This window comes from Littorina saxatilis, linkage group LG1 (assembly GCF_037325665.1).
Source record: "Littorina saxatilis isolate snail1 linkage group LG1, US_GU_Lsax_2.0, whole genome shotgun sequence".
Taxonomy (NCBI): domain Eukaryota; kingdom Metazoa; phylum Mollusca; class Gastropoda; order Littorinimorpha; family Littorinidae; genus Littorina; species Littorina saxatilis.
Window position 1 is genome coordinate 10451350 of NC_090245.1, and position 57500 is coordinate 10508849.

The following is a 57500-nucleotide window of genomic DNA, read 5'->3' on the forward strand; positions in this document are numbered from 1 at the left end:
TCCACCACGAAATGAGTCGCATGTCACCTTTGCATGATTTTCATATATTTACATTTTCCTAAAGAGTTTTTTATGCTCTATCCAGTGGTGAAACCCGTTTTAGAAAAGAGCGAAAACTGTTTGAGTTATAAGCCTGTGACTAAGGTGACCCTCACACTGTTACCAGACACTTCCCGGACTTATATTGAGACTAGCGCAGAACCGCGCGAGGTGACATGCGACTTATGTTGTGGTGGAGGGTCACAATTTTGTAATGTCGTTAATTTAAGATGGATCATGGAGCAAGAGGGTGCCTGTGGAAATGTTTATCGTGTTAAAAAAAGAGAGTCCCACTCGTGATGAAACTTGACGCAGACTAATAATTCTGTTCATACAAGAGGGAGTGGGTTAGAGGTTATGGTTTTCAAAGAGAGTTTCACGCACGTGTCGTGCCGAAACGTGTCAGTTACTGATTTACTTCTGTAATAGACCTTTTCGGTATCTGAGCAGCTCTCGCGAGACACGCTCTTTGTTATGCTTTGAACATCGCGAGAACTTCGAAATTTGGCTTGTGCAGCTCGCACGAGATCGCTGTACTGCATGCTTTGCTATGCTCTGAAGTTTGCGAGAGATCACGAGAGCTTGGAATACCGATAGGGTCTATTGAGAGGTATAGCAAGATTGTTTGGGGGGGGCACAGTTTAGGTTGGGTTTTGTTTTTGATGATAAACTCCAAAGTGAAACAAAAACTGCTTCTGAAGTTACCCGTAAAATAGTGGTTTGGTATATTGGAAATATTGCATGGTTTCCTGTGTGATACCAGTTTTAAACGAGTTTTACGGCGGGGATGTAGCTCAGTCGGTAGCGTGCTGGATATCCAGTTGGCCGCTGTCAGCGTGAGTTCGTCCCCACGTTCGGCGAGAGATTTATTTCTCAGAGTCAACTTTGTGTGCAGACTCTCCTCGGTGTCCGAACACCCCCCGTGTGTACACGCAAGCACAAGACCAAGTGCGCACGAAAAAGATCCTGTAATCCATGTCAGAGTTCGGTGGGTTATAGAAACACGAAAATACCCAGCATGCTTCCTCCGAAAGCGGCGTATGGCTGCCTAAATGGCGGGGTAAAAACGGTCATACACGTAAAAGCCGTGGGAGTTTCAGCCCATGAACGAACAAACAAACAAACGAGTTTTGTTGTTAGTGGGTTTAAAATTTTTTTTAAATGCTAACGAAAGCGAGCTTTATTTTGTGCTTCATTTTGGACGAGAGACTCTCAAATAACAACAACAACAACAACAACAACATGCTGCTGATGTTACTCCTGGCTTCTTTTTTAATGCATTTTATAGTGTCTTTTGCTTTTGGCGTAAAACCCTCAAACAAAAGCTTCAGCTGCCCTCCGCATTCAGGAAAAGATCAAATGCTTTATAGTCAACACCTTCCTTCCCGGAAAACCACGTGCGCAACCAAGTTCAGGCTATAAATGTGCAGAGAAGATGATTGAAGTTTTTAAATCCCACTGTGAGTCACCGTTTTGATCACTTTCCCCCTCTGTCCCCATGCAGCCTCCCTATAATTAATTTCACATTGTTTTCGAATCAGTGAAAGCGAACCAAAGAGTTTCGTCTGACGGTGGTTTCGGACTAAGAGGACGGCAAAAGTGGCTGACTCTTGCTTGACATCCGTCGTATCCTGTCTGGTGATTTCTTTTTCCTGGTCCTTCCGTCCTTCTTCTTGGCTCTTCCCACCAGCTACTGACAGTGTGGCTTCAGATGACGCAATTGACTGTTGCTGTTGCTCTTCTCTTGCGGCTCTCTCTCCTTTACCTATTGATATTTTTTGTGAAGAAACAACTTCCTATTTTCCCTCTCTCTTTCTCTCTCTCTCTCTCTTTCTCTTTCTCTCTCTCTCTCTCTCTCTCTCTATCGCTCTTTCTCTCATGCACTCTCTCTCTCTCACTCTCTCTCTCCAAGTCTCTCTCTCTCTCTCTCTTTCTCTATCGCTCTTTCTCTCTCTCATGCACTCACTCTCTCTCTCACTCTCTCTCTCTGTCTCTCTCTCTCTGTCTCTCTCTCTCTATTTCTCTCTCTCTCCAAGTCTCTCTCTCCAAGTCTCTCTCTCTCCAAGTCTCTCTCTCTCTCTCTCTCAAAGTCTCTCTCTCCAAGTCTCTCTCTCCAAGTCACTCTCTCTCTCTCTCTCTCTCTCAAAATCTCTCTCTCTCAGTCTCCATCTCTTACCTGTACCCCCCCCCCCCCACCTTCCACACCAGCCCTTTGCTCCATTAAATGTCCTCCGAAGTCGGGAGTGTCACAGTCACCAGAATAAGGTTGCCAAAGGAGATAACCCGGTCTAAGATCCGTTCCGGTGTCCTCTGTGCCGGTGTAACACGAGAAAATTACTCCCACGAGATTTTTACTCCGGAGTAAACATTTCGTACGAAAAAGCTACTCCCTTTACGAAAAAAGCACTCCCCCATTGCACGAGAAAATTACTCTCAAGACAGGTGAGTTCCGAGTAAACATTTCGTACACAAATGTTACTCCCCTGACGAATAAATAACGAATAAATTACTTCACCCCAACACGAGCAATTTAACTTCCCATGCCAGGTGTACGAAATTTTTACTCCCTTGTCTCCTGTTAGTCTTGGTAGTGGAAGGAGGGTAGCGCGACATTCGTGTGCGCGAGATCACTTATTGGCATTATCCCTTCGCCCGCATCCCATTTTTGCGTACAAGATTTTTACTGTAAGTAAAAAAAATGGGGAGTAAAAATTTCGTGGAGGGAGTAATTTTTTCGTGCCTTGGGGAGTTCTTTTCTCGTACGAAAAGTGTACTCGGAGTAAGAATTTCGTACGAATTATTTACTCCGGAGTAATTTTTTCGTGGTGTAAAAATTTCGTGTTACACCGGCGACTCTTTTTTCGCCTTTCCTCTCCCGCACCTAATAAAGTGGCAGCGGTGGCGGCATCATTAATCTTTTCCCATCCACTCCCATTATCTTGTCCTTTATTTGTTCTGAAGTGCTACTCGGCCTGCCCTGGCCTCCGTGGCTTCTGGCTGCAAAATGGCTACTGTTTGTATCCGTCTTGGCTACTGCTTTGGGCGTGCTGTTCTGTCTCTCTGTCTGTATCTGTCTCACTGTCTTTCTGTCTCTGTCTCTCTCTGTCTCTCTGTCTTTCTGTCTCTCTCTGTCTCTCTGTCTTTCTGTCTCTGTCTGTCTCTGTCTCTGTCTCTGTCTCTCTCTCTCTCTCTCTCTCTCTCTCTCTGTTTTACTCTCGTTCACTTTGTCTAGATTTGCCTGTGTCCCTCTCTTTTCCCCTTCCATCTTTTTACACCCCCGGTATAGGGGTGTGTATAGGTTTCGCTCGATGTGTTTGTTTGTTTGTTTGTTTGTTTGTGTTCGCATATAGATCTCAAGAATGAACGGACCGATCGTCACCAAACTTGGTGAACAGGTTCTATACATTCCTGAAACGGTCCTTACAAAAATTGGGACCAGTCAAACACACGGTTAGGGAGTTATTGGTGGATTAAAATTATACAAGGACTTATAGAGGGACATCTTAATGGTCAAAGGGAAATAACCATTCTCACTCAGTCACTGCCACCAACTGAGAAGGTTATTTCCCTTTGACGGGGGTGTTTTTCCTACCTCGGAGGAATTTCTTGTTTTTTTTCTTAGCTTGGTATACATTTCCCTGTTCACCCCAATCTCTGTGTCAGTCTCTCAGCTATCTCTCATGCTCTTCAGCCATATACTCCCCCCCCTCTCCTCCCCCCCCCTGTTCTTCCCCTGATCCCTCTCTCTCTCTCTCTCTCTCTCACTTTCTCTTTCTTTCATTCTATCACTCCCCCTATCTTCAACCCCCTTCTTTCTCCAATCGTCTGTTCCTCCAACCTTGTGATGCGGCTTCCCAGACCCGACCATTTTGTGAATTAATCTTGCTTAAGTTTGTTCTGAATCTCAGGCAATGTTTTGTTCTGCTTGTTACAGGTTAATTGCTGTTACGCAAATGAATAGTGGATTTTCCTGACAGATCAGACACCTGCAGAGAGGATCCTCAAGTGAAAAATAATGTGTTTTTTAAGCTGAATCCCGTAGTGTGTGAGTTTTGCTAGTTTTCCGCGTAAAGGAATTTTCACGAGGACAGTCGGGTTTAGATAACCGTTTCAGGACATGGTGTACGCGTTTTTGTTATGCTTTTTGAGAGTGTTGTTTTGTTTTTGTTGATGAATTGACTGGCGCTTTAAGTGGTGTTCTTCTCACGTAGAAACAGTCGTTAAGAACTTGTCTGACACTGCCTCGTCTTTGTCCCTTTACCCTTGTCAACGGCCATACCAAGTTGAAAGCACTAGTTCCAGGCCCTTTTTCTTGCGAACGGCCATACCACGTTGAAAGCACTGGTTTTCATCCTTAGCCCTCTATCGTAGAGCGTCCATTACCTGTCGTGCCACGTATGCAGAGTGAGGGAGGGAGGGAGGAAAACACCATGTCATTTTTCTCTTTCGTCAGGCAGCGGGGACGTGTCTGTCCGTGGCGAACCCTTCCTCGTTCTGTGCCCAAGTCTCAGTCTCCCCAAGTTCGTGTCATTCGCCTGCCAGAGAAATGTCTTGGTGTAACCAGATACTTGCCCCTTGTCAGGAATTCTGTGTCCGGATAAAGGTCCCAGATTTGACGCGGTCCCAGAAGAAGGGGTCAGAAGAAGGGGCCAGAAGAAGGGGCCAGACGGTGGCCGTTCTAGGCCAGTGGGCCCCTATCGAATGTCGCGCCCCTTTTCCCTGGTGACGACCGAGCGCTTCATGGTCGGTCTTTTCTTTTTCTTCTCCGTCTCTCTGTCTTTCTCCTCCTCTCTCCCTCTACCTCATATCTCTCTATCTCTCTCTTTCTTTCTCTCCCTCCCGGTCACTCTCTCTCTGTTTGTCTATCTGTCTGTCTGTCTCTCTTTCTCTCACTTGTCTCTCTCTCTCTCTCTCTCTCTCTCTCTCTCTCTCTCTCTCTTTGTTTGTCTATCTGTCTGTCTGTCTCTCCTTCTCTCACTTGTCTCTCTCTCTCTCTCTCTGTCTCTCTCTCTCTGTCTCTCTCTCTTTTGTCTTCCTCTCTCTCCCTATCCATCTATCTTTTCCTCTCTCTCCCTCTCTCTCTTTTGTCTCCCCCCTCTCTCTCTCTCCCTCTCTCTTGTCTCCCCCCCTCTCTCTCTCTCTCTCTCTCTCTCTCTCTCTCTCTCTCTCTCTCTCTCTCTCTCCTTCTCTCTTCTCTCTCTCTCTCTCTCTCTCCCTCTCTCTTGTCTCTCTCTCTCTCTCTCTCTCTCTCTCTCTCTCTCTCTCTCTCCTTCTCTCTCCTTCTCTTCTACCTGGCTCCACCACCTGTTGATTGCCTGCATCCCCTCCCTATTCCTGGGACAGCAGATCTGTCCTCCTGACTGCCTCGCCCTGTCCATTGTTGTGTCGTGGTCATTGCCGGACCTAATGTGGTCAAGGCTGGTTCCTGTTGGACTTTTAGTGGACACGGTTTTACAGGAAGAAGGATCAGTATTTGTGTGGTAGTGGTGGTGGTGGTGTATATGAGTGGGTGGGGGGGGGGGGGGGTATGTCAACGGCAGGAAACTGTCGCGGCAGGTGGACGTGAAAGAAGGCGTTGCTGACTGCAGAGAGTTTCTGAGACTGTATCGCTGAGCGACTGGGTTTGCTCGAGCTAGGGGGTGAGTGGGGTTCGATTTCCCTCCCTCCCTCTCTCCCTCCCTCTCCCCTTCCCTCCCCTCCCCTCCCCCTCCCTCTCCCCTCCCCTCCCCTCCCCAGTGGGTCAGTCAACACGGAGAGGTGGACACCGAGGGCGGAAAGGACCAAGCCACTTGTTGCCGCCGCTGCAATGAGGCTCCGACCCTGCCAAACGACCCTTGCTGGGGGCGATGCACCATTGTGACAATTTACAGCGTCAAGGTTATCTGTAGGTGCCATGGCTCTACCCTCAGGTGAATTGGCAGACGGTTGCGATTGAACTGAATGGGCAGATCGGCGAGAATCGGTTTTTGTTGGCTTAACCTCACAGGCGTTTTTGTAAGCCGCAGAGGGGTCATCTACGGGCGATAGGAATTGTGACAGTGAAATCAGATACACCTCCCATCCACCCTAAAGACAGCCTTATTCACGTTGACTCCCAACCCCCCCCCCCCCCCCTTCAACACCTGACTGCTTAGGATTTTTTTTCAATTTCTGTCAATTTACCGCCACTTTGAGACTGGACCTCCGCTATTTGAAGACCGGATTTTCACTTGTTTTTGGTAGTCGTGAAAGGGAAGTTCGATGCACAGCATTGCACTGAACTAGCTTTGTGCAGCACGCACTGGAGACGTCAGCTATGGAATGATTGATTGATTGGTTGATTGATTGATTGGTTGATTGATTGATTCATGCATTTGTTCTGCTCGTGTGATTAATGCTGGCTGCCATAGTGCAGTCAACATGTGACAAATCCACACGGAAACGTCTTCATATTTCGCCAAGTGAGAATACGAGTCTGACGAAGCAGACTGAAATACCGCCGTGCTTCAAGTGTTGCAAGCACATGTAAGGGAATAGTACAGTGTTAGTTGTTGTTGTTGATGTTGTTGTTGTTGGTGTTGGTTGTGGTGTTGGTGTTGTTGTTGTTGGTGGTGGTGGTGTTGTTGTTGTTGTTGTCTTTTGTGCTGTAAACAACAAAAAACAGGACGTCTAGAGGTAAAGATCCTATACCCACAGAAAAATCTGCAGGTGTGGAAGAAAAGAATAGCGATTATTATTTTATTTATTTATTTATTTATTAAGAAGATTTCTATAGCGCATAACTAAAAGCACTAGGCGCTTTACAATATCACTAGGTATAAGCACACGCAAGCATACTCTGATTAAATAGAACTTAGCCTAACAAGACATACTAAGAACACTAAACATTTGAGTTCATACAAAAACAGAGAATTAAATTAAATACTGGACAAACGATTATACGCTGATGAAACTGCGCGGCGCTTTTTTTGTTGAAAATCTACATTTTGACGAATGAGAAAATACACGCAAGAGCCTTGAGAAGGCATTCAGCGGGGGAGGGAGGGGGGGGGGGGTGCAAGAGAAAGTGGAGCACATGCGCAAAACACAGAGAAAGGCCGCCAGTAGATAGAGAAAAGTTGTATTGGGGAGGGGGGGGGGGGGGGGGTCAGATATAGCTCAAGGGATATAGCTCAGTTGGTAGCGCGCTGGATTTGTATTCAGTTGGCCGCTGTCAGCGTGAGTTCGATCCCAGGTTCGGCGGAAATTTATTTCAGAGTCAAATTTGTGTGCAGACTCTCTTCGGTGTCCGAACTCCCCCCCGTGTACACTACATTGGGTGTGCACGTTAAAGATCCCACGATTGACAAAAGGGTCTTTCCTGGCAAAAATTGCTTAGGCACAGTTAATAATTGTCTACCTATACCCGTGTGACTTGGAATAATAGGCCGTGAAAGGTAAATATGCGCCGAAATGGCTGCAATTACTGGCCGTATAAAATTTCATCTCACACGGCATCACTGCAGAGCGCCTAGAACTGTACCCACGGAATATGCGCGATATAAGCCTCATTGATTGATTGATTGATTGATTGAAAGAGAGACGGGGAGAGAGCTGACCGACAGGGAAAAACTAGCACAGATTGAGTGATCGAGAGAGAGAGAGAGAGAGAGAGAGAGAGAGAGAGAGAGAGAGAGAGAGAGAGAGAGAGAGAGAGAGAGAGAGAGAGAGAGAGAGCGAGAGTCGCTTTAAAGGTAGCATTTCAGAAGCTGTGCCTTGTTGTGGTAATTGAACACCAGCACACTAATGCAATGTAGCCTGCCTTATGTCAGCATCTCACCAGGACACCATTAAGCCAGAGAGCACAGAGAATGCCAAATATACAGTCGCGCAGGCACGCGTCCAAAAAAAATCTATCAATCTACTCAACCCAGATCATCATCGGATTCTGTCTTGTGACCCGTATTGCATTTCCATTGAAGTGAGTGAAGTGTCGCAACAACACGATTATATTCACAATCAGGAGACTAAAGACAAAACTAAACCAAATGTGTTGCAACCAGATTATATTTACAATCAGAAGAAAACAGTAAACCAACCGAAAGCTCAGCGCTCGAATTGCAGCCTCAAAAACCCACCCGAGTATACAGAAGTAACTTGTCTAGCTCTCGTAGCCAATTGACCCCTACCCACCTCATGCTCAATTACGGGTACTTGACAGGTACCCGCCGCGTCGGCTGTTGATCCAGCTATCTTACCTGGCATTGTATTCAGATTGGGCCACCGATGGCACAATGCCGACCGAACAAGTGAACGTTGCCCCCTTCCCCTTCTATCAGCGTGCATGCAAGGACTAGATGTTCTTTCGGTATCATTGTTTCAAGAGGAGTGGAGATTCTGGTATGTTGGTACAGGCGAGGTTACGACAAGTTTGGACACACGTGCTGATATTTGAGAATAATCGTGTGATATTTTGCTTAGTTTTTTGTTTGGTTTGATTTTTGTTGTGTGTGTGTGCAATAAGCTGATATATATAATGTATACTCTCTCGTTCTCTCTTTCTCTATTTCTCTCTCTCTCTCTCTCTCTCTCTCTCTCTCTCTCATTCTTTTTTTCTCTCTCTCTATCTCTTTCTCTTTCTCATGTTCTCTCTCTCTCTCCATCAACCTCTCTATACATTCTCTCTTCATGCCATCTCCCAGCTTGCTAAAGCCACCCCCCCCCCCTCCCCGCCCCCCCCCCCCCCCCCCCCCATCCCCGCCTGCGCCTGTCTCTGTGGTAAACTTCCTTCAGGTTTAATCCCTTTCGAGGACTGGACGTCAGCGTGTCTTGCGTTTGCTTTGTCTTGAAAAGAATGCGGTCGCAAGTGATTAGAAACTGAGAGGAAAAAATGAGAAGAATAGCGCCAGCATGTAGTCACTAAAACACACACGCACACATATATATGTCAAAATCAACACTGCCTTATATAAATAGATGACTAGATATTGAATAGATGTCCCGTTCACCTATCTCTGTTTCCAGTGTCACTGATAATGATTGTCTAGTACTGTATACTATGCCACCTTAATGATTAACCTCAATTGTTGTGCCTATACTGATACTGATAATGCCGTGTACGACTTCAGCATATACACAGTTCAATACTTATCATCATAATACAATACTCGATTATTAGTTATCGCCAGAAGTACTAGCGTGTATTACTTTCTTATCAGTCACGTGCACACAGACGCACCGAGTACCCTATGTTGACTTATCACACTGTAGTAAGTACCGTACACCAATTTTTTATTATTGATCACACATGTATAACAGTAGAACCGCCTGTTTGACTGAACAGTGTCCCACAGAGCACAGTCAGTCAGTCAGCGAAAAACACTGTTTGTCATCTTCCTGATAACGGAATCGAAAGTGTCAGTATATCTATCTAGGACATACATACGCCTTTCTGGCTGGCAATGATGTGTCCATTTTGCCGCCTGTGTATGAGCGGGTCTGATTTAGATGGGTTTCATGGCTATTATTGAACACATTTCCGGAATTGGACAGGAAACTGGTCCATGCGTCAAGACCAAACGCGATTCCTTCCAGTGTTGTTATATCCTTTTATGCTGGAAAGTGACTCAGCAACTGCCCGGGTCCATCGCGTTCACTCGGTGTCCTGTTTATGTCAGAGTTTCTCTGCCAGGATAAAAATTAGCTATTTAAATTTTCGATATTGCTCATCATTTTGAAGTCCGTCTTTCTTGAAAGGCTTTTGACTTTTCCAGTATTTCAGTGTCAGCCACTCATGCAGTGAATATTAATGATGCTGTCAAATGCATAATGCGTAATATTTATATAGCGCATGTATCCAGGATTTAACCCTGCTCAAAGCGCTGAGCTGAAAACAACCTGATGCTTTTTCTTTTGCGAGTCAAGTGTCTTTTGCTTTATTCCTGGCTTGTTTTGTGTTTTGTTTTCCCGCGTGTACCTGTCTTGTTTTGTGTTTTGTTTTCCTGCGTGTATCTGTCTTGTTTAGTGTTTTGTTTTCCTGCGTGTATCTGTCTTGTTTAGTGTTTTGTTTTCCTGCGTGTACCTGTCTTGTTTAGTGTTTTGTTTTCCCGCGTGTATCTGGCTTGTTTATGTTTGGGACATGACAGCGTTCTGGGATCTGTGTTCACCTGTCTGGGCATCTCTGAGTAACGTTTTGGCACAAACAAAAACAACTGTCAACAAAGTCATGGTGGATAAACAAAACAGTCCAGGCGTGCTGTGCGAAAAAAATACATGACCCGCTAAGATGGGCGGCTTTGTTTTGATAGCATCTCCTAAATTTCCCTCAAAATGTCCTGTTATGTACATTCTTTTCAAACTTTCCTTTCTCTCTCTCGTACCCTCAGGGCTGCGGAGCCTGCTTGCTTTTGGCTCCCTCCCTCCTTTACCTCATCGCTCTAAAAAGTCTCGTGCAATAATTATTCATGCCGAGACCCTCCCCGTTCCGGTCTGCGATTGGTTCCCTGACACAAGACGCTGCTGGCCCCGCGGCGCTAGAGCGCTGTCATTGGCTGATGGCGCTGCCTTCCTCTCCCTCTCCCTCCCTCTCGCTCCGTGACGGCACGCACGCAGAACTGAGTGGCTGCTCTCTTATCGCGCTGTGCTTGCTGCTATTGCTATCCCCAGCGAGCTGCTGCCTGTATAAGCCTGCAGGCCTCAGACAAGAAGAAAAGTTAGCAGCGGTGCGGAGTCAGTGTCAGTCACCTTAGCCGTCGCTCGACAGTCTCTAGTCTCCTGTTCTTCAGTGTGACACTACTACCGGCATGATTCTGTGACTTCTATTTTCTTCTTCCATTGCTTGGTTTCGGATGTCTGTGTTTGGATACTTTGGTGAATTGGCGTACGACATGCCGTCTGCTACAGTTTCACGGTAAGATCGCTGTGTTTAGGGTTTGGTTTGGCTGAGTGAAGCCGGGGTAAACACACGTATCACTGTGCTGTTAGCGGGGTGGGCGTTTCCACGTGGGGTGTCAGGTGTAATGCAGGTGACTCTCAGTCTCTCTCTCTCTCTCTCTCTCTCTCTCTCTCTCTCTCTCTCTCTCTCTCTCTCTCTCTCTCTCTCTCTCTCTCTCTCTCTCTCTCTCTCTCAGGCTCTCTCTCTCCGAGTCAGGCTCTCTCTCTCTCAGGCTCCCTCTCTCCCTCTCAGGCTCTCTCTCTCTCTCTCTCTCTCTCTCTCTCTCTCTCTCTCTCTCTCTCTCTCTCTCCACCGCTCTCTCAGAGATCTCTCTTGTGTGTCAGTATTTTCCATGTCAGGACCTTTGACATTGTTACTGAAAATTTACTGAAGTTTGGTGCTTGTAGAATATGATCGTATATACATATTGTCACCTATTACTTCACCTGTTGCTTGTAGTACACAGTTAGGTTGCATGGTTGCCTCTTGCGTGTGTCAAAGCAAGTCACTGTACCGACTTCGATCAGAATCATAAGACACTATAGGGAAGCAAGTCACCGAGTAGAAGGAGGGGTAAGGTGGGGGGGGGGGGGGGGCAGGGGTGATGGATGTGTTTGACTCATGACCATGCCAGCGCGTGTCAAGTCAACTCGTCAGTCCTCGTCTAAGTCTCCATCCTATAAACAAGACTTAGTGTCGGTGAAAGCTGGTCGAATCTGGTCTCAGTGCCGCCTGATCAGTCAGTCAGTTATTGTATTGTCTGTCATTACAGTGTCAGGGCTGTGTGCCCTCGTCTCACTCGTCAACCCTCGTCTAAGTCTCCATCCTAAACACTAAAGACTGAAAAGTTAAAGTCGGTGAAAGCTGGCTCTCGTGCCACCCGATCTATCAGTTATTTAGTCAGTCTGTCAGTGATGTTTGCTCGTCTGCCTAGCTCCTCCAAGTGTCACAGTTCATCCTAAACGAGATTTAGTGTCGGTAAAAGCTGGTCCCAGCCCCGTCTGTCAGCGATAAAGCCCGCCACACTGACAGCCAGCACTACGACAGGTGAATGATGCACTTGTTTACAGAACCTGCACTGTCGCTGTGTGTGCATGTCTCTCTCACTGCCGCTAGACCAGCGCCGCTCAGGCACTACCTGTTGCTTTTCCTCTCTTTTTGTCCACGCCCCTGTCCCTTTCTCTTCCACCCCCTCCTTCCCTTCCTCCACCCCGCCCCTTCTCACCTGCAGCCTGACTGCTCCTCCACCGTCCCCCCCTCAGTCTCCTCCTCCTCCGCTCACCTGTGCGTGCAGTGCACCCACCCCCTCATCCCTGGCGGCATATCGCACCGCACACGGATACATGTCACTGGGCCGCTGTCGCAAAGCCGCACGAGGGCTTGGCTGGCATTGCTTGCACCGAGAGAGAGAGAGAGAGAGAGAGAGAGAGAGAAGTTGGCATGATGACATATTTTGGGCCTTGGAGGAGGAAGAGAAAGAATGGTATGATGAGAGAGAAAAAAAAACCACTTTTAGGCTTTGGAGGAGAGAGGACTGAGAGAGACTGGCATGACAGAGTCAAAGAAGAGAGAAGACTTCGAGAGATTAAAAACGTTTAGCCCTTGGAGGAGGCGACTCGTAGAGGAGATTGAGAGAGACCGGCACGATGATTAACAACTTCGGCCACTTTTTCACGTGTCGGTAGAAGCAAGGAGAGGGAGGGGGGAGGGGGGGGATTGGGCCGACCGAGGAGCCAACCAAAAGTTAACATTCAGACGACTTTGACGTAGATCCTAAGCTGATTGAACAGTGGCAGAACCCTCCTTGCGTCTCCCTCCACCAAACCCGGCTACTGCCGCCGGCTGTCCAATGATTGCGATCGACCCGCGTATGGACTCCGTGATGGCGTGCTGAAGATTCGGGACTTCGGACGGAGCGAAGACGTTCGGAGACTTGGCCGTGTGCTCAGTGTGTTTGCATACAAGACGTGTGTGTGTGTGTGTGACTGCGAGTGTCAGCCAGCCACCGGCTCAGTGCTGAGCACAAGAGAGTCGCCGAGCGTGAGCGCATCTCACACCTAGTATACGGCGCTGGCTGGAGGCGTTGGTGTGGCATTTGGTGCCATTACAACTTCAGTTCGGAGTCACTTCAGTTCAGTCAGTGACTGTCAGCCAGCTTGGAGTGTTTCACGGTGTTTAGACTGTCAGTTTTCGTTGAGTTCTTGGAGTGTATGTGGTCTTGGTGGGAGTTTCGTTTGGATTTATTGAGACATTGTGGTTGTGTCACCATGGAATTGGTGAGTTTGATTAATTGGTTTGCAATACGGGTGACGAAAGTTTATACTTGTGTCTGTGCGTGTGTGATTCACAGCTTGTTCGATTATTTGGTGTATTGATTGTCTGTTTGACTTACTTTGACATTGTTGAGTTGTAACAGACATTGTGGCACTACGTCTGTTTTTAGCCTTTTCTTCCCAGATCGGTTAGTTGCTTTTCGATAAGATTTATTTTGAAATATTCTTGGAATGTTTTGGAATCTACTTTTCTTCGTTTCACTCAGTCTCCCGTGCGCACACGCACGCACGCACGCACACACACACACACACACACACTGGCAGTCGCAGGCTCTTTTTCTCTTCCTCCTACTCCTTTTCCCTCCTTCTGCTTTATCCTCCGTGTTCCATTTTCCGAACTGCATCGAACATAGCGCAGGTACACAATCACTGCTATCCCAGCCGTTATCGGTGGTTGCGGGGAGGGTGTTTGTGTGACGTGATACCCTCGCTGAGAAACTGGTGTCACACTGGCACACGCAGTCAAGCGCGACAGGGAATGATGCTCATATCAAGTTGTTCGGCTGGCTTTTTTCCCTATCGCTCACAACTCTTCGTCTGTGTGCCACTGTAAACTTTATTCCGCGTTGCTTCGGGCGCTCTCTCAGCCAAGTTTACAGCGTTTCAACCTCACCTGTTTTCGAATGCCTGGCGAAGAAAAATCCCCAAATAGATCACCGTGAGAGATATGGGGCAGGCAATCTTGCCTTGAGGCACCGTGACAGCTTTCTAGAATTGATCGAGGGATGGGGGGGGGGGGGGGGAGAGATACTAAAATACACGCGCGCGCGCACAACACGGCACACACACACACACACACACATACACACACACACACATACACATACACACACACACGCACACACACACCCACCTCCCTTTCTTTTTTGGGAATCAGCAACAATGAATAACATGATTTCACAGTGTGCCATCGAGATAGGCGGGCCTGACTATCAACAGGTAGGAGTCGGCACGATTTCAAGCTATTGAACTAGGGGAGCTAATCGAGTCTACTGCATTGCGCTTGTAAGACATTGGTTGCTTCCCTTTGCCTGTGGAGCACAATGAACATATCCCTGCTTTGTAGAGGGGTGGCTACATTGTTGGTTTACTGTTGTTGGTTGTTGTGGGCTTTTGTTTGTTTATTTGTTCCTTGATGATAATTGTTTCTGTTTGTTCCTATTTTACTCCTATTCAGAAGGGAGATTGGACTCAGTGATATTTCAATCAATCAATCAATATCAATCAATATGAGGCTTATATCGCGCGTATTCCGTGGGTTCTAAGCGCAGGGATTTTTTTTATTTATTGTTTTTTAATTTTTTTTTATTTTTTTCAATTTTTTTTTTAATGCAATTTATATCGCGCACATATTCAAGGCGCAGGGATTTATTTATGCCGTGTGAGATGGAATTTTTTTTTACACAATACATCACGCATTCACATCGGCCAGCAGATCGCAGCCATTTCGGCGCATATCCTACTTTTCACGGCCTATTATTCCAAGTCACACGGGTATTTTGGTGGACATTTTTTATAGATCTATGCCTATAGAATTTTGCCAGGAAAGACCCTTTTGTCAATCGTGGGATCTTTAACGTGCACACCCCAATGTAGTGTACACGAAGGGACCTCGGTTTTTCGTCTCATCCGAAAGACTAGCACTTGAACCCACCACCTAGGTTAGGAAAGGGGGGAGAAAATTGCTAACGCCCTGACCCAGGGTCGAACTCGCAACCTCTCGCTTCCGAGCGCAAGTGTGTTACCACTCGGCCACCCAGTCCTACTTGCTTTTCAAGCGGGGTAAAGCCAAGCATTGTGGGTGCACAAGTCTATGTTGTATGCGTCGTGCCACTTACCGAATGACATACAGCTGCTCAATTAAGAGAGCTTGGAGGGAAGGACTGGGGGAGGGGGAGGGGGTAGCAGACCTGTTTACCCTTACGATTTTGGCGTAATTTATTACAATTTTCTGCAAAAAATACGCCATTCCGCTATCCGTGTCAAGACTACGATTTTCATAAATGATAAAAATGTTAAAAAAAAAAAAAAACTCTTTTTTTTTCTTTTTTAAAAAAATTAATTCACATGTTTGGCATTGTTTTTTTCAATGGCAAAATGGGGTGAAAAAGCACAGGACTGACCAGAGATCATGTCTGTCTGATGAGACGCTGAGAGCCTTCTAGTGGTGAAATCTCGCCCTCACCGCTCATTCGGCAAGCGCAAGTACAGTAGAGAAGCGCTTGACACACTGAAAAAGGCCTACTACGAGCAAAAGAAAAAGAATCAGTGATGCATGTGCTTTTGATGTGATCTTCTTTGAAATTATGATGACTACAAAAACTGACTGATGTGTTTTGTTTGTGAATGATGGATATATGTGCATGATTGCGTTTCGCAGACACAGTTGTCATGTGCGTTGTAATTGGCGACGAATGCTAGATGATTACTATTTTTGTGCCAGGATTACTATTTTTGGGGCTGAGCATTACTCCAAAACACTTATGGGGGTAAACAGGTCTGGGGTAGAGGACTGGGTGGACAAAACTTATACTCTTACTTGGTTCAAGAAAATTGCACTGACATGGAAAAGCAGCAGATTTCAACAACAACAATACAGTGGACCCCCCTTTTAAGACCTTATTTTTCTTCAGATGTTCTGTTCATAACCTCTGTGTATTTACCTCCATTTTAAGCTCTCCTTTTAAGACCGAATTTTATCAGATTTTTGGAGGTCGTTGTAAAAAAAAACACCCAAAAAACCCGGATAGACGTCTAACTTTAAGTACTCCAGTCAAAAAGTGCAAGGAAATAAACAGCAATCAATTGTGTCGTGTTGCCTGACACTCCAGTGAACAAGTGTATTGAAAAGAAGCAGCAAACTCATCATGATGTGTTTTGTGTGTGCAGATTGCTAGAAGCCGCAGCCTGCCCGTGGTGCAGTCATGTCTGCCCCAGCCATGGCGCTGCCTGCCTCTGACTCCCTCCCTGTGGCTCTGAAAGACAAGAAGACTTCCGGGGACCACACACCCAACTCTCCAAATATCAACTCTAACACTGCGGAGGCTGCAGCCACAGAAGAGACCCCCACCACCAGAAAACCCACAAGCAAGAACGCCACCACCCTATCTAAAACGGAAAACACCACCCCCACCACCACAAAGACCACTATTGTCATAAAAGGGAACAGCAGTTCAATCAAGACTTCAGAGGTTGAGGCTGCTGCAGAGGATTCAACCAGGACCAGGAGCCGGCCGGAAACGAGAGGTCGCCGTGCCCTGCGCTGCAACCACGTGGGCTGCACCTTCTCCACCACCGTCAGCCAGGAGTTCACCCACCACCAGAACACGGCGCACACGGAGAGCAAGGACAGGGAGGAGGCCAGCCAGGACACTCCCATGCGTAGAGCCAGCACCCGACAGAAACGCTCCACCAGTATCTCCTTGGTAGACTCAAAGAAGCCGAAAGCCGATCCCAAGAAAGTGGACATCGTAGTCGTGAAAAAAGCGTCCCCTGCTGCTGTGGAGAGAGGCCGAAGTCTGACCAGAAAGCCCAGCACTAACTCTGCGAGTGGAGAGGACTTGGTGATCAGTCACGGATCAACCTCTACCACCACCACCCCTACCTCCAGTAAGAAACTGACCGTTGCTCAACTCTCTGCTGCAAACAACAGCAGTTGCGGTGTGACCAAGAGAATAGTTGCTGCCACTCCGCCCTATGTGGCCAGCACCAGTGGTGCCATAATCACTGCTCTGAGTAAAGACTCGGCTAATTCTAAAGAGCCATCAACTCTTGACTCTGCTAAATCAAAAACCACTGAAGAGGAGAAGGACACTGCAGCGCCTCCGCTAGAGCCGCTGTTTACCATGATCAGCACCAGCAACGGCCCGATGCCGCAGGACATGTCCGGCACCAGCGAGGACGAACACGATCTGAGCGAAGAGGGGGGACGTCTGATCATCGACGATTCCACCCTCGGAAACAAGTCTTCTCTCATGCTGCCCACGCGTTGCGGCAACATCCAAAATCGCACGTACATGTGCGACGAATGCAGCTACACTACCACCTCCGCTCAGCAGAGTCTGCGTCACCAGAAGAACGAGCACGGACACGACTTCATCATCTACGAGTGCGACATCTGTGACTACGCCACCAAATACAAGCAGAAGTTGCCGCGGCACTACAAGTTGCATTTCCCTGGCACCATGCCTTCATCACTACTGGATGTTAGCACGGTCAGTGTTTATGTGTGATGTGTGCGTGTCTTTGTTGGTCTCTCTTATCTGTTGTTTGGCGCGTTTTTTTAATTATTTTTTTTATTGATTGTTGTTTTTTTGGGGTGCGGGGGTCTTTTTTTTAAGTCAATACTATGGACTTGCTTTTCAGTACAATAAAACAGGTTGAGCTTTTTCCATTTACCTTTGTCTGGACAGAAAAAAAAGAAGAAAAAGAAAACATTAATTATATTGGTGGCGTATGGGAGGATTTTATTTGTTTAACAATAAATAGTTCTCTACAACTTGCTACAGTGTTATGAATATTATGGAAAATAATAAAAAATGTAATGGTATGGTCTATCCACAGAGCTCTGAGAGGTCGCTATCACCTCATCCACCAGCATCCAGTAACCCTGTAGTGACGTCCACCCCCAACCCCAGCACCACCGCCCTCGCCCCCATCTCCTTCCCCACCGCAACCCCGGTTATTGGGGCCTCCACCCCTACCTCCAAGCGCTCGGCTTCCGACGCTGGCTTCCTTCCCACCACCCTCTCTGTTCTTCCTGCGGAGGTCATCTTGGAGGATGGGGAAGATGAGGATGGTGATGATGTTGACGATGAAACCAACGGAAGCGTAACCCCGCCCCCAGACGTGGCTGAAGGGGGGGACCTTCTGTCGGTGTCCCCCGTGGCTCCGCCCACCAAGAAGAAGCGGAAGGATGTGTCACCTGACAAGTATTTTGAAGTGAGTTGGAATTTGACTTTTTTTTTTCCCCCGAGTGTTTGTGTTGTTGTTGACAGTTTGATGAATTTGACTGAAATGGATGAGAGAAGATAGTCTGAACGCTTTGCTTTCCTGTTTTTCTTTGTCAACTGCTTTATAAAATAACTGCTAACCAAATGCCAATTTCATCTAGATATTACTAGGTTGCGGCAGTCAAATTTTTTTTATGAATTGAGAGTGTATGTTTTGGTGTATCTTTAAAGAACAATAAAAAAACAAGCAAAACACACAAAAAAGTAAGTGGATACCTTTATTAGTTCCTGAGATATTGGCATTTTAAGATGTACGCCGTCGCGATGCGATTTAAAACTGAAAAATAGGGCAACTTTAACAGCACAAAGCTACTACAAAGTAATTGCTCAGTCAATTCAGCTTACGAGAATCAGTTCTCAGCAACCAGGAATAGAAAGAAATCATTGTTCCAGCACTCTAGTCACATATTTGTTTTACCAGTAAGCATTGAAACTTTACGAAAAACAAAGCTGAAAACAAACCAAAACTGCCCGGGGGGGCAAGTTTAGGCCATCACAGATTTGAAATTATTGACAGCAGATATCTGAAACTGTCAGATCTTCCAAACAAATATATATAGAACATGCCCAATTTTTTTCAAGACATTATTGGAATAACCTTTTGACTTATTAATTGCCAAAGTCAGGAAAAACATCAATTTGACCGGCGTCCGGCCGGCAGTTCTACCAGGTACATATATGCAAAGCTTCATAACTTTTGAAATACTTGGAGTATATAAATGAAATTTTGAGACATGGCACATTCTACGTTTATCTACATTCTTGCATAATGTGGGATTGATAGCTTGAAAAATATGGAAACTAAGAATTTTTTTTTTATAAAAATATGAAAAAGAGTTGGCATGTTGCTGTCTGTACACAGATAAAAACTGTCATAACTTTTGAACGAATTGATGGATTTACCACAAATTTGAAAGCAAAGAAGAATCCAAGTTTACTATCAAGTTAAAGTACAATACTCCCTTGAATGGAACCCCTTCAGCACAAAGGACCCCCCACCCCCCCCCCCCCCCCCCCCCAGTACATATGTGCAAAGCTTCATAACTTTTGAAATACTTGGAGTATCTAAATGAAATTTTGAGACATAGCACATTCTACGTTTATCTACATTCTTGCAAAATGTGGGATTGATAGCTTGTAAAATATTAAAATATGGAAACTAAGGAGAAAAAAAATCATAAAAATATGAAAAAGAGTTGGCATGTTGCTGTCTGTACACACACAAAAACTGTCACAACTTTTGAACGAATTGATGGATTTACCACAAATTTGAAAGCAAAGAAGAATCCAAGTTTACTATCAAGTAAAAGTACAATACTCCCTTGAAAGGAACCCCTTCAGCACAAAGACCCCCCCCCCCCCCCCCCCCCCCAAAAGCTAGCCGGAAGCACAGTCATTTTATTTTGCAGCACATTTTCAATCACGTAGGCCTTAAAGGCACGATACGTTTGTCCCAAGTTGTGTGGTGCTTCCACGATGAACGCACGCCCTGAAGATGACGATGGGGCATGCCTTCTAAGTAAGGTCCAAGGATGTCTGTGTCACACAGTGAAGAACTTGAAGACGCATCTTTCTTTGCATTTGTAGACACAAGCATGTACCGAAGTCTTGCAACAGGTACATCCGGAAACAGTTTGTTGAGAAACAGTGCAGCTTCATCATATGTTTTGTATCCTTGATCCCTCAACAGCAACGTCTGGAGTAGTAGTTGATCCCTGAGGACAACCGCAGGAAGCTGCCTTTTCCATTTGCCAGAAAAACAGCCTTCAGCTGTTCAAACACTTCACCCTCTGCACACACACAAAAAAGCCAGAAGTTGTAACAATAAATACAGTGTGTGTGTCCTGATTCTTTCTGTGTCACTTTCAGGTTCACTGCCAAACAGTGACATTGCTTTTGAATGTGTCATTATAAATCTGTGCTTGCCTGAATAAAAAATTGTTGAAGAAAAATGTTAAAAAGATAATAACAAAAAAAAGTGACATTTTATTTATTTTTCTTAATTTCTTTTAAAAGTTTCATTATTTTGACTTCATTCAGTGAAAAGAATATTGTGCAGTCTATCTGTTTGTTGCCATAACATTTTTATTTATTCACAGCGAAGCGTATCAATTCGTTAGTTTAAATGTATCACGTCGTACAACACAAAACAAGGTGCGGATCGGACGCATTATGGTGATTACCTCCCTTGACCGAACAGACGCTGTCGATTTGATCCAAATTACAACGTAATCCTACCACTACCTTTAAAAAATAAAATAAGACAACTCCAAAAGACTCTAATCTTTTGTGTTAGATGTGTATTTTTGTTATAATAATGTGTAAATCTTGGAAAAAGTCATTTTTATCGAACCGACCGCCACTTCCGGTCTGATGAAACTTCTTCGAACATCGTGTCCGCAAGCACTCGCTGAAAGTTTTGATTTCTGCAATACTTTTCCCAATATGTGCAAAATACTACAACAGATACCTTCCTACATCATTTTTCTAGCATAAACTGAAACAAAAAACCAGTAAACTTACCGATTCCACTTGAATTGTCCGTCACAATCGCATCCGCGGCGTCACTTTCTTCACTCGCCATTTTGTGACTGGCGAATTCGAACATCGCGGACGGACCCTTCGTTTTGATTGGCTCGCTTGCCTTGGACACGTCATGAATACATTAACCTAGTACCTCATTCGAAAGGGTACGGATTCAGCTTCATTTTTCTTGAAGTTAGGATGCGTTTTAGGTGGATATTTTTGTCAGAATCGTTGAAAAATACTCAACTTTTGTAGAAAAATCTATTTTACGCCCATGCTTTTAATTGGAAGACAACTCTACTTTACATCATTAAAAACCTCATTCTTCCGTGAACACTTTGATACTAAATATAGGTGTGTAGGTCGCATGTCCAACACAAGCCAAGGCCGCGAAACAAGCACACGAAAATCTGTACACACAAAGGCTGCAAACATGGCGGTCCAAAATGCCGCGAGCAGCGCAACACATGGGTTTTTATTTTTATTGCATGAGGTACACATTTAATCAATTCAAACAAAACCAAGAGTATTGTAAAGATAAAAGATTGTTCTTCAATTTTATGTTTAGTAGGCAAACATTGGTGGATTAGTGACTGAGAAATCATTATCGAAAGAAGACCAAAAATAGGTGATTTTACACATTGATGGTCAGTTATCAGGGGGTGTGCCGCAACCTAGATATTACCCAAATCAAATCAAATCAAATCTAATCAAATTAACTTTAAAATCTAAACAACAAAGTGACTGTTGTAAGATGAACAAAGTTAAAAAAACAAAGGAATACTGTACTCACCGATACAAGAACGACACAAGACGATACGAATTTTTGCTTATGAAAGCTTCATCAGGAAAAACAAGAACACAAAAGACAACAAAAAGCAGACGCTACACAAATCTAAGAAATTACATTGGTGAGAAATTACGTTAGTGAGTGAGATAAAGTTCATTCTGAGGTTATTAGTTGACACCCAGAGTTAGTGGTGACAGCTGAGATTTATGTTTTATAAGGATTGTGTAAATGTAACAGTATTACCTGAAATTAACCTACCTGTAATTTCCCTGTGTGCAGGTGGCAGAGGAGGTATCCTCCACCAAGTACGGGTGCGCCAAGTGCGGCAACGTCTACAAGTGGAAGAAGTCGCTCAATAAGCACTGGAAGGAGAAGCACGGAGGTGACCCCGGAGATCAGAAGTTCACACCTCCGGGCATGGAGATCCTGCTCCAGCAGAACAACCACACGCAGACGGAGCACCGCCGCTGCTGCCACAACACCCTCCTGGAGAGGATCACCGTGAAACAGCGTCCTAGCTCCAACACCAGCTCCCGCGCCGAGACGCCACAGAACTTTCTCAACGGTCACTATGGTCAGGACGACGAGATGGACGGTCCGAACCCCATGGGTTACATGCCGACCATCCCCATGGGACCCTTCGTTCTGGGCACCTCCAGCCAGCCCGTCTTCCCCAACTCCAACGTTCGGCAGAGCATGATCGCCAACCTCAACGCGCCCATCCCCTCCTCAACCTCCTCCTCTTCCAACGTCCTTGACCTCTCCAGACACAACGGCATGGACGAGACCGACAGCGTGGACGACGGCGCTAAGCCTCTGGACTTCTCCGTGCAGCGTAGCGACGAGCATTCCGCGTCCAGCCCAGCCACCCCGCTCATGAGCCACATCTTCAGCGGTCACGAGGCTACGGCTGAAGAGGACGAAGAGGTCAGCGCCCTGAACCAGTTGACCAAGGGGAGTGTCCCTGGCAAGGATATCCTCAAGTGCCCCAAATGCGGCGAGGTGCTCAAGACACAGACGGCCTATAGCAACCACATGGCCATGCACCTCCACTCTTCCAACAAACGCGTGGCCAAGTGTGGCGTCTGCTGCAAGCACTTCCCCAACAACGACTCCCTCAACGTTCACTTCATGGACCAGCATCTGGACCTCATCGCCTCACACAAGGTGAGCAGTCTTTGCCTTTAGTGTGTTTGTCTGTCGTTGCTGTCTTTTTGAAGAAAAAAAGTTTTATTTTAAGCTGCACGATGATAGTCTTCCAGTTTGTATGGAAAGTACATTTCTGTGTTGCTATTTATTTACACCTCAGATTTTGTTTTATTACAAGCAGTCTGTTTTCATCTCCGAGTATATATTTAGATTTGTTAAAAAAGACAATTATTTGCATTACTAAAATTTCTGTAATCATGCTGCTTAAGCAGAGGGAGTCTTAAAATGGGGGTAATTTTACAGAAGTTTTGAAGAGAAAGTCTGAGAAAGCAAGGGCTTATAAAGGAGGGAGTCTTAAAATGGGGGTGTCTTAAAAGGAGAGTGTCTTAAAAGGAGAGTTCCACTGTAATGACAATAAGTCCCAGCACACCATAAAGTATTTGCCCTTTCTGTTAGGAGGCCATTCAGAAGATCCCCCACGGGCTCCAGCAGACGTATCACCTCCTGAAGATGCCGCTGCAGAACATCCCCAAGCTGTCCAACCAGGAGACAGAGGACCCCCTCAAGTGCAACATGTGCGACTTCACCGCCAAGTGGCCGGCTGAGCTGCAGAAGCACGCCGTGTCTCACTCTGACGAGCGCCCCTTCGTGTGCATGGTGTGCGGCTCTACCTACAAGTGGAAGTGGGACCTGGTCAAGCACTTCGAGAAGGCCCACTCCAACCTGCCCAACCCCTACAAGCGTCGAGACGCCGGGGCCGCCAGCAACGTTGAGCAGAAAGCCACCCCAGAAGTCCCAGCCAGCGCGATGTCGCCCCACGGCCACGACGGCTACGAGATGGAGGAGGGAGAGATCGCTCCGCTTGAAGGCAAGGTACGTCATGGCAACGGCAGTGTCGACCTTTCCAACTCGTTCCTGTTCGACCAGACGTCGCAGTCCCAGGACGAGATCAGTGTGGAGAACATCCTGCGCACGTCCCAGCAGGCCAGCCTGATGATGAGTCGCCAGCCCAACTTTCTGGACGGTCCGGACGACCCCCAGCTCTCCTCCTCCTCCACCAGTCCTCGCCCCGACCTCCAGAGCGACGCCTTCCAGATCCTGGACGTGCGCTCTCTGCAAGGCATGAACCTGCCCACCAACAGCGGCCTGCTCTCTTCCAACGGGGACCCGCACAGTGGGGATGATGACGCATCTCGACCCATCCGGCTAGCCCTGGCGAGAAACATCCAACGTCGTCAGATCGGAGCTGGCATGCCCTACCCCCTGCAGAACATGCGGCCCAAGCCTGGCGGCAAGCCCATGAAGGCAAGCTACAAGGGATACAAGACGGTGGAGAACAGCGAGTCCTCTGACCTCAAGTACCAGTGTGTCCTCTGCGACTACAAGGCGCGCTGGCCATCCGAGATCATGCAGCACATGAAGAACCACTCGTCGGAGAAGCCGTACGGCTGCCCCAACTGCACCTACCGCTCCAAGTGGAAGTGGGACGTAGTCAAGCACCTCAAGCGCTGCGGAGGCGGCACCATCAAGGACGTCATCGACTACTCCAGCAAGCCGGTGGTGCGCGACGCCCCGCCCAACGTTATGGTCACGCCTGAGGGCGGCATGGTACAGTCGCAGCAAGCCGTCAGTCCAGCTCCCAGCTCCGGGGAAGAGGGTGGTCCCACACTGCCACAACTGCCTGGTCTCACCGGCGACGGTCCGGCGTCGTTCCTGCAAGCTCCCCCCTACCTGGTCTCCATGCCGACCTCCGCTGCTGCTGTGGCCAGTGCAGCCGCCAGCGCTTACAGCAACGCTCAGGCTCAGGCTCTGGTCAACGCTCACCTTATCTTCCAGCGCATCCAGGCAGCCACTGAAGCCAACAACTCTGCCTCTGCAGATCACAGCTCTTCCCCTTCCCCCCCGCCTTCTGCTCAGCAAGAAGACGGTGAACCGCAGCAGCAGCCGCCGCCAGTGGTGTTCAACAGTCTGATCAACGAGGGCCAGCACCACTGCCTGCTGTGCACCTTTGTGGCCAACAGTCCCGCTGAGCTGCGTCGCCACCAGGTGCTGCACTCTGACGAGAAGCCCTTCATGTGCGACGAGTGCGGCTACTGCACCAAGTGGAAGTGCGACATGAAGAAGCACAAGGAGAAATACAAACACAACGGGCCCATCAAGTTCACCAGACCAGATGCCAACGGACAGGATGTCTTTGAGTCGGACAGCAAGGACGCCCTTCAGACCAAAAATCTCCAAGCTGAACAGGGCTCCTCTGGGAAGAAGTCGCCTTCCCTGCGCGCCAAGTTCCAGTGTAAGAACTGCCCCTTCACCACCAACGAACTGGGCGACTTCATTTCCCACCGTCGCAAGCACCAAGGGGACAAGGCCGGCGAGGAGAGCCGCCACTCTCCCGTTCCCAATGCAGCGTCGGACATGGACGAGGCGAGACTGAAGCACCCCAGAAAGGCCATGAAGAAGTATACGTGCCCCAAGTGCAGCTTTGTGTGCGTCAAGAGCACGGAGCTGCTGGAGCATCAGAGGCAGGCCCACGGCTCCCACCGCTGCCCCTTCTGCAGCCAGAGCTTTGAGAAAAAGGATTCCTTCCTAGACCACCTCATCATCCACCCCGAGTTCAACAGCAAGGAGTGGGAGCACTTCTTCATGCACGAGAGCGAGAACGAGGAGGACGTCAACAACAACCGGGGTCAGGAAGGCAACAATTCCGTGTCGGTCATGGACACGGGATCTTCCGCCAACACCATCGACCTCACCTCCCGCAACACCCCCCCTCCCCTCCTCCTTGCCAACGCCCCTTCCCCTGCCCTTGACCACAACCTGCCCTGCGAGTGGTGCGAAGCTCGCTTTGCCAACGTGGTGCGTCTCTACCACCACGTCCTTGGCACCCATCCCAGCCAGGTGCGAGAGCAGGAGGCGGCTGAAGGCGTCGCCATGCCGGCAGCGGGCAAGCAGAGCTCGCTTCCCTCTAAAGAGCTGCTGAACTCAGCAAACACCACAGGGGGAGACAACAAGGTGAACTCAGCAAACAGCACAGGGGGAGACAACAAGGTGAAGACGCACAACAAAAAAGGGAAGAGGAGTCCGTCGCCCGCCAAAGTGAACGGGAAGATACAACGCAGTATGGAGTGGGCGGTCAGCGATCTGATCAAAGCCCCGACCATCGTGGCGCAGTTGGGGCAGCCCCAGGTCCTTCAGCTCCCATCACAGCTGGCCACCACCTCCGCCACCGCCTCCTCCAAGCCAGAGATGGGTCTCAACCTCAGCACCAAGAAGTCGCCCTTCACCGACATACTGCAGTGCAGCAAGTGTTCCTTCAAGACGCTGAGCATGGAGAAGTACCGCCAACACTACATGGAACACATCGCCGCCGAGAAGCAGCTGGCCCAGATCCGAGGCAGCTCCAAGAACGCGCACAGTAAGAACCTTTCCGCCGCTGTTTTGGAAGAGCTGCGCTGCTGGTTCTGCGGGGACCTTCAGACCTCGTACCTGGAGGTGTTCCAGCACATGCAGGACAAGCACCCGAAGAAGCTCAACGATCGCCCACGGCAGAAGGACGCCCTGGTGCAGAAGATCGTCCAAGAGATGCACAGCAAGACGTCGCCACTAAAGTGAGTAGAAACCCGAAACTTGATTGTGTGTGTCTGTCTCTCTGTCTGTCTGTCTGTCTGTCTGTCTGTCTGTCTGTCTGTCTGTCTGTCTGTCTGTCTCTGTGTGTGTGTGTGTGTGTATTTGTGAGTGTGTGTGTGTGTATTTGTGAGTGTGTGTGTGTGTGTGTGTGTGTGTGTGTGTGTATTTGTGAGTGTGTGTCTCTGTGTGTGTGTGTGTATTTGTGAGTGTGTGTGTGTGTGTATTTGTGTGTGTGTGTGTGTGCGTGCGTGTGTGTGTGCTTGCATTGTATGGATTGATATCTCCAGATTATAAAAAGACCCAAAAATACTATACTCACGTGCTGGTACACCATAATAACTCATGTACATCATACATACATACATACATACACAACAGAACGTCATCAACATGTCTTGTGTTGCAGGGCGAAACCAGCCAAAACCTCTCTGCTCAACACTCAACAGTCACCCGCCGCTGCCACCAGTAGCAGAGACCATCAGGTGATCGCCAGCAAGATCCCCAGCTCGTGGCTGCGGCAGAAGAAGGTCCACACCTACAAGGGCACGCCGCTGGCAGGCTACAAGATGGGCAGTGAGCTGTGGTACAAGTGCATCATGTGCAACTTCATGGACCACAACCCAGCCCAGGTGTGCAACCACACCCTGAAGGTGCACCGCGACCTGCCGCACAAGTACCAGTGCAACCACTGTCCCGAGAGCTCCGAACAGGTAAGAGATGCAATTTTTGTTGTTGTTGTTGTATAGTTGTCAATAAACAGCAGTCGGTTCAGTTGTCAGGAGTGATGGGAAAGGGTGTGTTGATACAAGAAAGATAACGTGTAATGTCTCCTTCTTCACCACAAATCTTGTGAATCTCTTTGTCTATTATCTTTGTATTAATTTTGTCATTTATTTGCTCATCCTGTTTATTTATGTACTCTTTTTCTTTTTGCTTATCAAGTCTTTGTTGTTGTTGATGATGTGCAGCTGCAGCAGTTGCTGAAGCACCAGCAGCTAGTCCACTCTGACCAGCAGCCAGACATCACCGTGCTCACCTATGAGGAGCTCACGCTGCCCTTACAGAAACAGCCCGACGCTGCCGCGCTCATCGTCCACAGCTGCAAGTCTTGCACCTACAAGAGTCGCACCAAGCAAGAGATGGACCTCCACACCTCCACCTTCCACTCCTCACCCCCCACCTACGTGTGCGACCACTGCCCCTACACCACCACCATTTTGATGGACGTGTACGAGCACACCCACACCCACGACAACACCGGCAACCCCAACCCTATGGGCTTCAAAATCGTGAGCACCTCAGCCCCTGCCCCTGCCGCTCCCGCTGCTGTCCCTGTTCGCACCATCAAGCAGGAGCCTGCCTCCTTCTCCCCGCCCCAGGCCTCCACCCCCGTCCATGGCCCCTTTGAGTCTACCCCACTTGACCTCACTGCCGAGACCGACCACTCCAGCGACAAAAACCGCAGCAGCAAGGAGACTTCACCGGTGACGGAGAAGTCCGCTTGTTCTGTGAAAAATATGGAGACTGACCAAGACGTAGCTCCCATGGAGAAAGCAGCAGCAGCGACAAAAACAGAAAAGGAGGTGCAGAAGAACGCAGAAGCCAAGACGGGTGGCAGCAAAGCCAGCACGGAGGGAGGAGAGAAGCCGACACGGGTGTACAAGTGCAAGCACTGCCCCTTCAGCAGCGGCACCAGCTTCGAGTTCCGGACCCACTGCAGCTTCCACGGCCTGAAAGGGCGCTACCAGTGCGACCACTGCAGCTACAGCCACCAAGAGCTGGAGAACCTGGTACACCACCGCCAGCTCCACAGCGAGGAGCCAGGCTTCAGCCCCGAGTACAACCCTCCCCCCAGCCAAGAGGAGGAGTCTCAGGAAGAGGACTCTGGTTCCCCTGGCTCCGCCTCCCCGCTCCAAGAGACCCTGCACTGCCCGGAGTGCCCATACCGGGCCAACGCACGCAAGACCTTCAGCCAGCACGTGGACAAGCACGGGAGCAAGCTGCCCTTTATCTGCGATTTCTGTGATCTCTCTGCCAACCTGCTCGTGACCGTGGTTGAGCATCGCATGCTTCATGACGACGAGCCCGACTTCAAACCCACACCCAAGGATGACAGCCTGGTGAACCAGGAGTACCCCAAGGATCATGTGACGGGCGAGTTTCAGGCCAAGCTGCTGGACTCCCGTTCGGTGGAGGAGACGACCCAATCCGCTCCAGCCGACGCCCAGTCCCCGCCCTTCAAGCTGTCCATCACGAAGAAGCTGTACAGCTGCGCGCACTGCCCCTACGTCAGCGGTAACCGCGGCGCCTACGACTTCCACCAGGCGCTGCACGGAGGGTCGGGCTGCTACACCTGTGAGCAGTGCTCGTACCGCACTCAACGCTGGAGCCTGCTGCTTCAACACGGTCGTCTCCACGATGAGCAGTCCAAGGTCGCGCTGACACCCACCGAGCATGACGACACTGACAGAGGCAACCATGACTCGTCCAAAGCCAGCAAGACTGACAAGTCGGAGGATGGTGAGAAAGCTTGTCTTTTATCATCATCTGTTAGGATATTGAGTTGTTAAATGCTTTGTTTTTCTATTTTTAAGATCTGTTCACTTTGTGAAACTGCTTTTGGGGTAAATTCTTTTCAAGCTTTTATGAATCAAGTAGGTCTTTTTGAAAAAAGAAAAATACACATAATCATATAGTTGATTACCTCCCTTAGCCTGTAAAAAAGAAGTACCTTCTTCCTAGTAAAGTGAAAATCGGTTGCATTCTCTCTCAGAATTTCAACACGTACTGAATTCCTGTTACAGACAAAGGAGATGACTCACCAAGCAAGGAGGCTCCGGGCAACAACTCCAGCTCTGCCTCTGACTACGGCAGCCTGACCAACGGCGACTCGAGGAACAACAACAACAACAATAACAACAATAACAGCAGCGGCAGCAGCGGCTCAGAAATGCAGTGCCAGCGCTGCCCCTACAGCACCACATCGCGTCTGGCGCTCAACCAGCACACCAAGCACCACTCCGGGCCGGGGGAGGCGGCATGTCCCTGCTGCGACTACGCCTGTGCCTCCAAGGACCAGCTGCTTGTGCACGTGCAGGTCCACTTCCCCAGCGCCATCATCGACATGGACTCCCTCCAGGGCATGCTCACCACTCACAAGAAAGCCGAGACGTCTTCACTGAAAGAAGGGAAAAACCTTGTGAGCAAGGTGAAGGAGGAGAAGAACGCTGACGAGGGGAAAGACTGTGTGGAGAAAGTGGGTGAGGAGAGTAAGGAGGGAGATGGGGAGCAGAAGCCGTGCAGGGTGTACGCCTGTCGTTACTGTGAGCGCGAGTTCCAGGAGAAGAACTTGATGATTCAACACGAGCGTCAGCATCAGGGATGAATTGATAAAAAGAGAAGCTGTGTTAACTGAATTGTGAATATGAACAGTGTGTGTGTGTGTGTGTGTGTGTGTGTGTGTGTGTGTGTGTGTGTGTGTGTGTGTGTGTGTGTGTGTGTGTAAATATGAAGTGTGTGTGTGTGGCAAAAGTAAATGTGAATTGTATGCAGAAGTAAATGTGAATTGTATGTATTGACAGAAGCTGTATAGTCCAGAGATATAGTTGGGAATGGAGAACTTGCTGTTTTTTGCAACAGCGACAACTGAATCAATTGTCTTCCAAGCAAAGATCAGTAATCTTCCACTGTGCACCCCTGGTGTTGTTCAGTGAAACATATCAGCGCACAGATTGTGTACATACTTTTATAATACTATTTATTATGCTTTTAAAATGTATCATTATGATAAAGGACACACTCTCAGTGGTCAAACTGTTGAATTTGCAATTTACATTACGTTTTACTTATTGCCTTATCTAGCAAAAGTCGCAACAATGTATGTGGATAAAGTTTTGGCTCTTGGTATCTCACAACAAAAACATTCCGTCTTCCGCTGAAATTTTCCTCTTTTTGATAATATTGAGTTTTGTACATAGGTTTCATTGAATCTTTACCTATATATGCTTGATTCCATGAATTATTCATTCCAGTTTACATGTCTGGGTTTTTGTTTTCCTTCTTCCAGTGATCATGTGAACAGAATTTTTCTTAATGACTGCTACAAAGTTTGACATTCCAGATTCTGTATACCTCATTAAGCTTGAATGCCTTGCACTCGTGAATTCTTGGCCACATTGAAAATGGCATTTGACATGTGATCTCTTAATCAGATTGATACTAGATTTATGTTCAGTGCCCAGAAATGGTACAGAAACATTTGTCCTGCTTATCTTCAAGGCAACCGATTGTGAAAGTGAACATGTGTAAAAAGCATTTATATATGTATGTATTAATGTGCTTTTGAAGTTGATTTTGTATGTCACTTGTTCTGCCAATGTATCAGTTCTCATCGTTGATGTTTTGGTTTGTTGCTACAGTCAAACTTGTCTGGTCGTGAAAAACTGATATATTGGTGCTGAATGCAGTGTATAACTATCTTGGCCTTCTTCAGTGATAAACGTTTCACAGGATTTCTGTGTTGGCAAATGATCAAGTGTTTCAGGTGTGGATAAGTATCAAATTTGACAGACTTTCATATATCACAGATTGTGTCAGTGACAAAACGGTGATGGACAGCAAAGTTTGTTCAGCCTGAAAATTAGGGAGTGGTGGCCCTAATGGCATGCTCAGCTTCTGTCCTGAACTTTTTCCGTGGCACAACGTCTGATGAGACGGTTGGATAGCCGTGTACTGATCAGTGAGTGAAGTGCGTTTGCTCTGTGAAGGAATCGTGGTGGTCCTCGCTTTGCAGACCGGACTGTTGCGCTGTCATCTCATCTGTCAACAAAGACCCTTGATCATCCTGTATCGTTTTGTGAGTGAATTATTTCACATGCCGTGCTACGGAATGCGTTAAATGTGGATTGGTGCTGACAATCATGATTATCAAATTCATCAGATTTTCACCTTGCACCTGCTGAGTTTATTCTGTTCAAACTGAATGCTGTCGTTTTGAGAACTCTTTGAGAAATAACAAGAACTTTGCAAGTTTTAATTCCCTGATTGCAGAAGCTCATGCTTTTCGCAGGCAGCGACGAAACTTGCTTTTTGTATGAGATGGTGCTTTTTACCCTGAGAGAATTGGACTCTATGCTTATGCAATATCACTGTGGACCTGTTGTTAGTACTTCAATAGAGGACTGGCCCACAGGTGCACATGCACTGCTAGTTGGGCATCAGGGATATGGTAGGCTTTCAGTAGAGGACTGGCCCACAGGTGCACATGCACTGCTAGTTGGACATCAGGGATATGGTAGGCTTTCAGTAGAGGACTGGCCCACAGGTGCACATGCACTGCTAGTTGGGCATCAGCGATATGTAGGCTTTCAGTCGGAGAAAACCACAAGATCCCAGCTCAGTGTTTTGCTTCCTGGAGGAAACAAGAACAAGTCAATATATCATCAGCAAAACACTTTGTGAGGCTGATCTCTGGTTCAGTGGTTGTGACTGTCAGGACTCGGCTAGAGAAAATCCACACATTCCACAGACCCTCAAGCTAAACAGTCATAAACTCTGCCAAAATGATTGTGTCCCTCAAAAAAAAAACTGCAGAAACGAGGTGTTAGCGCTGTTACTACACACAGGTTCCCATCCTCGGCACTTGAGGAGAAATGTTGTTCCATTGTCTTTACATTGCTATGTGCATGGACGCAGAACTATTTTTTTGATTTTGGTCAACTGTGCAGTTCTGTATAATTATCTGTACTGATTCGTAAGTTTTTATACCCGAAGAATGTGTTCATTTGGATGTGGTGGAATGCCGGTAACGAGTTTTGTGTTAGAAGGCAAATTGATGTGAAGACATGTACACCTGCTTTGGGCAGAGGTAGTGATGAAGACAGAGATAAGATCATAGTGTTTGACATTTTTGTGCCAGGTGTGTTGATTACATCAAAATTCAAAGCACAAAAAACTTAATTTGGGAGATTTTTGCTGTCCCTATACTCTTTTTTGTACCTGCAATTGAATTCATGTTATATTTTTATAGACAACTTTTGATAATGGTCTAGAGAGAATGGGAGTAAAACACTTTTTATTTAGCACATTACACTTTACAGGTGACGCTAGTAAAAATGATTAGTTAATTTGTTTTCTTGATTGCAAATTGATTGCAATTCTCTAGAATGCAAACAAAAAAGGAAGTAAACCTTTGGGGGTAGTGGGGATGGGGGTTGTCTTCAATCTATCTGGCACACTGTCTTCAATCTATCTGGCACACTGTCTTAGATGCAGCTTCAACACAAGGTAAATGTCTTCACCAGGCATGTCTTTTACAGCCCAAATTTAAATTTGTGGATTTCGCCATTGTGTGTGATCTAGTCATCCAAGAAACCACAATCCAGATCAAGTACGTTCATACATCGTTCAGTCATGTGCATGGCCAGAGAAGAATGGCATGCGTGTGCACATTATGCTATGCGTGTGCACATTTTGCTATGCGTGTGCACATTATGCTATGCGTGTGCACATTATGCTATGCGTGTGCACATTATGCTATGCGTGTGCACATTATGCTATGCGTGTGCACATTATGCTATGCGTGTGCACATTTTAGATTCACATGCTCCACCCAAACGGAATGCCATAGTGAAGTGCCATTTGTGGAACATGAAATGTTTTGCTGAGTAGACAGCTTTTCCACGGACAGGATGGCTTCCAGTTTCAGAACTCTCTGCTTGCTAAGTTGTACGAGTCTCTTGCTATGCACATGCACACAATATATGAGTTAGCACGTTAGTTTTCTCCTCACAGATGCCTTATGATTGGAGTTTTACTCTTGTTAAAGTGGCCTTTGAATTGACGATACTGCTTCCATACTTTTGTCTTGTCTTTTCTCTCTGTTGTCTTGTTTTTATGAGTGCCTTTAACGAAGCACTGCTGGTACATACGTTACATTCCATTGCTAACTGTGGGAGGACTGGCCGGTGTATCTGGAGGTTTGCCAGAATGGTACACCAAGAGGTAGTCCACACATATAATCTGTAAATAACTCTGCATTGTATTCCACAGGTCAGGAAAATGATCTTGACTTTGAGGGCACAGAATGTAAGTTCATTCTGCCAAACAAAGTTCTGAAACTGATTGTTTATACTTTTCTCTTCTTTTTAAATTTTTTTTTTAATATTTTTCTTCCCAGGATTATTGAGAGAATTAACTGATGAAACACAAGATTTATGGATAAAGTTCACAGTAAAGGAGGTGTAGTCATTCTACTGCAAGGTGTATGTGCAATCTACTTTCTTTTTGACAGTGGTGATGTAATCATTTAGTTGTTTGGTGACGAGTAAACATCTCTAGATTATTTGATATCATTATTTGTATTATTAATTTATCATTATTATTATTATTATTATTATCATCATTATTTTTTTGTAATCTGGTTTTTGTTAAGTTCATTTTGGCTTTTCGATCAATCTTGAGAGTTCAAAACTTCTGTCATGCTTTTATTTTATGAACGTGCAATTCTTTATTATGAAAGAACAAATTGTGAACTTGCTGTGCTCCGCTAGTCGTTGTGTGCAATAGTTTCTGGGAAAAACTGGCCTTATCCTTGTCAGGTTTCACTTTCTTTTTTTTCCAAGTTATGTTCTGCTTCATCAGCTTGGCCAAAGTCTTCCTGGTTCATTTTGTCATTGATAAAACGTTTCATAAACTAACGCTCTTCTTTTTTTAGTCTTCCAGTTTGTTCTTGAAAGAAATTGTTTTGCAACATCTGATTTTGGGGATAAAATCTGTCAGTGGGGAGGGGATAAAATCTGTCAGTGGGGAGGGGATAAAATCTGTCAGTGGGGAGGGAAAAAAAACAGAAATGTCTGCAAGACGCACAAGGCATGTTAATTGTAATATTTGTCTAAATTTAGACACAAATTGCACCATCTAATGATGAGGAGAAAAATGATTTCTGTTACTGTGTATTCATTATTAATTACTTAGATAAGGCCAACAAAAAAAAATAGTCTGTTTACGGTAACCCGACCGACCCTATTTTTTTCGCGCGACCCTAGACTTTTTTTTGGCATTTGGGAAAGAAAAAAAAACACGTAAAAATATGTTTTTTTGGGGGAAAAAAAAATCCCGACCTACCGACCCTATTTTTTGGGCCTATGTTACCGTAAACAGACCTATTTTTTTTTGGCCTAATATCAAAAACTTGGATTCATTCACGTGTGGTACTGTGAGGTTTTTTCTGTGTTTTGTTTTTTGTATCCTTGCTCTGATAATTATTGAGAATTGGCATACCATGCTGACATTTTTAACATCACTTCCTGTTTCCCAAATTCATTAGTTCCAGAATGATCTGGTGTTCCTCATTCCTGAATATTTTGTGCTGAATTGCTCAGAAACAATCATTCCATTATTTTTTGGGTCAAAACGTCTTCCACATATTTTTTCTTGAGCACGTTTATTCATCCTCAGTAAAGGTGCTGTTGAATTTACTTGAACTGATCAACTATGCGAATTTATTGGTACTGTTTTAACTATTATATATTGTTGGCGAGGTACTGTTTTTGTGCCTTGGAACATTGAATACATTCCCAAATAAGAACAAAAGGTGAAGGAAGCAAACTGAACATTGCACAATTCCAACTTTTACTTACCATTGGCTTATCGATGCCTTAGTAAACAATTTTTGTGCCTCCTTTTTCTATTTTTCTAGTTTCTTTTCTGTGAGATAAGAACAGCATAATTGTTGACATAATGCCTTTAGTTCAAATAGACAACAGCAAAGTAAGCCGCGTATTTTTTTTTTTTTTTTGCGCCAGGGAATCGATTATGTGGAAATGCTGTTGCCAGCCAGTTGTGTGAGATAAAATACGCTTGTGCCTGGATGTTTACACCTGAGGGTCAAATGTGTATACTACTGGTGATTTGTATTTGTTTTTTGAATTGTATTTAATCTGATTGACTTTGAAGGTGGGATCGATGTGTTCATGCAGAATATTACTTCAGCGAAATGTTTTTTCTCATTTATGAATACAAATAAATTGAAGAAACGAATCACTGACTTTGTTGGTTTTAATGTTTTATTTTCTTCGCGGTGGACCCGCAAGGAATCCGACTGAGTCTGTTTGTCAGTGGCAGAGATGTCTGTCTGTCTCAGTGTCTGTCTGTCTGTCTGTCTGTCTGTCTGTCTGTCTGTCTGTCTGTCTGTGGATGGATGCATGATTGTATGTCTTGGTGACTGTAACTATGTCTTGGTGACTGTCTTGGTGACTGTGTGTCTTGGTGACTGTGTCTTGGTGACTGTATGTCTTGGTGACTGTGTGTCGGGTGACTGTGTGTCTTGGTGACTGTGTGTCTTGGTGACTGTGTGTCGGGTGACTGTATGTCTTAATGACTGTGTGTCTTGGTGACTGTGTGTCTTGGTGACTGTGTGTCTTGGTGACTGTGTGTCTTGGTGACTGTATGTCTTGGTGACTGTGTGTCTTGGTGACTGTGTGTCTTGGTGACTGTGTGTCTTGGTGACTGTGTGTCTTGGTGACTGTGTGTCGGGTGACTGTGTGTCTTAGTGACTGTGTGTCTTGGTGACTGTGTGTCTTGGTGACTGTATGTCTTGGTGACTGTGTGTCTTGGTGACTGTATGTCTTGGTGACTGTATGTCTTGGTGACTGTGTGTCTTGGTGACTGTATGTCTTGGTGACTGTGTGTCGGGTGACTGTGTGTCAGGTGACTGTGTGTCTTGGTGACTGTGTGTCGGGTGACTGAGTGACTGTGTGTCTTGGTGACTGTGTGTCTTGGTGACTGTGTGTCTTGGTGACTGTCTGTCTCAGTGTCTGTCTGTCTGTCTGTCTGTCTGTCTCTCTCTCTCTCTCTCTCTCTCTCGCTCTGTGGATGGATGCATGATTGTATGTCTTGGTGACTGTAACTATGTCTTGGTGACTGTCTTGGTGACTGTGTGTCTTGGTGACTGTGTGTCTTGGTGACTGTGTGTCTTGGTGACTGTGTGTCTTGGTGACTGTGTGTCTTAGTGACTGTGTGTCGGGTGACTGTATGTCTTGGTGACTGTGTGTCTTGGTGACTGTGTGTCTTGGTGACTGTGTGTCTTGGTGACTGTGTGTCTTGGTGACTGTGTGTCTTGGTGACTGTATGTCTTGGTGACTGTGTGTCTTGGTGACTGTGTGTCTTGGTGACTGTGTGTCTTGGTGACTGTGTGTCTTGGTGACTGTATGTCTTGGTGACTGTGTGTCTTGCTGACTGTGTGTCTTGCTGACTGTGTGTCTTGGTGACTGTGTGTCTTGGTGACTGTGTGTCTTGGTGACTGTGTGTCTTGGTGACTGTATGTCTTGGTGACTGTGTGTCTTAGTGACTGTGTGTCTTGGTGACTGTGTGTCTTGGTGACTGTGTGTCGGGTGACTGTGTGTCTTGGTGACTGTGTGTCGGGTGACTGTATGTCTTGGTGACTGTGTGTCGGGTGACTGTGTGTCTTGGTGACTGTGTGTCGGGTGACTGTGTGTCTTGGTGACTGTGTGTCTTGGCGACTGTGTGTCTTGGTGACTGTGTGTCGGGTGACTGTGTGTCTTGGTGACTGTGTGTCTTGGTGACTGTATGTCTTGGTGACTGTGTGTCGGGTGACTGTGTGTCGGGTGACTGTGTGTCTTGGTGACTGTATGTCTTGGTGACTGTGTGTCTTGGTGACTGTGTGTCTTGGTGACTATGTCTTGGTGACTGTGTGTCTTGGTGACTGTGTGTCTTGGTGACTGTGTGTCTTAGTGACTGTGTGTCTTGGTGACTGTGTGTCTTGGTGACTGTATGTCTTGGTGACTGTGTGTCTTGGTGACTGTATGTCTTGGTGACTGTATGTCTTGGTGACTGTGTGTCTTGGTGACTGTGTGTCTTGGTGACTGTGTGTCTTGGTGACTGTGTGTCTTGGTGACTGTGTGTCTTGGTGACTGTGTGTCTTGGTGACTGTGTGTCTTGGTGACTGTGTGTCTTGGTGACTGTATGTCTTGGTGACTGTGTGTCTTGGTGACTGTGTGTCTTGGTGACTGTGTGTCTTGGTGACTGTATGTCTTGGTGACTGTATGTCTTGGTGACTGTGTGTCTTGGTGACTGTATGTCTTGGTGACTGTGTGTCTTGGTGACTGTGTGTCTTGGTGACTGTATGTCTTGGTGACTGTGTGTCTTGGTGACTGTATGTCTTGGTGACTGTATGTCTTGGTGACTGTGTGTCTTGGTGACTGTGTCTTGGTGACTGTGTGTCTTGGTGACTGTGTGTCTTGGTGACTGTATGTCTTGGTGACTGTGTGTCTTGGTGACTGTATGTCTTGGTGACTGTATGTCTTGGTGACTGTGTGTCTTGGTGACTGTATGTCTTGGTGACTGTGTGTCTTGGTGACTGTATGTCTTGGTGACTGTGTGTCTTGGTGACTGTATGTCTTGGTGACTGTATGTCTTGGTGACTGTGTGTCTTGGTGACTGTATGTCTTGGTGACTGTATGTCTTGGTGACTGTGTGTCTTGGTGACTGTATGTCTTGGTGACTGTGTGTCTTGGTGACTGTATGTCTTGGTGACTGTGTGTCTTGGTGACTGTGTCTTGGTGACTGTGTGTCTTGGTGACTGTATGTCTTGGTGACTGTGTGTCTTGGTGACTGTATGTCTTGGTGACTGTGTGTCTTGGTGACTGTGTGTCTTGGTGACTGTGTGTCTTGGTGACTGTATGTCTTGGTGACTGTATGTCTTGGTGACTGTGTGTCTTGGTGACTGTATGTCTTGGTGACTGTGTGTCTTGGTGACTGTGTGTCTTGGTGACTGTGTGTCTTGGTGACTGTGTGTCTTGGTGACTGTGTGTCTTGGTGACTGTATGTCTTGGTGACTGTGTGTCTTGGTGACTGTGTGTCTTGGTGACTGTGTGTCTTGGTGACTGTGTGTCGGGTGACTGTATGTCTTGGTGACTGTGTGTCTTGGTGACTGTATGTCTTGGTGACTGTGTGTCTTGGTGACTGTATGTCTTGGTGACTGTGTGTCTTGGTGACTGTGTCTTGGTGACTGTGTGTCTTGGTGACTGTATGTCTTGGTGACTGTGTGTCTTGGTGACTGTGTGTCTTGGTGACTGTGTGTCTTGGTGACTGTAACTATGTCTTGGTGACTGTCTTGGTGACTGTGTGTCTTGGTGACTGTGTCTTGGTGACTGTATGTCTTGGTGTGCCTGACAATGGGTGAGCAAGGGAAGCATGTTTGTTTTGAAAAGCATGGATAGGGCGCACACACACACACACACACGTTTACACACACACACACACACACACACACACACACACACACTGACACACGTATACACACCGGCTGTGACCAAAACCAAGCAGGCTGATATCTCACAACACAGCCAAACACACAAGGCATGCACACTGACTCTGTCAAAAGTGAGACTGGCAGTAAGCGTGCCATGGTCTCTTTTTATTGCTAATGCATCAGTGAACACATCTCACACATGAGGTTTCCCCTACTCCGCTTGCACGTGCTGTAAGCGCGCATCATATGCTTCACGTGGAAACTGCTTGTCCCGTGCGTTGAGACAGCAGCAATGGGAAAATATTCACACAACAGCTTTATTACACATGACTGCATTGGGCATCTATATCCCGAAAATGGTCACTCTCAGATTAACTGCGTTTTTACAGTTAGTCAAGTTTTGACTAAATGTTTTAACATTGAGGGGGGAATCGAGATGAGGGTGGTGGTGATGTGTGTGTGTGTGTGTGTGTGTGTGTGTGTGTGTGTGTGTTTGCGTGTGTGTGTGTAGAGCGATTCAGAGTAAACTACTGGACCGATCTGTATGAAATTTTTCATGAGAGTTCCTGGGTATGATATCCCCAGACGTTTTTTTCATTTTTTCGATAAATGTCTTTGATGACGTCATATCCGGCTTTTTGTAAAAGTTGAGGCGGCACTGTCACACCCTCATTTGTTTATGAAATTAATTGAAATGTTTGCCAAGCAATCTTTGACAAAGGCCGGACTTTGGTATTGTATTTCAGCTTGGAGGCTTAACAATTAATTAATGACTTTGGTCATTAAAAATCTGAAAATTGTAATTAAAATTATTTTTTAATAAAACGATCCAAAATTACGTTTATCGTATTCGTCATCATTTTCTGATTCCAAAAATATATAAATGTTATATTCGGATTAAAAACAAGCTCTGAAAATTAAGAATATAAAAATTATGATTAAAATTAAATTTCCGAAATCGATTTAAAAACAATTTCATCTTATTCCGTGTCCGTTCCTGATTCCAAAAACATATAGATATGATATGCTTGGATTAAAAACACGATCAGAGAGTTAAAAAGAATAGAGATATAGAAAAGCGTGCTATCCTCCTCAGCGCAACCGCTACCGCGCTTTTCTGGATTGTTAATCAATTTCACTGCCTTTGCCACAAGCGGTGGACAGACGATGCTACGAGTGTACGGTCTTGCGGAAATAATGCAATGCGTTCAGTTTCATTCTGTGAGTTCGACTGAGCTTGACTAAATGTTGTATTTTCGCCTTACGCGACTTGTTTAAAATTAAAATATCGAAAAATATTTCGCGTTTCTTTTGTTGCTCGGTATACATATAATGTAAACAGGAATAACACCTGGAACATATCACTGCAACACTTCAGTGACTTACTTCAAATATACAAATATAGCGGTTGGACTTCCACTACCACTATTACAAAATAAAAGTGTTTTAAAATTAAAAACTAAACTACAAAAACTTACAACCAAAACAAAGTCAGTTTATTGACACTAAACAACTGACAACTGTGTGACAAACGGATTTGCACATAATTGTATATTGGAGTTATGTGACGCAGGTGTACAAAATTTCATGGGCCACAAACTTTGAGTAGGCACCGCACGGTGAAATATTGTCCGCGCAGTGCAGTATTGTCACGTGTGAGATGTAACCAATCAGAGAAGAGTATTGACTGAGGTGGCGTTTTCACAGACCTTAGAGGACAGAGCTTTACAGACCACTGAAGGGGAAAGACAGGTCTCTTCTTTGGTAAAGTTTCTCACCGGGCGCTAGAGGTCGTTGGACTCGTGCCGCGGTATTGAATCGTTGGATTCAACTGCTGTGTTTACAGGTATTTATTGAATTGATATTTTGCTCGGAGATATTATTTTGCTCGGAAATATTGACTTGAGAAATGACCGGGAGAGTCATGTGTGAATTGGCTGAAAAGCGTGCGCTGTTGTCAGCCATTGTTGAAAAGGGAATGTTTACATGTTTTTCGGAAATGAAGTCGCTTATGAGTAAGCGGGTGTATATACTGTAACCGCATAAGTTAGTTGACGGTAGTGATAAAGAACGGCAGTATTATTGAGTAGAAAAGTTTATTCAAGTATGGAGACTTATGGTAGTTTAAACTTGTGTATTTTAGCATCCCGGGCCGAGTGGGTCGCGGAAGTGGGGAGACGAGACGGGAGGTTCCGCCCTTACGTCCAGAGCCGTGAGCTGCGGGAGCGCAGGAGGGAGTCAGCGTGAAGCGCTGTAGAACGGGGACCCCGTCCCATTCCACCACGCGAAGACAGTTTGCGTGGGTGGTATGGATCAGTACGTGCCACTGAATGTGTGAGTACGACTGGGAAAAAGTAACCAGCGAGATAGCTGTGCGGAGATACGTTCCCCAAGTAAACAAACACGAGACGTAGAGCGTTCGTGGTTTTTTTTATCTGTGTGTAACAGAAATGACAATTGACAGAAGTATTGCCTGAGACAATGACTTCGTGTGTAGTGAGACAGACAGGCTCTCACGGAACAAAGCTTGAAGTGTTCTACGTGTGTGCACGTGAATTATAGACTGCATGAGAAAGTAACATGTGTGTATTTCTGTGCAGCTAGTTTTCTGTATGTTAACAGAAATAGAACTTCCATGTTGAGTGAGAGTGATTTGTAGAATGAATGGGAAATATGTTTATGTTGTGTTGATTATTTCAATAGAGGTACATGGGCAAAGGGCTGTAACCGTGTTCTTGTCTTTGTGCCTGGTTGGAGTGTTGTGTGTGTGTGTGAAGGCTAGGTAGTAAACAGAGAGAAGCACGCACAATTTCTGATAGGAGTAAATGTACATACATACAGACATACACACGTAAATTCCAGCCGTAACAACTGTCAACAAGTCTCACATAGTTTCTCTGGTCTATTTCAAGGGAGACAACTATTCTATCATTAAACTCTTGCTGCTAACACTCCCCAAAGAAAACTAACACTATAACCAATACAAGGACTCTAAAGATTCACAGACTAAAAAAAGAACACTAGATTACATAACCAACTCACCAACTGACAATACTAATGACTTCACAAAAGACTTTTCACGACTGACCCAAACCAACCCACGGAGTTGGACTGACTTCTACGCCCAAAAACAATTTTACATCAGCAGCTGGTCTTCTCCCAAAAACAACAAGTCGCGTAAGGCGAAATTACTACATTTAGTCAAGCTGTGGAACTCACAGAATGAAACTGAACGCACTGCATTTTTCCCAATGACCGTAGTCTGCCGCTCGTACAAAGGGCAGTGAAATTAACGACCCTGCGCGGAAGTGGTGGCGCTCTGCTGCATATAGCACGTTTTTCTGTACCTCTCTTCGTTTTAACTTTCTGAGCGTGTTTTTAATCCAAACATATCATATCTATATGTTTTTGGAATCAGGAACCGACAAGGAATAAGATGAAATTATTTTTAAATCGATTTCGGAAAATTGATTTTAATCATAATTTTTATATTTTTAATTTTCAGAGCTTGTTTGTAATCAAAATATAACATATGTATATGTTTTTGGAATCAGAAAATGACGAAGAATAAGATGAAATTGTTTTTGGATCGTTTAATAAAATAATAATTTTAATTACAAGTTTCCGATTTGTAATAATAATAATAATAAGAAGAAGAACATTTATATAGCGCTAAATCAAAAACTTTCGTTAAAAAGGCTTGCTCTAAGCGCTTGACAGCTAAAACTAAAACGTCATTCACACTCTTTACAATGATGTACAAGAACTTCATGTCACACTCTTTCATTCAGTATAGCACCATTCACACAGTTGTTATTCTGTACAAGACAATAAGTTAGTCTAACATTTAGAATATTCATAAGATGAAAACAAGAGAAAACCAGACTGATTAAAACAACTGCTTAGTGCTAACAAAGCATGAATCTTAATGATAACGTAATACATGTTTAACTGTTAAGACCATAAAAAACCTATATGCTAAAATAACTTCGAACTTTTAAGAACTTCTTATAAGATACACAGCACATCTAGCTAAACACCAGAATGATAAAACAAAAGGCAACTCGTTAAAACTATTAAATGCATCAATGTCTAAAACACGAAAGACTCAAATATAAGATACACAATTTTCTAGAATTGTTTATTAAAACTGAAACCGACCTGCTCAAAGTAAACCATACCCACCCCCTCCCTACCCACCCCAAAGTCATTAATCAGTTTTTAAGCCATCACTGAAGCTGAAATGCAATACCAAAGTGCGGCCTTCGTCGAAGATTGCTTTGCCAAAATTTCAATCAATTTGACTGAAAAATGAGGGTGTGACAGTGCCGCCTCAACTTTTACAAAAAAACGGATATGACGTCATCAAAGGTATTTATTGAAAAAATGAAAAAAAAACATCCGGGGATATCATTCCCAGGAACTCTCATGTCAAATTTCATAAAGATCGGTCCAGTAGTTTAGCCTGAATCGCTTTACACACACACACACACACACACACACACACGCACATACACCACGACCCTCGTCTCGATTCCCCCCTCTACGTTAAAACATTTAGTCAAAACTTGACTAAATGTAAAAAGGGGCCTTCGCTAAGAATGCTGGGAACAATCGAAAGGGAAATTAAGAAGGGAAGTAACTCGGAACTTTCTGGTCTATACGCCTTTGACGAGGTTACCTCCCGTCCTCCACACAAAAAATCTGAAAACAAGTATAAGTAACTAATCAAAACAGAAACTGTACCTTTTTTCAGTGGTTGTCCGGCTCCTTACTGAAAACGAAAACGGTTAAATATCGTCGAATAACGAGGAGTACGAATGCTTCAGTTTATATACATACCGCAATGTAGTGGGCTATTTTTATCACATCACTCGGAGTTGCGCTGGTTCTGCCAGCGTGGCTCACTTTGACACTCAGTGGTTTGACACTGCGGCTGCGGGATCCCCTCTAGCGCAGCGGATGAGCACAGTCGATCCGATAACATTAACAGTTGACCCGGCCTGTGCTTGAGTGACTGGCTGTGTGTGTATGTGAGTGTGTGTGTATGTGTTTGTGAGATTGTGTGTGTATGTGCAAAGGTGGTATACGCGGTGTGTGTGTAGTGTGTGAAGGTGGTATAAGTGTGTGTGTGTGTGTGTGTGTGTGTGTGTGTGTGTGAGTGTGTGTGTAGTGTGTGTGTGTGTATGTGAAGGTGGTATACGGTGTGTGTGTAGTGTGTGTGTGTGTATGTGAAGGTGGTATAAGCCGGTGTGTGTGTGTAGTGTGTGATTGTGTGTGTTGGTGTGTGTCGGTTTGTGTGTGTGTGTGTGTGTGTTAGTGTTTGCGTGTGTGGTTGTTTGTACGTGTATGATCTTCTATGTCTGCGTGTGTGCGTGAACTGCTTGGATGGCTACAGTACATCAACACGTGTGTGTATGTGTGTATGTGTATGTATGTGTATGTGTGTAATAATAATAATAATGGACATTTGCTGTAGCGCATAATCATATATATGCTCAATGCGCTTTACAATAACTAATGTTACCTATTAATGCCGTGTGAGATGGAATTTTTTACACAATATATCACGCATTCACATCGGCCAGCAAACCTCAAGCCTATTAGGGCGAGCATTCACCTTTCACGGCCTTTATTCCAAGTCACACGGGTATTTTGGTGGACATTTTTTATCTATGCCTATACAATTTTGCCAGGAAAGACCCTTTTGTCAATCGTGGGATTTTTAACGTGCACACCCCAATGTAGTGTACACGAAGGGACCTCGGTTTTTCGTCTCATCCGAAAGACTAGCACTTGAACCCACCATCTAGGTTAGGAAAGGGGGGAAAAAATTGCTAACGCCCTGACCCAGGGTCGAACTCGCAACCTCTCGCTTCCGAGCGCAAATGCGTTACCACTCGGCCACCCAGTCCTCTGTGTGTGTATGTGTGTCCGCATCTACACTCGTGAGTTTTCTTTTTGAGTTTCATACTTTTCCTTGAATTTCTTGGGAAGCAGTTGGCATGATGATATTGGGTTACTGTCCACAGTGGCAGCAGTGGTTAGATAAATGTTTTGTTACTGTATACACTACCAAAAGTTGGAAGTTTATATGTTCTGATATGTTCTTCACATGACGAGTAGAGTACATAACACCTGCGTTTAGTTTGTCTCGGTGAAAAAAGTGTCAAATGAGTCAGCAGCCTTTAAAAGTAGTGAGTATTGTGAAAACTGATGGACAAAAGTGCAATGTATTTTGCTCCTTATTTTTGTCTATTATGTTTCTTGTTCTATTATTTAATTTCTAGTAAGAAATTAATGGAGATCTGATGTCATGTTGGTATGCCATTCAACACACTACTCCTGAATTTTGCACTACTAAGCTGGTGTTGTTGAAGACTGCATGTCTTTGCACATGATTTGTGCACGAAGCATTATGTAGGGGAAAAACGCACACATAAAAAAAATCACACACTCTCTCTGTTCCAGGCCACTAAAATATATAACTGTTGTAATGATCAACTCATTGTCAAAATTTATTTCTCATGAAATAGCAAATTCTTTTTCATAACAGTTAAGAACATGGCAGAAATAAAAACTGACTTTTATCACAAATATTACACAAAGGACACAATTTTAGTTTCGCAAGGTCATGGTATTCATGTTGGATTGCAAACACACACATATTTATCTTCTTAATTATATATTTTTGTTGTATAAGACAAGGTCACTCTGTACATGGATGTATGAAATATAACCCGTATATAGCATACAGACTCCATTTACTCCCCACAACAAAACCATTTTAGTAAAATACAATTAAAATAATGCCAGTATAGGACCCGACCCCCCCCCCCCCCCCCCCCCTTCCCCCAACATACAGGCACTCTTTGGTTACTGGCACATAATTCCCTGAGAACAAGGATTTACAGAGACACTATCTGTTGAAATCCTATTTAATGCCTTAAGTTAAAATGATCTCATCCCTCAGAAAACAAACAACCACCATTGCATTCAGCATGAAACCTGAGATCCACCGAACGATCACAAATAAATCTGTACACTCTCATGCAGACACACACACACACACTGATACTCAAAATCACACACATCATTTTTCTATCACTTGCAGAATACATCATTACTTATCACACTATAGCACAGGCAGCTGTGTGGTTACTTGTACAGTGGAACCCCCCCTATTGAGACCCCCCAATTTAAGACTCCCTCTGGGCGGGGATGTAGCTCAGTCGGTAGCGCGCTGGATTTGTATCCAGTTGGCCGCTGTCAGCGTGAGTTCGTCCCCACGTTCGGCGAGAGATTTATTTCTCAGAGTCAACTTTGTGTGCAGACTCTCCTCGGTGTCCCAACACCCCCCGTGTGTACACGCAAGCACAAGACCAAGTGCGCAACGAAAAAGATCCTGTAATCCATGTCAGAGTTCGGTGGGTTGTAGAAACACGAAAATACCCAGCATGCTCCCTCCGAAAACGGCGTATGGCTGCCTAAATGGCGGGGTAAAAAACGGTCATACATGTAACATTCCACTCGTGCAAAAAACACGTGTACGTGGGAGTTTCAGCCCACGAACGCAGAAGAAGAAGAAGAAGAAGACTCCCTCCCTTTTAAGACCGTTTTCTCCGACTTTCTGTTCATAACCTGTGTAAATTTACCACCTTTTTAGGACTCCCTCCTTTTCAAGACCTGACTTACTCAGATTTGTTGACGTCTTAAAAGGGGGTTCCCCTGTATACAATCTGAAAATCACAAAAACTGCAGTGATGTCAAACTACAGAACCATTATGCAAAAGTGTGTGAACATCACATTGTTTTGATTACCACACATTTGGTGTTTAACATCTTTCTTTCTTTCTTTATTTGGTGTTTAACATCTTTCTTTCTTTCTTTATTTGGTGTTTAACGTCGTTTTCATCCACGAGGGTTATATCGCGACAGGGAAAGGGGGGGGGGGGGGGGGGGGGGGATGGGATAGAGCCACTTGTCAATTGTTTCTTGTTCACAAAAGCACTAATCAAAAATTTGCTCCAAGGGCTTGCAACGTAGTACAATATATGACCTTACTGGGAGAATGCAAGTTTCCAGTACAAAGGACTTAACATTTCTTACATACTGCTTGACTAAAATCTTTACAAACATTGACTATATTCTATACAAGAAACACTTCACAAGGGTAAAAGGAGAAACAGAATCCGTTAGTCGCCTCATACGACATGCTGGGGAGCATCGGGTAAATTCTTCCCCCTAACCCGCGGGGGGGGGGGGGGGGGGGGGGGGGGGGGGGAGACACAAAAACAAGTTAAAAATGTATCAAGTCATGAAAGTCACAAGTTCAATCATAAGAAACAACATTTTCCAGTCACACAAATGCACTCGTAAATCACACACACACTCACACAAACTCTCATATACACATACATACTTTTCAAGGATAAGACCGTGTCTTAAACATAAACTCAGAAAGATTACATTGCACGGAAAGCTCAGAGAACAATATGTTGCTAATGATAGAACATATGAAAGAATGATGAACATTCTCACGTAAGACAAGAAACACTAATGAGGGGTAGAGTAAATGATTGTTTGACTTCTGGGGGGAAGGAAGGGGGGGGGGGGGGGGGGGACATGAAGGGGTGAGACATAGCCCTATCAGATGATTCACAACTCTAAAAGTAAGGTGAAGAATACACGGACACAGAAAAGACAAAATGACGATCATTCACATTTACTCATTCCACACCCTAGAAAGGTAAAAGGCATTCATACTTATCACGGGCATTACAAAACTGCGGCAATCTCCTGCTTTAGCCCTGTGAAAGGATCAATGTACTGAATCTCAAAATGTTGGCTCTTCTTTCAATTTGTGATGTCACTTCAACAGGGTTAATTCAGAATATAGCCAAAACTTGTAACAACCAATTCAGCTGATACCGGCACGGTTGGCCTAGTGGTAAGGCGTCCGCCCCGTGATCGGGAGGTCGTGGGTTCGAACCCCGGCCGGGTCATACCTAAGACTTTAAAATTAACAATCTAGTGGCTGCTCCGCCTGGCGTCTGGCATTATGGGGTTAGTGCTAGCACTGGTTGCCAGGTTGGTCCGGTGTCAGAATAATGTGACTGGGTGAGACATGAAGCCTGTGCTGCGACTTCTGTCTTGTGTGTGGCGCACGTTATATGTCAAAGCAGCACCGCCCTGACATGGCCCTTCGTGGTCGGCTGGGCGTTAAGCAAACAAACAAACAAATTCCGCTGATTTTTGTCAGACCATGCACCATTCTACACACACGTGCAACAGAATGCATAATAAATATTAAATTGATGAATTTCTCCTCAACATTCCATTGAAAACACCCCCCACACACACACACTTTCAGGCTTCACATGCTTTTGATTCAAACATTAAACACACTGTGTTGTTGCTTTTACAGATTGTTGTTGTATTTAATTAGCTGGTGCTTTGTCCAGGCAAAAAAAAAAAAATAGGTGTGGTTACGGTAACATAGCCAAAAAAAATAGGGTAGGAAGGTAGGCAATCACTTTTTTTTTCTTTTACTTTTTTTTCTAATGTGTACAAATTAAACCTACTTGACAGGGAAATAAGTGTGCGACTCGGGCGATTTTGCTTTCATTGCGTTTTCTGCACTCGTTTTTTTGTTTTTTTTGTTTTTTTGTTGACAAATGTAATAAAAAGTTATAGGGTCGGCCCCTAAAAATAGGGTAGGTCGGGTTACCGTAACCACACCTATTTTTTTTTTAGGCCCCACAATGTTTTTTTCTTTCTGGTAATCCTCCCTGAACCATTTCTGTCTCCTTCAAGGACTGTTTAATTCTGACTCACATCAATGATGTAACTGAATTTTCAAAGTACATGCACCTGTGAATCTGGCTTGGTTTGTTCATTTTGTGTGTTTTGTTGTTGTTGGTGACAACCCACCCCCCTCCCCCTTCTTTTTCTTCTCTTGCTGTAGGAGGACGGCTGAGCGAGGGGGGTGGAGGTGGTGTCGGAGGACAAAGTTAGAGTGGAACAAAGTTTGATAGATGTAGCAACGCCAGACTCTCCCAACAGTCTCAAAATCCCTCTTACACTTCAGCAGTTACAATGAAACACTAGACTTTCTTTTTTCCTTCTCCTGCAAGTTTTCCCCGTCCCCTTCCCCTGAATCGCTTTCTGCTTTCATCTCTGATTCCTCGTTCTCGTCGGGGTATCCCATTGGCCTCTGAAAGTCCGACTCCTCAGACACCACAGAATTGAAGTTGGCGGTGCTGGGAGCCGCGTGTATCCTCTTGACCAGTCTGCGGTCAAGGTCAGGGAGCTCGCCCATGTCCACACTGCTGGCAATGGACTCAACCAGCGAGTTGAACACATTGTAGCGGTCTGCATACACATGGTGGCCTGCCCCCCGTAGTATCTGCACACAGCAGAGTGAGGATTACCAGACTGAACACATCTCAAGTTGCCAAGAATTAAAAAAAAAAAAAGAAAAAAAAGGTAAGATCTGATAAACAAAGGGATGAAAGTGGCTTGTTCATTTCAATGCTTTATTATTCTCACAGGTGCCAGGAGACTGGTTCCGCATAACTCTCTATTACTCTGTTACACATGTCGTATGCATTTAGAGCGCTTACTTCCCTTTGTTTATCAGATCTATAAATAGCGCTCTGCCTCATTTGTTAAAGATTGTCAAGAAAGGTTAGTCTATGGAATGGTCATTATAGACAACATGAAATATTCACCACAACTTCCACTTCTCGGTCTTTAAAGTGGTCTCTTTTGCCGTTTTGGAAGTCAAGTTGCCGGTGTTCAGATTTTTGGTAAACCATGTCTTCCCGAGACAGAGACTGTCTACTGTACACACACAAAAACACAACCACAACAATCGCTCGCTGAAAGAGGGCTTCTGCGTTCATGGGCTGAAACTCCCATGTTCACTTATGTTTTTTTACACAAGTCGGTTTTTACGTGTATTACCCTGCCATTTAGGCAGCCATACATCGTCAGACCAAACACTGGTATAACACTGACTTGACAAAATCATTTCTGAAAGTAAAACCCTACAATGAGCTGTCTCTAATTTTTCTTCTGAAAAGACAGCAAACTGACCCTAGCACAACGAAGCAGGAACAAACAATATTACCTGAACGTCAACGTAACTTTGGCGGGCCTGCTTGACCTTCCAGCCGCTGTTCCTGTCCACCCATGATTGGGCCCCGTAGATGAAGGAGATGGGAAGGTCAGGGTCGATGGCTGTCATACGCTCCAGCATGGGCTGCTTGGCCCAGCCCATGTGCTTGGTCAAGCTCTTGAAGCCAATCTCACCACTGAAAGATGCAAGCACAAGATTTCCTTCAACGCTATGAACCAAAACACAGGTAAAACAGTCCCGTGTTGCAGCAATCACTCACACTCTAATACTTTTTTCCTTGACACAATTAATCACTCGTATCCATGTTTCCACACAAACCAAACAATGCAGTCGCCAGAAGTGGATTAGTCTTGAACATGCACACAAAATAGCGCACACAAACCAGTCAACATTAGAAACCCTGTGACATATTCTGGCAATTTTAATTCTATCTGGCAATGAACAGAAGGTGTGTGCACAGGTGGCAGTGTCTTTGAATGAGACGTCACCTTGTTTTGTCAGCTTGCACCCTTTCAAGCGTGGAAACAATTTCTGGTACTGTTCAAGGCCTTTAAAAACATGTGATGTTAATGACGGTGGAAAGTTGTGTGCTTGCTTCTTGTCAGCTGGGTTTCTGGCTCTTGTGATTTGGTTGGTAAGCACCATTTATGGTGCCTACAAGATGGTTTGAATCTCTGGTGCTTACAAGATGGTTTGAATTTCTGACGCTTACAAGGCGGTTTGAATTTCTGGTGCTTTCAAGGTGGTTTACATTTTTGAAGCTTACAAGATAGATTTAATTTTTGGTGTTTTCAAGGTGCTTTAGCTTCTTGTGAGTGAGCTAAATTACTGACTCGCGTCATGGGAACTGTTAGGGGGAGATGTATCTGCTGAAACTGAGTGGGCATAAAGAAAATGTATTTAAGGGCAGACCGGGTAGGCAAAATGAGTTATTTTTGGTCTCATACACCTTTTTGGGGTTGTTGCATTTTTCACACCTTTGAACATCCTGGAATGCATTCAATAATCTGCTTTTGTCATTTTAGACATGTATTCATGTAAATAAAACCATTTTCAAACCGATGTTTTGTTGTTTTTGTCTGTGTTTTATCAAAAAAATCGAAAAAATGGTCAACTTTGGATACTCCGTGCTGGTAAATGTGCGCACATGACATGACCCTTCGCTGTTCAAACTGTGTGGAAATTTCCGTTCTTCAAGATGACGTCATCACCGTTGGGGAATTTCCGTTGACATAGGCACAAAGAGAGAGAATCCGTTCCAACCGAAACCCCGGAATTAATATATGCAAATATATGTAGGTCAAAGGCATTTGGCGCAAGCGCAGTAGACAACTTATCAGTCCCCCGGTGTCAACAAATCCATGACGTTTTCACCGATTCAGCAGCATTTTTCAAAGTTTTGAGCTGCGGAGAACAACGCTAACAGTGGAAATGTTCGGCATAGTGGCAAGAAATATCAGAGAAAGATGAACCAGCAGCAGCGAACAGTAGAAGGAAGTAACAACACTCCGAAATGAACCAACATGATCGTATTTAAGCAGACGACATTCTAAGATTCTTGACTCGACGAGGTGGGTTTTGCTTCTTTCTCTTTTCGATCTTGTTTGTTTGACAACGTGATTTATTGCACATCGTTATGTTGTTGTTGTTGTTGTAAGAATGTGTTAGGGTTTGCAGGTAAATGATAAACAGTTTGTGTCTGAAGTATTTTGCGGGTTTCTTGATCCAATTTACTGACCATGCCGTCGCCGCACCCCCCCCCCCCCCCCCCTCCCTCCCTCGATCATCTCTGTGATATCGTCTTCACAACCCCTATTTTATTGTTCTTCGCTGGCCAGTCCTTGAGAGCTTACTATGGTGTAACATGTCATCAGTATTCTTTGTCTGGGGTCAAACTGAGAAGCAGCATCTGAGCGATGTACGACTGACACAGTTTCTGTTTCTGGTCATTGACCGTAGGAAAATAAGTACCCTACTAGAGAGCGTTCTCTAATTCTAAAGGATTGGTTTACACCAGCATGGCTGACCAACCTATCATTGACAGCAATATTGTTGTCAAATCTTTTCCATTAACTAAGGAATAAAAAAAATAGATCCAATTTACTTCACCAAAGAAAAAAAAAGAGTTAAACTAAAGGACTGGGGATGCAACTCATGAATCAAAAGCATAAAGATCACCTGCAAACAGTGCTAGGTTTAGGAAATCTGAAAATGTATACACACACACAGAACACACACACACACACACAAAACAGACAACAGACAAGAAACAAGCAAATACATAGCAAGTGTGATGAAATAAATTAATTTTAAAAGAAAAATATGAAAAGAAAGAAAGAAAGAAAGAAAATAATTCAGCTAGTTTCAGTATTAGTTCCTGTGTGTATGTGATTGTGTGGTTACTCAAATCCCATAGTAAACTTGACATGTACATTTTGTGATAGGGGCCAATTAATGAATGTCTTTTGTGTGTGTGTGTGTGTGTGTGTGTTCGTCAACCGACATATGTGGGTACGAGCCGCTGAGGTGGTTGTAAGAAAACCCGCCTGGTTCAGTGGTTGGGGGCTGATTGGGATTTCTGATTTACCAGCCTAGCCAAAAAGTTGAGGTACACCCCATGTAACATGGTCATTTGCAAAATAAAGTACAAGCACTTGTTGACGTTTATATTGAGTCTTAAAATTTGCAGCTTATTACAAAAACCATGGACAGTTGTATCAAATATTAAATCAGTGTTTGTGTATTTATTAGGTTGGAGCAAGGGGAGAGCCAGTCCTCCTGTGGTGGCAGCGAGGAGAAAGATTGACCTGATGGAAAAGTTTGCTAAACCGGAACTACCCTCTTCCACAGCAGAAACATCAGCTTTGCCATCTTCTGACCAACCATAAAAAGATACAGATACTTTGCCATCTTCTGACCCATCACAAGCAGATATGGATACTGGTACTGTGCAACGTCACTCCGCTGACATGTGTTGGGCTTTTGTCAACATTGATCAGCTCAATCTATTGCTGAAAGGTTTATATCCTGTACTGAATGCTTGTCTGATAGCAGTCTGATTATGAAAGAAGGTGATGCATCAGCCCAAGGATTTGCACAGGCCCTGCATCTGGAGTGCATATGAGTGTCCATTCAAGTCTGCAGTTGTTTACTCTTCTCCCGGTGTTTGCAACGCTTCGGGTGGTAAAGTTGCATTTTAAATAATCCGCGTATGACCATGTTGGTACATGGAAAGGGACATTCAGCTTTACAGAAATTTGCTGCAGTGTTAGGATTGAGCACAGAAATACTGTAATTAAAATGTTGCAACTTTTGAATGGCTTGATAGCTTTGTTCCATTTGTGTATATATAATTATGTAATGTTGTTGATGATTTGTGAAGCATCATTTCTATGCAATGGAATAAGAAATCAGTGCATCCGTTAGGTTTTTATGAGTCTGACAGTTTGGTTCTGATCAATATTTTCATATCAGCACAAACACAGATAATTGACTTTTTTAATGTTTTCATATGATTTTTTTTTTAAATCAAAAAAATCTGATAATTTGATTATCAAATCATTTCCCCTTCATAGTTAAAGTGTTATTCTGGTTAAAAAAAAACCACCCCATTAATTCAAGCTCTACTGTGGTACTAGTTTACCGGGGTACTAGTGAGACTCTTTTACATGCTGTTTTCTCTACATGTAATTTGAGACAAAATGTGGTAATTAAAATGTTGTAACTTTTGAATGGCAAGATGGATTTGTTCCAATTTTGTATATGTTGTTTATGATTTGTGAAGCACCATTTCTGTGCATGGAATAAGAATACAGTGGATTCCTTGTGTTTTTATGAGTCCGACAGTTTCGTTTTGATTCATATCTGCACTAACATATAGATGAGTTTTCAAATGATTTTTTTAAAAAAGTCTGGATAATTTGATCGTCAAATCATTTCCCCATCATAGTAAAGTGGTTATTCTTATAAAAACATATCAATTCAGGCTGCACTGTGCTACTAGTTTGAGGTACTGGTTGGAATCTTTCAAATGCTGTTTTCTCTGAATGCAATTTTCAGACAAACATCTGTAATTAAAATGTTGCAACTTTTGAATGGCTTGATGGATTTGTTTCATTTTTGTTTATGTTGTTTATGATTTGTAAAGCGTCAGTTTTGTGTATGGAATAAGAGTTAAGTGCATTGGTTGGGTTTTTATGAGTCTGACAGTTTGGTTCTGATTCATGTTTTCATATCGGTACAAACAAAGATGGCTGTTTTCATATGATGTATATAAAAAAAATCCTGATAATTTGATTGTCAAATCCTTTTCCCTACATAGTAAAGTGGTCATTCTGATAAAAACATATGAATTCAGGGTGCACTGTGCTACTGGTTTTTTTATGTACTGGTTCAAATCTTTAAAATGCTGTTTTCTCTGAATGTAATTTTCAGACAAAACGCTACAATTAAAATGTTGCAACTTTTGAAAGGCTTGATGGATTTGTTCAGTTTTTGTATATGTTGTTTATGAGTTGTACAGCATCAGTTCTGTGTATGGAATAAGAGTTCAGTGCATTGGTTGGGTTTTTATGAGTCTGACAGTTAGGATTTCATGTATTTTTCTTATCAGAACTGAACCGGTAACTGAAAATGCTAAATTAAAATAATATATTGCTTAGAAATGCTTTTCGATACACAGAATTATTAAACACACACATATTGCTGCAAAGAAGAAAAATTGGATCAAAACTTGCACTGGTTCACAAACTGCAACATTTTAAAATAAGCACATTTTATAACGTTTTTCTCACATTTTGGTGAATAAAACCCCCAAAAATTGCTTTTCACTCAAAATTTAAAATGGTTTCCCTTAATTAGGTTATTCTGCTTGCAAAAATCAAACAAGCAGCAAGCTGTTTCCAAAATAAAAAAAAAAAGTGCTTGCCTACCCTGTCCCCCCTTAAGAACACAATAACGACAGTATCTCAGGTACCACAAATCATCATTTGCAGGCTGCTTTGTAATAATAATAAACATCAACAAGATTCTGTACCTGGGGCTCTGTGCGTTGCAGTGGTAGATGTATTCATGAAAAATTGAAGGATCACCAAGTTTCTCGGCAAAGGTCTCTGCCAACCCAGGGCGGAACTTCTTCACTATCACTGGACCTTCACAACAGACAGCTTTACCATTAACCATTAGTAACATGCAGTCAGACATAAAATCGCTGTAACAGAAACCACTTTCTGGTGAAAGAAAAAAAGAGCAGACACAAATTTCAACATTGACCAAAATAAATTCTGCAAACTTACAAAACAAGAAGAGCAAACGCTCGATCGAGTCACTTTCGCAGTTCTGAATATTATATGAGGCATCAGATGGACAGGAAGAAATTGCTATTCACAACACAATGAGTCACGTTCACATAAAATTTGAGCCCGGTCACTTTTATAGTTTCCGAGAAAAGCCCAACGTTAAGTTGTGTGTTGCCGAACAGAAAAGGCTAGTTATCTCCCTTGTTTTTCTGATAACGTTCGTAAAAGGCTACAGATGTAAATACTTTGATGTAAAGAATAATCCTACAAAGTTTCAATCACATCCGATGAACTTTGTCAAAGATATAAAATGTCTAATTTTTCCTTTGACGCTGACCTGTGACCTTGAAAAAGGTCAAAGGTCAACGAAACCATCGTTAAAGTGTAGAGGTCATTGGAGGTCACGACTAAACAAAATATGAGCCCGATCGCTTTGATAGTTTCCGAGAAAAGTCCAACGTTAAGGTGGTGTCTACGGACGGCCGGCCGGACAGACTAACACTGACCGATTACATAGAGTCACTTTTTCTCAAGTGACTCAAAAAGTCATCTTTCAACCTTTCAGTTGTTGGAGTGTAAAGACTCACTACTTCCTCTGTAAACAGTTAAACGAACCATCTCCGATCTGGCCTGGCTTTTACATTGGATAAGACCAGCCTGCAACTTTTACATTGGATAAGACCAGCCTGCAACTTTTACATTGGATAAGACCAGCCTGCAACTTTTACATTGGATAAGACCAGCCTGCAACTTCCAAACATAGAGTTACAAGTGGTGATGGTGTTGACACTATACTTGCCCAATTGAGTCTAACTACCTGATGGCTAATCTACTGTGATACCTGTGATAACTGATGATGATTACTGTGATTGGTTTTATGTGTTTGGTTGGTCTCTTCTTTTGGTAGTGCAATAGCGTTAATTATGGATTGTTGTTATCATCATTTACATAAAAACTTATCTGTTAATCCAAACAATGATATAATTACTGTGATGTTCTTAACTACACTTTAACATGGAATGTATGTATGTATGTATGTATGTATGTATGTATGTATGTATGTATGTATGTATGTAGGTATGTATGTAGGTATGTATGCATGTGTGTTGGTGTGTCGGTGTGTCAAGTGTGCAAGTAAAAAGGGTATTGTAGTTGTACATATATTACTTTAGATATTTTTTTGTTATCATGGGTTTTATAAATTTTCTTCTCTTCTTCTTTTATAATTATTAATTAATGACCTATATGTGCTGATGACCAATTTAATTTCCTTTGTTGGATCAATAAAATGTTATGAGTTATGAGTTATGAAGTACAAGAGAGAGGAGAGAGAGAGATTCGTTTTGATATTGTCGTCCTAATCTTGACTATTATGAGTGGACTATTTGCGCCTCGATATTTTATTTATGTTCTTACGTTTTATGTTGTTTATTGTAATGCTGTAAACACCACACCTGAGTTTCTCCTCGTTGAGATAATAAAGTGTTCTATGTCTATGTCTAAAATGAAAACTGTTTTGTACATGTACTGCCACTTGACATCAGAAAGACAAGTTTCTAGACATCCAATGATGTTCCCTGTGTTTAGGTGGGTTTTTTCTTCTTCTATTGAACAGATCACTTCTCTGAAGCTGACCTGAATGTCCAATTCCTTATTAAATAAACAACAAGTCGCGTAAGACAAAATTACTACATTTAGTCAAGCTGTGGAACTAACAGAATGAAACTGAACGCACTGCATTTTTTCACAATGACCGTAGTCCGCCGCTTGTGCATAACGGAGTGAAACTGACGAGCCTGTTCAGCGCGGTAGTGGTTTCGCTGTGCTGCATAGCACGCTTTTATGAACCTCTCTTCGTTTTAACTTTCTGAGCGTGTTTTTAATCCAAACATATCATATCTATATGTTTTTGGAATCAGGAACCGACAAGTAATAAGATGAAATTGTTTTTGAATCGATTTCGAAAATTTAATTTTGATCATAATTTTTATATTTTTAATTTTCAGAGCTTGTTTTTAATCCAAATATAACATATTTATGTTTTTGGAATCAGGAAATGATGTAGAATAAGATGAACGTAAATTTGGATCGTTTTAAATAAAAAAACCATTTATTACAATTTTCAGATTTTTAATGACCAAAGTCATTAATTAATTTTTAAGCCACCAAGCTGAAATGCAATACCGAAGTCCGGCCTTCGTCGAAGATTGCTTAACAAAAATTTCAATCAATTTGACTGAAAAATGAGGGTGTGACAGTGCCGCCTCAACTTTTACAAAAAGCCGGATATGACGTCATCAAAAGTATTTATCAAAAAAAAGAAAAAACGTCCGGGGATATCATTCCCAGGAACTCTCATGTCAAATTTCATAAAGATCAGTTCAGTAGTTTGGTCTGAATCGCTCTACACACACACACGCAC

General features: G+C 44.4%; 2 protein-coding genes across 5 annotated transcripts in view; one reads left to right on the forward strand and one right to left on the reverse strand.

The window, feature by feature from the left end:
- The first annotated feature begins 10631 nt into the window (after positions 1 to 10631).
- Positions 10632 to 33091, forward strand: LOC138961301 (uncharacterized). 3 transcript variants are annotated; one of them, XR_011454150.1, is made up of 9 exons: positions 12656 to 13206; positions 16153 to 17477; positions 17827 to 18204; positions 21871 to 22758; positions 23197 to 26348; positions 26774 to 27077; positions 27336 to 28887; positions 29172 to 31558; positions 31691 to 33091. XR_011454150.1 is itself a non-coding variant. In XM_070332911.1 (8 exons), the coding sequence occupies exons 2-8, from the start codon at positions 16188 to 16190 to the stop codon at positions 29750 to 29752; spliced, it is 8145 nt and encodes a 2714-aa protein (XP_070189012.1). In that variant the 5' UTR covers positions 10632 to 10906; positions 16153 to 16187; the 3' UTR covers positions 29753 to 33091. The 3 variants fall into 3 exon arrangements, 2 of the variants coding, with proteins under 2 accessions (XP_070189012.1, XP_070189006.1); XM_070332911.1 differs by lacking the exon at positions 12656 to 13206 and adding an exon at positions 10632 to 10906 and having other exon boundaries at positions 29172 to 33091; XM_070332905.1 differs by having other exon boundaries at positions 29172 to 33091.
- A 12052-nt stretch (positions 33092 to 45143) lies between these two features.
- The window catches only part of LOC138961337 ((Lyso)-N-acylphosphatidylethanolamine lipase-like), a 21523-nt gene continuing 9166 nt past the window's right edge, over positions 45144 to 57500 (reverse strand). For both annotated transcript variants that reach the window (XM_070332949.1, XM_070332941.1), the window contains exons 5-7: positions 54817 to 54931; positions 49773 to 49956; positions 45144 to 49046 (exon numbers count right to left, since the gene is read on the reverse strand). In XM_070332949.1, coding sequence (XP_070189050.1) covers positions 48732 to 49046; positions 49773 to 49956; positions 54817 to 54931 — 614 coding nt within the window. In that variant the 3' untranslated portion in view covers positions 45144 to 48731. The remainder of the gene's footprint in view (positions 49047 to 49772; positions 49957 to 54816; positions 54932 to 57500) is intronic.

Bases quoted from the DNA above. Each gene is read 5' to 3' on its own strand.
- LOC138961301 (XM_070332911.1), top strand. From the start codon at position 16,188: ATGTCTGCCCCAGCCATGGCGCTGCCTGCCTCTGACTCCCTCCCTGTG. The intron at 17,478-17,826 runs GTCAGTGTTTAT...GTCTATCCACAG, and splicing joins CACTACTGGATGTTAGCACG to AGCTCTGAGAGGTCGCTATC. The intron at 18,205-21,870 runs GTGAGTTGGAAT...CCCTGTGTGCAG, and splicing joins CACCTGACAAGTATTTTGAA to GTGGCAGAGGAGGTATCCTC.